The 71,840-nt window shown below is 31.3% G+C and overlaps 7 protein-coding genes across 12 annotated transcripts; 3 read left to right on the top strand and 4 right to left on the bottom strand.

Annotated features, from left to right (window-relative positions):
- Window positions 1-678: 678 nt before the first annotated feature.
- LOC111274560 (casein kinase 1-like protein HD16) lies at window positions 679-7,104 on the bottom strand. 2 transcript variants are annotated; one of them, XM_089755027.1, is made up of 17 exons: window positions 6,983-7,104; window positions 6,101-6,872; window positions 4,329-4,460; window positions 4,153-4,226; window positions 4,006-4,075; window positions 3,845-3,900; window positions 3,668-3,739; window positions 3,365-3,459; window positions 3,212-3,278; window positions 2,993-3,122; window positions 2,665-2,883; window positions 2,323-2,465; window positions 1,907-2,081; window positions 1,690-1,780; window positions 1,447-1,604; window positions 1,171-1,359; window positions 679-1,086 (listed from the first exon to the last, which is right to left on the bottom strand). In XM_089755027.1, exons 2-17 carry the CDS (start codon window positions 6,545-6,547, stop codon window positions 1,027-1,029), a joined length of 2,178 nt encoding a protein of 725 aa, XP_089611153.1. In that variant the 5' UTR covers window positions 6,548-6,872; window positions 6,983-7,104; the 3' UTR covers window positions 679-1,026. The 2 variants fall into 2 exon arrangements, with proteins under 2 accessions (XP_089611153.1, XP_022715025.2); XM_022859290.2 differs by lacking the exon at window positions 6,983-7,104 and having other exon boundaries at window positions 6,101-6,934.
- A 10,266-nt stretch (window positions 7,105-17,370) lies between these two features.
- On the bottom strand, window positions 17,371-18,398 carry LOC111274142 (uncharacterized). Its single transcript, XM_022858781.2, has one exon. The coding sequence runs from the start codon at window positions 18,309-18,311 to the stop codon at window positions 17,649-17,651; it is 663 nt and encodes a 220-aa protein (XP_022714516.2). The 5' UTR covers window positions 18,312-18,398; the 3' UTR covers window positions 17,371-17,648.
- A 1,710-nt stretch (window positions 18,399-20,108) lies between these two features.
- LOC111274559 (uncharacterized) lies at window positions 20,109-21,209 on the top strand. Its single transcript, XM_022859289.2, has 2 exons — window positions 20,109-20,238; window positions 20,448-21,209. Exon 2 carries the CDS (start codon window positions 20,454-20,456, stop codon window positions 20,976-20,978), a length of 525 nt encoding a protein of 174 aa, XP_022715024.2. The 5' UTR covers window positions 20,109-20,238; window positions 20,448-20,453; the 3' UTR covers window positions 20,979-21,209.
- Window positions 21,027-33,101, bottom strand: LOC111274558 (cell division cycle protein 27 homolog B-like). Of its 5 annotated transcripts, XR_002688234.2 has the most exons (17): window positions 32,899-33,101; window positions 32,684-32,756; window positions 32,455-32,564; window positions 32,296-32,342; window positions 31,703-31,800; window positions 30,306-30,610; window positions 28,971-29,090; window positions 27,573-27,759; window positions 26,163-26,392; window positions 25,979-26,044; window positions 25,503-25,622; window positions 24,648-24,724; window positions 23,821-23,940; window positions 23,496-23,715; window positions 22,826-23,107; window positions 21,690-21,934; window positions 21,027-21,271 (listed from the first exon to the last, which is right to left on the bottom strand). XR_002688234.2 is itself a non-coding variant. In XM_022859285.2 (16 exons), exons 1-16 carry the CDS (start codon window positions 33,001-33,003, stop codon window positions 21,884-21,886), a joined length of 2,211 nt encoding a protein of 736 aa, XP_022715020.1. In that variant the 5' UTR covers window positions 33,004-33,101; the 3' UTR covers window positions 21,516-21,883. The 5 variants fall into 5 exon arrangements, 4 of the variants coding, with proteins under 4 accessions (XP_022715020.1, XP_022715021.1, XP_022715022.1 ...); XM_022859285.2 differs by lacking the exon at window positions 21,027-21,271 and having other exon boundaries at window positions 21,516-21,934; XM_022859286.2 differs by lacking the exon at window positions 21,027-21,271 and having other exon boundaries at window positions 21,516-21,934; window positions 26,163-26,389.
- A 5,729-nt stretch (window positions 33,102-38,830) lies between these two features.
- On the top strand, window positions 38,831-40,295 carry LOC111318589 (uncharacterized). The gene has a single exon (XM_022921457.2). The coding sequence runs from the start codon at window positions 39,124-39,126 to the stop codon at window positions 39,733-39,735; it is 612 nt and encodes a 203-aa protein (XP_022777192.1). The 5' UTR covers window positions 38,831-39,123; the 3' UTR covers window positions 39,736-40,295.
- Window positions 40,296-41,238: 943 nt separating this feature from the next.
- On the bottom strand, window positions 41,239-49,153 carry LOC111274557 (homeobox-leucine zipper protein ATHB-15). The gene is made up of 18 exons (XM_022859283.2): window positions 47,843-49,153; window positions 47,453-47,612; window positions 47,095-47,195; window positions 46,900-46,990; window positions 46,491-46,586; window positions 46,290-46,403; window positions 46,120-46,203; window positions 45,857-46,012; window positions 45,697-45,771; window positions 45,429-45,535; window positions 45,152-45,344; window positions 44,459-44,644; window positions 44,237-44,317; window positions 43,431-43,565; window positions 43,011-43,336; window positions 42,363-42,468; window positions 41,763-41,912; window positions 41,239-41,610 (listed from the first exon to the last, which is right to left on the bottom strand). Exons 1-18 carry the CDS (start codon window positions 48,049-48,051, stop codon window positions 41,464-41,466), a joined length of 2,517 nt encoding a protein of 838 aa, XP_022715018.1. The 5' UTR covers window positions 48,052-49,153; the 3' UTR covers window positions 41,239-41,463.
- A 19,250-nt stretch (window positions 49,154-68,403) lies between these two features.
- LOC111318588 (GATA transcription factor 4-like) lies at window positions 68,404-69,897 on the top strand. The gene is made up of 2 exons (XM_022921455.2): window positions 68,404-68,831; window positions 69,062-69,897. Exons 1-2 carry the CDS (start codon window positions 68,532-68,534, stop codon window positions 69,704-69,706), a joined length of 945 nt encoding a protein of 314 aa, XP_022777190.1. The 5' UTR covers window positions 68,404-68,531; the 3' UTR covers window positions 69,707-69,897.
- The last annotated feature ends 1,943 nt before the right edge of the window (window positions 69,898-71,840 follow it).

The following is a 71,840-nucleotide window of genomic DNA, read 5'->3' as shown; positions in this document are numbered from 1 at the left end:
AAAAAGCATATAGTAAAAATGTCAACCAAACAGAGCCTTTTTCTATGGTCTATTTAAAATATTTTACACAAGTGTGTGACCATCTGATTAGATATAAGATTCAACACCATCCGATTAGATAACGATACATCCTAATGTTCAAGCATACACGAGCATGATGGCCTCTTAATATTGGCAAATATTCATTTCTGACGCTAAAACCAGGAAAATGTTCCGCTGACCCAATAATTGCGAAGAAACAAATGGAAATTAATTGCGAGGAATTCTTCAGCAAATCTTTGTAAACAAGACCTGTCTACCAGTTTATGATGAGCTTTCATCCAATTTTTCTTCTTTGTGTATAAATTTTTGCTTCTTAAAAGTAGCAATTTCTTAACAAGCAGCAGAAGCAGCGGCAGGGCCAATCATCCACTACTGCAACCAGCATAAGAGTTACAACCTCACTAAAACTAGGTTATACTTTTTCCTTGACAATTTGAAATGACAGGTCATTTTTAAATGGCATAACATGTCTGGATATGTTAAATTTACATTTTAAGTTTTTTTAAAAAAACACTAAGATGCTGACGATTATGCTTACCGTAGTAGTCCACTCAAATTAAACCATGCGTGGTATGATCAAAGAAACATAGGCAATGTTACTGTGTTTCATGTCAAAAGCAAACCACCAAAACCAAATGAATATGAGAAACTTGCCATTTTGCGTCAGCCCTAAACAAAGTACTTATTAATCAAGACTATACAGAGTTTAACAGACCCATCATTTTGGGCTTTTCCAGGGGTACATCACCGCAGAAGGGAAATTCCACACGATGGAAGGTCGCAACATAAAGTTCAACTAGAAGATTCTATATTTTAGTTACAATAAATTAAAGCCTGTACTGGTCAAAATTTCTCTAAGCCTACACAGCAACCCAAGACTGAGGGTTTCCAGCATTTTTACCATGTGAACAGCTAGTGGAGTTTGACAGGCCCACATCTTCAAGGATGTCACCAGGGAAACCAAAAACAAATGAATGGGGCAGCTCAAGAAACTGTTCGTCCGTAACAAACTGAAGCTAAGTAAAGATTCTTCGCCCATTTCTCCTGCAAGCCCATAATGAAATTTAGGGACAATTAAGTGAAACAGTAGCCAAAAGCTATTAAGGTTTATGTAAATCATTAATCCACCTTGACATGAGTGCTAGGAAATGCTGAAGTTCTAAGAGTTTCCTGTGTTTCATCTACTGGCCTCCTTCTTGGCACACTAAGAACAAAAGCAGCCTGGTCCCAAGTTGCAGCAGTAGCTGTTATGCGATACCCACAATCCCACCGACGATGGATGCCTTCACTAGGATAAAGGAAGTCAAGTTCAACAACCTGGAATGAAAATACAAAAACACTTAGTTATATATGCTTCTTTTACAGAATGTAGTGGGATTAAATGCCATTAAAGTTGATCAGCACCTGGTCAGAAAATCCAGCACCGCGAGACATAACAACTCCCCATCTGCTACCAGAAGTGGCCATTGAGGTGACATAGAAACCCTCTCTCCATTTCTTGTTAATCCACTTAAAAGGAAAAGACTCACTCACTTTGTATGACTGCTGCAAATACGAAGTACCTGAATGCAGAGAATCAAAGGTAAGTAAACAGAACCCAAACAGTTTTGACCAAGAAAATCAGATATTGGAACGTTGCATACTAACCCTTTGACATTACTACTAAGGAGCCTCCATTTGTAGCCCCTGCTATTGCGCTGATATAATAGTTCTTCTCCCACTGCTCCATTATCCATTCCTTTAGACATAGGAATACATCAAATCAATCACTCCGCTAGAATCTTAAGGCAGATAACAGAGTAAAATAGAACATATTAAAGCTAAAGAATTGTTTCACACCAACAAAGTATATAAAACCATGTACCTTGTGAAGGAAATAGGGTGAGAGTTCATAGACTTGTGCAGAGAATCCAGTGCCAGCATCCATGATAAGGGCCCATAGATTTTGGCAGCAAGCTACACTGCTAATAAATAAGCCATCCTCATTTCCTTTTTCAATGTGCTGTGCAAGCCTTTCATCTGCTACATTATAGTGATACCTGCAAGAACGTAACCAATTAAACTTCCCATCCTCAACTATTCTCAATACTTAAGCAACTAGATCACTAATTAATTTACTGATAGATTTAAAGCGTAGAAAGATGACCAAGGCAGACAGTAAACTGTACCAATGTATGAAATCAACTAAAAAAAAAAGACAAGACTGGCAGGATCAATTAGATTAATAAAGCAGTCCCAAAACTAAACTAGAGAACAACAAATAACTTGAGGCATAAATACCTTTGCTTCATAGGTCTACGAGCATTGTAAACACTAATCCATTGCGTTGCTGGCATGCCCAGACGAACCTTCTTCTTTGGTTGCTCATCTTCCTCCTCATCCATAGATAACCTACCTCTCTTTTTACCAACTTGATGAATAAGCTTCACACAAAATTTAAAGAAAAAAGATAGAAGTCAGGAATGTCAAATTTAATGGCCAAGAAAAAAGTTATCGAAGTTTATTCGTAATAATAATAAACATTTACTAATTTTAGACCCTCTTACACCCAAAATTACTTTGAAAGCCGAAACAAGACCCAGTACAAGAATAATCTTTACATTGAGAAAGAATAATATGTACCTCCAGCGCACCTTCTGTGTTAATTGGACGGATATCTGGATTTGGACCAACAATCCCATCAAAGAGAGAAATGTATTTTGCATAATTAGGTTCTTCATCAAACTTTAAGTTGACAACATATTCAACAAAATGTTTGAAAGGAATTGGACAGAAGCAACACAAGGCCTCTGGAGGTGTTGACATCTTCTTCTTGCAAACAAGGAACCCTTTATTCTCTCCCTGATATCATGTTAAAAAAATTAAAAGAAAACCTTAAAAGATTATATGCATGACCAAATGCAAAAAAGAATATTCGAGTTAAAAGAGTTGACATGAATGAAGGACCGACCTGGTATCCTTGCCAAGGCAAACGACCTCGAAGAAGGAAAACAAGTGTATATGCAAGAGATTCTAGATCATCTCTCCTGCTACAAGTTCTCCCTAAATGAGCATGCACACTGGCATAACGGACCGTTCCCCTGACAGACAAAAGCACTCCCTTTAAATAAGATATTGAAGCAATATACAAAAACATCTTACAATAATCATAATCTAAGCAGTGTAGTACCTAAAAACATCAGGCCTCTGGTCATATTCAACATGCAAACCTGTTGAACTATCTCGCCACCTGGTTGCTGATTGCCGAAACAGGCTAGCATTGATGAGGTATTGATTTATATGGGAATGCTTAATAATATTAATGATATGACTTAAAAATTACCTAATCCAAGATCAACAAGGAATAATTTTTTTTCACCAGGAGTTCCTGTAGGACCTAGAAGAAAATTTTCAGGCTTTACATCTCCATGCACATAGCTGCCCAGAGTACCAGAGAAACTATTAATAAGCTGGAAGAAACAAGATATGTTCAAGTTAAGAACTACGCTTTTTTATAAAGATAAGACATTAGAGATCCAGAGAAAAATTCTCATTTTAAGATATTCAACAATCCTGGGGAGGGGGGGCGAACAATGCTTTTCAGGCCAACATAAGGTTAGGGGGTATCAGGGATTGAATTGCTTACCCTCGAGAGTGCATCTTCTCCAATATGGACATTGCTTCAATAGCAATGCAAGCAACCATTTCGACGGACATTCTGTAGTTAAGAGCATATTCTAATTAAGCAACTGAAATGCTGAAAAAGATAAACATAATGGCCAGTAAAAGATTAAAGAATATATCTTAGTTTAGTAGCACTCACGTATGAGAGTTATTATTCCAAACGTCCCACAGACTTGGGCCCAGCAAATCCATAACCTGCATAAATAAAGGGTCTAGATCAGACAGCCATTCAAAACCTAAACACCAAAAGCAGGCAAGATTTAAAAGAAGAAGAACGGAAATAGAATAATCAACACATACCATGACGTAATAGTCACCTTGACGGCCCTTATGGTGTACTCGGGGTATACCATGACTGCCACCGAGAGTGCTGTAGCAATCACAAGGAATAAGTAAACATTTGCAAGTATAATTAGAAATAAAAGATTATAAGAAGAGATTACTCACTTGTAAACTTGCCACTCATATGGTGGTCCATAGTTACATCCTTTACTACTTCTATGCTCAAATTTCAAGGCAACCTAATGCAGAGTGTAAAAACAAAAAATCTTTGTCTATTAAAGAAGAAACACAATGTCAATTAAAAGTTAAAAAAAAAAAAGAAGAAAAAAACAATGCCATACCTCTAAAGCCCCAGAGCCATTTCTATCATTTGTATTTGCAGCCGAAACACACCGACCTACACAGACCTGTCCAAAGCCACCCTTGCCCACCTTCCTTTCAATTCTATACATTGGGGAACCCCCAACCTGAACCTGCAGCAAGGTAATTAAGATCAACTTTCAGAAGACATGATAAAGCAAAAGTTACGGCATAAAATCTTGTTACCATAAATTGTAGATCCAAATGTGCGCCTGAAAAAAAATACATCAAAAGCAGGAGGGAAAGACCAAATAAGACACAACAGAAACTATCAAAAACAACTTTGACTTTGCTTTTATTAATCTTACTGAGAAAATGATCCAAAATAGAGGACAATGAAAGCAAGTATGCATGTAGTGGGAACTGGGAAAAACCTTTTTCTTTTTTTGACTTGTTGGAGTTGTTAAGTAACTTAAGCAAGAAGATTATAATATTCTCTTTAAGGACTTAACAAAAATCAGAAGTAGCATAGCTGAAGTAAAATGCAATATGAAGTTAACAATGAGATTACAAAATAAAACATAAAAATACTGAAAAAGACAGGGAGCATCCCTGGTACATATCCCAGTTGGAAAGCCAAAAACATAAACTTCCATTGATATGATTATACCATGGCCATAAATCAAAATAACCAAACATAATAAATAAAAATCTTCTGTAATCAGAGTAAATTCAGGCTAAGCCAGGAGAAGTAAAACGCCATAAAAGGAGAGATACATGACACCTTCACTCCTTCAGAAGATGCCAGAGAAGATCAGCACATACTGTCTCAATATGTTAAAAAAAAAAAAAACTTTTATTGTAGATAGGTAACCAAAATGAGATAGTAATCATTTTGGTATAGAAAACCTTATTTTGGGGATTGTGATATCAGAATTCTCTTTTTATTATCCCCCAAAACATCTATCTCAAACACTTCAAATATCAAAACTTCAGGTCCTAAATTATAACAACATATTATCTAGTATATGCACATGCAACCACATCTAGAACTCCTTTGCTGAACTATTAGTCTAATAAGAAGCTTTCACAAGAAACCACGCAATGCCTCCATATTTATTTCCATACCTCTTAATGGGTAACACCAAAGGAAAAAAACTAAAGCATTCCACTCCTAATTCAACAAAAAAAAAATATTGAGTCCATTTTCTAAACACATTCCTTTTTTATTTCACAGAAAGAAATCCCTATATCTTTCCAATAATTAAAGCCTTGTTCTCAAATAAAACAGTAGCTTGGTAAATAAACTGGTGTTCTCATACAACTTGAATTTTAGTTTAAATATTACAGTATTGTGCCCTTAGATGAGAAATATCAGTAAATAATGCTGTACAATTCTTTCATGTTTATACCAAAAAACTGGCTCCCACATAAGATTACAAATCCTGACCGTATTAAACATCCTTAACAAGTATGAAGTCCAAAACATGAATTCCATAAACTATATCCAGCGAGACGGTTAACATAGCTACATGATAGTTTAAAGTAATATACTTTTTAAGAAGCAAATATCAAGCTAGAAGATTCCAAACACTTAAAATGTGATAAAAGAAATGAAAGCCGGAACTCTTCCATATAAGACTAGACTACATCCAAAACGAAATCAAAGTTATCCAGGCTATTAAAACGATCATAAAATCAAATTAATTCCGCAAAATAACCAATTAACCTGACAGCATTTAAAACAATATAATATAAACTAAAATCGCAATAAGAAAAACCAGAAAAGCCTTTTTTTAAGGAAATCTTAAACCTTTTCAGGAAGCGGTGCGGGGCTGCCTTTATCCTCACCAGCTTTACCCTTATCATTGCTCCGCCCTCCGCTACCGAACTCGTCCATTGGCTTCTCCCCGACTTCCTCTTTCTCTGCTCTTGCCCCTTCCTCTAAAACCCTATTATTATTATTATTATTATTCTCGTTCTCCTTAACTGCCGCTGCCCCAGCCGCCGCTAAAGTTAACTTCTCATCGACCCCCTGCTCCCGCTGTTTAGTATTCTTATTCTCGTTGTCGCCGTTGTTATTGTTTGTCACTGGCGCAGCTACTGCCGCTGCGGCCGCCGCTTCTGCCGCCCTCCTCCGCCGCCTAGTCCGCGTCGCAATCGCTTCCCCTGCCTCGATCGGATTCGGTTGTTGCTGCTGCTGACGTTGCTTCGGAGCTGCTGCCCGTCCCCTACGTGCTCCGCTACGCAGTACCGGCATCGTTCATTCTTCTTCTCCGATTCTCATCACCAAAAAGAAACCCTAAAAGATTGAATTTACTTTTCCGTCCCTTTCTCCTTCTCTTCTCTTGTTCTCCAAGCAATCGCTCAATGAAACCCCGAATTGCAACAATTTTTCAGGAAAAACAAAAAAAGAAAAAAGAAAAGCGCTCAAGAATTTATTATTTATTATATATTATTAGTAGTAGTAAGTAAATCAAATAAAAGAAAGAATGGTAGAAAAAGCACCGAAGGGAGAGAAGACTCCACGAACCGAATAAAGAAAAATTGGAGATTCGATGATTGTGAAAGTTGGGAGATCTGTTCTGTTCACAAAGAAAGTAAAGAAAATTGGGTTTTCAGGTTTTTTTTTTTTTCTTTTACTTATACAAATAAATTGCTCTGGGGAAACAAAAAACAAAGAGGAGGTAATTACGTGAGATAATGGAGAGCGTTGATGGAGATGGAATACACGGTTGGATTGGATTTGGGGTTTTATTTCTACGGGGGACTTTGCTTCCTTAAAAAACCTAGCCACGACGAAGCTGCTGCTGTTGCGACGTTTTTTTAATTATTTTATTATTTTAAGAGTTGGGTAATTATAAAGTAGGCGTGGGTTTATGGTAATTGTGGTGGGGTTGGTTGAATGTGGATCGTTGGATTGAGAATTTGTGGGGCTGGATAGATCAGAATGAGGAAAAGATGGTTTTGATCTTTCACTAATAACCTAGGATGGATGTTGGTTTATATTTATTCCGCTTTTCAGATGGTTGGGTGGGCTTCAAGCAATCTAAAGTCTAAAAGCCGATAACTTGGGCCCATTGGGTCTAGCTTAGGCCTAAATTATGATTGGGCTCAAAAACTTAATTGGGTTTAAAATGGATCCTGGTGTTAAAATGGACACTGCCAGTCTGCTATCAACAGTCGGTTTATTTATGCGTTAAAATTTTCAAAGGTTAATTTTACAAATGATAGAGAGTTCGAACAAGTTTAGAAGACTAGGAAAGTTAATGTTATAAAGAAAATCAAATTTATAACAAGTTCTTGTTCTCCATTAGAAATAAACGAAGTTTAGCAATAAAAATTTTAGTACTAACTGAACAATTAATTCAATGATTAACACATATTTTTCCAAACTTGAAAAGCTTGATTCAAACCCCTACATCTCCTAGTGTCAACAAAAAGAAAGAAAATCCATCCTCAATATTTAACAAAAGAGCTACTAACAAATCCATTTTGTAAATTTTACTTGTTAGCAAATCAGTTTAAAAGCACAAGTGTAAAACTAGAGCCTTGAGGATCATATTTGGACCAGGAAGAGCAAGTTCCTTAACCTTGATGTCGTAGGCTTGTTGCGTTTTTGCTGTTTTCCTTTTAAGCCCAATGACCAAATAAAGTTGGGTCTGCTCTGAGACTCCAATACGATATTTGGGCTTTATTTGGTCCAACCTCCCAATTTTTATATGCCGCTCCCAGTTCCAACTTTCCAAAAGAATAATCCTCCTTATGCTAATAAAAACTTACACATTTAAATTTTTGCAAAAAGGAAAAATAAGGGCTTTTTATTTTTGTCATAGTAGCTTAGTTTTTGTACTTTGGATTCCATCTTCATTGTGATTTTCATGGCTTAAGGTTAAGGCGAAAAAGTCAGCTGGTGGGGTACTTATGTCTAACTGTCTCCAAACCCAAGTTTAGATATTGAGGAAAAGGGAAGAAGAAAAAGAAATGAGGGGGGACGGAAAATATGAGCTTTGGAAGAGGTTTAAAAATAATGTTGTAGATATTTAATTTTATTTGAATTGATTATTTTTGGATCGATACGTTATGATAAATATTATCAAAGCTTTTTACTTTTAAATAAAAAAGATTCAAATTTCATTTTTTAAATAAATAAATCATTAAATCAAATGTTTTAACATTTCTTAAGTTATAATTTAAAAAAAAATAAATCTTTAATGAAACATGGGCAAAAAAAAAACCCATAAATTGGTCGAGTTAATATGCATGAAATCTTATTTTCATCAACTAAAGACAAAAAGCAGAACCTTAATTTGGTTTGTGAACATGAAAATTTACAAACATGAGCAGAGAAAAAAAAGTAAGAAAGTTAGATTGTTATGTGTTTTGCATGTGTCTAAATACTACATGGTTAACCGAAATACCAAATAGCCTTGCTTTTGAATCCAAAAATCATGATTTCCATGAGTGCATGTCCACATCCCTTCGCATTACAATTGTAATTTTATTTAACAACGCAAAAAGCCAACTACATTTCTCACATGATCCACCTGATTGCTTATATATGTCCTATCACATGTGTCCAAATCTTACCCTCATTGTACATTTAAATATATGGATAACCAATAATAACCAACTTCTTTTGATCTCTCTTTTTGACCTTTTTCTTTTGGCATTTTGTTAAAGTTTTAAGCGCGTTAAAATCATAGTTACACTGTAATTTTATATTACAATCGTAATGTCCAGTGTTGCTCGAATTTTTATATAAATTTTTTTATATAAAGGAGATTGAAATTTAAAGATAAAATGAAAGGGTTATAAATGTTGAAATTAAAATTTTAGATTTATTAAATATTATTTTTTAAAAATAATTAAATAAATTAATTATTATATAATTTGATTGAAAGTAAAAGAAAAAAAAATTAAATGCTTGAGCAACATACTTTTGTCATAACACTGTAACACACCCATATAGGTAAGATAAGAATCTCCTCAATTGTAATATTGCTATGACACAATCATAGAGATTAATTATTTGATCCTAATGAGAAACGACAAATGGATGGCAATCAATAAATCCCTTGTCAATTGTATCAAAGATTTGTCTTTTCTTAAAATGTAAGATAGATTTATAGATATATACTATATATTTTGATAAACATTGAAATGAAAAATAGATAAGGATTTCAAGTTAAAAATTTAGAAAAACGACAAATAATTAAAGTTTGGAGAAGAATCACTAGCTATTATTTCCTTGTCTAGAGAGAAAAATATTTTCATTTTCTAAAACTTATAAAATAGTTTCATTATTATTTTACATCTTTATGGTGGAGCTTGCTCTATCACCAAGCATTTGGGAGAAGTCCCACCTAATTAGTTTGTGGGGGTTGGCCAATTAGGATAAACCCATTAATAATTTTCCCTTTTTTTCAATAATTTTACATAAAACTATATTTAAAAAAAAAAAAGTTTAAATAATTAGTCTTCGATTATAGTCTATTGGGCACTTTTTTTTTTTGGATAAATCAATTGGGAACTTCAACTTTGTAATAGGTTTAAATAATTTGCCCTGATGTATATCTTTTTATGAGACTAATTATATAATAAATAAAAATTATAATTATAATTATAATCAAATACTAATTCTCAACATATATGTCATATAATTAACAATTAAATTTGGCAAAATAAACTAATTAATGAATAAAGAAGACTAACAACAAAGTTGAAAGAAATTTACATAGGATAGAACTTGAACCTATAATTTAATAAAGGTTCAAAATTTACAGTCTCAAAGTCATATAAACTAAATAAATAACAAGAAAAAAATTTTATCTAATTGAACATTTCAAATGAAATATATTATTTAGAAATCCCAATTTTCAAATAAAAATTTCAATTACTAATTTTAAAGTTATCTCAAATTTGAGGGTTCACCATAGATAAAATATGTAAGTAACTTTCAACGGCATCAGTTAATTTTATCGTTAATAGATAATCCAATTGCTAAATTTATTATTCAAAATTAAAAAAAAAATCAAAAGTAAGCACTAAGGATTCTAATATCGTTAGACAACATGGGATTCATCATTCTAATTACAACTATTAATTTTTTCTTAGGTTAGAAGAAAAGGATTGCCTAATTTTTTTTTTTTTTAATTTCTAACCTACTCTTGATCTCTCTATGTTAATTATGCATATAATTTCTTTGGAAGCCACAATCTTCAATCGCCTATTTTAATGATATGTCGACTGATCTAAAAATCAGTCGAAAAAGAGTTGCTTAGTTAATTGAAGCAAATTATAGTATTTCTCTTTTTTTTTTTAATAAAAGATATCTAAATTTAAGATAAAAAAAGATATTATAAGTGTTGAGATTTAAATTTCATATTTATTAAATGTTATTTCTATTATATGAATCAACTAAACTAAAACTCAAGGACAATTGCGAACCTTCTCTACTCCCATTAATTTATTCTAAGTTTCTTACAAACTGGTTCCCAGTTGCCGCCTCTGATTCCAACACCTCTTAGGTTTGCCCACAGACAAAAATCCTTATTTTAATTTAAAGTTGATGAGCACTAGATTTTGGACTCTCAACTCTCAAGTAATTTACCTTTATAACAAGTAAACAAAGCCAATTTTAAAGTGGCTAACAAAAGCATGTATCAACTTTAAAGCATACCACTACTTTAACACACAAAAAATATATACATAATGTCAAGACAAAAGGGAAAGGCACAACATCTTTTCTTCTAATTCTATATCTGCCTCCCTATAATTTGGCCAATAGGAATCCATCTATTTTCTTCTTTGGCAACTAATTAAACCCAGCATTAAGCAAACTTAATCTTTAATTAATCCAAAATTTTGAAGATTAATTATGAAGCTTTATTGTGGTAGATTTATACACTAGTAGTGATTAGTTAATTACTTTTTCTTCTTTGTAAAAATAAAATGATATATATACGTGTGGTCTGAGAATTGACAGCCCATGTCCTGGAATATTCAAAAAGCTCCATTGCCTTTAAGGGTGGGGGAGAAGTGAGGTGTTCAATAATTAAGCACATGAGGCAGCCTTTCACCCACTCTTTTCTTTTGGGTCGTTTTTGGGACTTGGCTTTTTGTAAGAGCTAGCTAAAATCTAACAAAGTTGTATTAGTACTACACTTGCACTATTTTATACACTTTTATAAACCTAATTCCTACCACAAATTGTAAAAATATCTGTGAGTGTTGCATCATACATCAATCACATGCACATATATGGATCCATCCACACATTGTCGCTTTTAAATCTTCACTAATTTTGCCAATAATTTTTTCATTAAAATGATGGTTTATGTCTTAATCGCATGTTTCACGTTATGTTTTAAATCATTAATGTTATTAATTTAATCCATGTCGTTATCATATACGCTATAAGTTTTCCATTGCCTTCATGAGGGACAAGTAATTAAACAATTATTCGATTGGCTAGATCGATGATGATCATGATTATAGAAATATTAATAGATTTAGGATTACTTATTCCAATGTTAACATGAATTTTCAAGATCAAATTATTGATTTTTTTACTAGAGTAATTGGGATTAATACTTTTTATTAATTTCTACAAATATATATGTGGATATATCTCAATCCTATTAGGATTAGGTCCCTAAAATCACTTGTATGAAATTATATTATGACTAAAATTTTAATCTAAATCATATTAAGAATTAAATAATAGCCATTAACGTTATTGAATGTCACATGTGGCATATATATATATATATATATATATATATGCACGGTCATACATGGGAGAGCATGTTTTGAATTATTATTATTATAAGAAGTCTCCTTTTGGTAGAGGGAGAGAAAGCTTGGCATGAAAGAAATTGAACTTTTTACAAAAGCCTTTCCACATAGCTGCATGTTGGATAGTTCCAAGCCCATGGTTTTTGGAAGCAATCTACGGATGGAGCATAGGGCACCTTGTTTTTAGGTCTATTAAGCTCTCCCAAAGCCAATGAAATCGCTCCATCTTTTCTTTATTAATCATTGTGGATAAAAGTAACGCTCTTTTTAATCATCATATATTTGAACTTCCAATCCTAAAAATTATGCACGTCCGCATGGCTCCTTAAACCAATTTGTGAAATTGAAAAGGAAGAGAAAATTTCAAAAAAAATTTTTCATATGTCCTAATTTTTTGTCACTAAAATATATCTGATGGGTATCTTCAACAAAAAAACTTCCATCACAATTTTCCATCTTAAAATATATATATATAAGCCTTTTTATGGCTGATTCTTCTGTCACAAGTAAGACAATTTCTGATCGAGAATTAAGTTATTTCCATGGACTCCTCTAGTTTTTAAAAAATAAAATAGTTATTTTCCATTTTAATTAAAAGGTTGGAGAATATATATATATATATAGAGGAGAGATCCACTTATATTAATATAAGTCTTACATTTTTTTTACTTTTGAATCAAAATAATTAAGATTAAAATATTATTATTTTGATCCAAATTAATCATAGATTTAATTTTAACTGAAAGATAAAAGAAGTGTAAGATTTATATTAATGTGCTAAGCTAGTTAACCAAATAAACATTGTCATATATATATATATTTATATATATATATAAGTATCCAGCTAATTTGAGACAAATCAAAAGCTTTTTTATGTATATATTTAACCAAAATTTTAAACTTCATTACTAATAATATTTTCCGTAATTTTATAATGATATAACTCTGTTGTTTATATTGATTACCGAAATCAAATTATACCGATAATTCAATATCAACATATACTTTGAATTAAAACAATAATTGCACACCGAATACAGCTGTTTTCACTTAATTAGTTGAATTAAAGAATATCACACTGGGGTATATTTTATTGTTGAAATTTCTAAATCAACTACACCCTTAAATCTAAAGTTTAAAAAATCACACCTTATTATCGTCTTTTAATCATTTTATTAGGGTAACTTGAAGTTTAACTCAATTTATATAATTATTTTTAAGAAGTAACGTCTAACAAATTTAAAATTCAAATCTTAATATCTACAACCCATTTCTCTTTTAAAAATTATTTTATTGGGGGACAAAAGATCAATAACCCTGGCTTAAATTAGGGCGACATTAATTGCTGAAGATACAATTAAAAGAATTAGACCTTTAGTAGAGAAATAAAGAACTGGTTACCAAACCACAAGAAGTAAAATTAAAAACAAGTAAACTAATTTCTTAATTACAAAGTAGACTTTTGCAAAAGGTGTTGGTTCCTTACTTGTTGGGATGATTTTGACTAATGCCCTACTTCCAAGAAAAACATGACAAAAATTCCGAAGAGAGGATTTTAAGTGTCGACATATTATAAAAATGAAGAAGAGGTGCGCAATACTTGAATTATAATCTTTTTGTAATTAAATTGCTAATGACATCTCTCGAAGTTGAATTTCAAACATTATTCAATAAATCAACCAGCCTTTCACACTCATTTTGGTAGAGTTTGATTCCACATTTTGAAAAATTAATATGGGCTCCGAATGTTAAATATCTACATCAATCCTCAAATAAGATTGGCTCTAAATTTATTTATTTTAAATTATTTATTCGACTTACAAATTTGGTTCAACTCGAGCCAATTTACTTCAAATAAAAATTTTTTGAGTTTAGTCTCGATCAATGGGATATTAAATTATTAATGAAAAATATTATTTAATATAATTTTAATTCAAAAATATATTTAACAATTAAAATATTAATATTTTAATATATATTTTTTAAAATTTTGAGTTTCTTAACCTGACGGACTAGGCCAAGCCTTAGGGTAAGGCTTTTAGAAACACCTCTATTTGACTTGAATCATCAAATCTTATAATTAAGAGTAGCACTATATAAATATAGCTGCCATATAACTTATCATTCTTCTAATTAGTTCAGGTATATTTTCTTTAATTTGAAAGCCTCTCTGAATACATATTTTTGTTGATTGAAAATGAGGAAAAAGGGTTTTTTTTCGATGATAGATAATGGATTTTGAAATATATTATGCTTATATTTTTAGTTTTGGGGATTGTTTTATATATATATATATATATATATCACATCACCCCCATAATGCAAAGGCAAAGTTGTTGTGAAGAAATAAAGCATATATATAAATATATATATGAATAATAAATAAATAGGATCAAAAAGAATGACAAAGGTAATTCAAAAAGCGACATTTGTCCCACAAATTGCCATTGTTTCACACATTTCACCTAACATATTACCTAAAACCTTTGGCCTTTAATAAGATTTCGAAAGTGCAGCCATCAATTTTCAAATTTTCAGCCATCAATTCATATGCAAAAAATAATAATAATAATAAAATTAAAAGTCAGGAATTAGATCTTGCCCACCTGGCTTACCAACATCAAAGATCTTGCCCGCAAGTAATAACAAAGTACCACAGCTAGCTCGTGATTTAATTTCTCTATTAATCAGTATTGTCGTTTCATTATTTTCTAGGAGCTACTTTTTGTCAAAACGTCTGAGGTTGCTTTCACTACTTCTACTGCCAAAATCATATATATACTTTATAATTAATAATCCTTAATTTGATCTGTTTGATAGGCTGCTTTTACTTTTACTGATGCTATATATATGGAATTTTCACAACTTTTTTTATTGATAAAATTGCGTATGCACACAATAAATAAAAAAAAAAACATTGGTTTTGAATATAGATATAGATTATAAATAAATGATCATGGAACTTGATATGGTAATAGAGTTTTTCTTTTATTTGAGAAATGAAATATTCAAAATTAAAAAAAAAAACATTATGTACTAATCATCGAATCAAGTCAAAATTTCGAGTGCAATATAAAAATACAGTTGAGATCCAAAATTTTCGAGGGCCAATTTGATTAGCTAGCTTAGGGGAAATGGTTTTTTTCTCCTCCTTTAATTCAGGATCAATAGGTCAATTTGCCTTTAGATAAATAGCCAATGTACCAGTTTCCAAGGAATGAGAGCCAAAAGAATTTCATCTGTCAAACCTAATCCATATAGGTCAACCAGTCTACAAAAAAAAAATAATAATACTTGGTAGATTATAAGTTAAACATGTCTGTTCTTTGTTTTCGTGAGGTGAAGTTCCATAATAACAGCTCCAACAACAACAATATTATAGATTATAGGTACAGTAATTTCGGCTTAAATTTAATTTACTTTTTTTTTTTCTCAAGCTTAGGTGGTCTGTTTATGGAATTATGGTTGGATATTCCAAACATTTCCAAACAGGGAATTTACATATTAATTGTACATCCAAAAAGTCAAGTGAAGTTTTGTCAAAATTTGTTTTGTGTGCCAGCTGACTTGCACATTCTCAAGTGAAAATTACTGCATGGATTTGCTTTTTTCCTGGGTTAAAGTAATCCTTCCGACTTCAGTTAAAAATTAAGCTTGTCGACTTCGTTAATTTTGCAAACTCAGACTTATAATTTGTCATCAAACCAAGTTCATGAGGATTTAGTATAAGTAACAAGTGAACTGCATTAAAGTATTATACTACCCAAGTTGAACATATTGTACCCAAATAAATCATCAAACTTCCACTAAAAAATGAAATAAAAATAAGTTTTCAGTCTTTTATTAGATGTAATTAAGATTATAAATTTTTATTTTATTATAATTAGAACATTGATTGTATAAAATGTTTAATTTAATTTTTTTGTTAAAATCTTCTTTGTTGGATGATGTAATTTACAGATAACATTTAATTAAAAATTTTTGAATGAGCTGTAATAATAATATCCAAGAGGATGTTATTTTAAGAATTCTGATAATTTAACTTTATTCATTCATTTTCAAGATTTAATGGGTATAAGATAATAAAAATTCATAACTTTAATTTCATGTAATAAAAAGCAAGCACTTGTTTTCATTTGGCATTATTTTAATAATATTATAAAGTCGTTCAATTCGGTTATTATTCCTAACATAATATATGTACGTGCAAGCAAATATTTTAGAAGATTTATAAACTCTAATAAGTAAATCATCAATTTTATATGTAAAAAAGCATGTACATAGTTATATACATCCATAATACATATAATTCTATATGTATTTATATATATATGTATATGGCACGCATGCTTGATCAACAACATTTATAATTTGATCAAAAGTACCAAGCTACTTTTTAAACTTTTTGCAATTAATTATAATGAATATGTGATTTCCCCATCTCATTAGCCAATAAACCCTTAGTCCAAATCCATTAAAAATTAAGTTGATTTGATACAAGAGTTGGCTGGATTATACTTTAGTTGATCAACATCCTTTGAACTTTAATCTTCCCTCTCTTTTTTTTCCCTTGATTTTTTTTCCTATTATTTTTGGTGTGTGCTAGCTTTATAAACAAACTTTATTGCCAACTACTACCAAATTGTAATTCAATAATTGGTGTGATTCTGCATTCACCAATTTCCAAAGTAAAACAAGATCTAAAACACAAGTATAAATTTTTTTTCACTGAACTTTGGAAATAAAATACTGAAAAGAAGAAAACGAATTAAAAAGCAAAAGTGGTTGGGGAAAAAGTTGAATTTTTTTAGGAGGGTCCAGCTCTTAGTTTACTTTAACTTAGTGGAATCACATCATACGGGGACATTAAAATGAAAGTTGATGTGATCAATCAGGCTGTAAAAGCCATGCATTTTCCATATTTAATCAAGGTTTCTGGAGCTCCCAACCATTCATTTTTTTTCATTTGTCTCCTTCCTGGAAAAAATAAAACCAAAACAATGAAATGTCACACCAAATTGGCCGTTGCAATTTAGATCTTTTGCCTGCCAGCTATCTACGCCTCCCAAACCCTAAATTTAGGTTAAAAGCACATAATCAAAGACAGAAAAAAGGCCAAAACCACAAAATAAACCATATATATATGCTTAACATGTTTAAAACTTAATCAGTTAATCTTGAAGTATTTTTATTTGGCTCCAAAGGTTTGGTCATCATCTCCAAATTATAGTGAAATAAAACTTACATGAAAAGTAAAGAACATAAATTAAAGGAGGGCTTCAATCTTCAAAGGGCGCATAATTAACTAAATAAGCATAAAATTCCCTGTAGTGTACAGTACCTCCCATTGATATTTTCATATTACAATATAATTTTCATGTTCATGATAAACGTAAACAGTTTTTAACATAAAGATCAAAAGAAAAACTGAAAATTTCGTGGCTTTTTCTTATAATTTCTTTTTATTTGTTATATGAACAACAAACTTAAAACCTCAAAAGGTCATTAACCATATCAACTCCAAACATGGAAATCATCAACAAAGCAAAGGTATAGTTCCCTTATAACTCAGCCATTCTCTCGTTTTGCTGCTTCAAATCCTTGTAAAACCTGTTTATGAAATCTTCAGCAGCCTTGTTTACGTAGCCATTGTCTTCATCGGGATCCCTTAAAGGGAAAGGAGAGTCCGTTATCCTAAGTTGCCTCACCAATGGAGTTTGTCCGAACCCTGGTAACATAGGGGAAGCAGCAACAACAGCGGCTTCCACTGTCATGTTGTTGCTGTCGTTGTTGTTAAGCATCTCCAAGACAATCTGAACGGCGTTCATGGTCGCCATGTCATCGTCGTGAGTAGGAGGCGCGTGGGTGCAAGCGAAGAAGTTGTGGTAGTAGTTGTTAATGCTGTTTTTCTTCTTGGTGGAGAGGTTGAAAGGGAAGATGTAGTTTGGGGTGTTGCTGCAGCTGAACTCGTACTCATGGGGTGCTGCTACGGCCGCTGGCATGAAGGATGATGAGACCTGGCGATCTTTATGGTGGTGGTGGTGGAACATGAGGTTGCCAATGGCTTTGGCGCTGGCGATTTTGCCACGTTTAAGCATCATGTTGAGATCAACCATCAACTTTCTCTTTGACGATATTCCTTTCCTCATCATGAAAAGAACTGCCCTTACTATGCTCCACACTCTTTTGGCCATCACTGGTAGATTTTGTTCCATCTTTTGCATTTGCTTTTAGTGTTTTTGTTGGTGACTTTTGAGAGAGAGAGAGAGAGACGAGAGGCAATTATTAGTTTCGGTTAGAGGGAGAGAGGGAGGGGAGGGCTATATAAAGGGGAAGAGAAGGCGGAGAAGAAAGGAAATTGAGAAGGAAAATTAATTAAAGTTAATATGTACTTGCTTTACTTACCTTATTTCTTGCTTCAATCATTTTTGGCAGGTGGTGATTAGGTGAGCTCAAGCTCATGTGAGCTTGGGATTATGAAAGTGCCAGCTAGCTGTCAGACCACTTATATGGAGTCAAGGTTGAGACCAGTTCAACTCAAAGACAATGGTTTCTTTTTTCTTTTTTTTTAAGGAATAAATAATAACAGATAGTACTAATATAAATTTTCTACTCTCTATATAAACCAAAGCAAAACGACATCTCAAATGATAGAAAAATCTAGTGATTGAGTGCAATTAGTAAGGATATATTTTGGAAAGGTACCATTTGCTTGTCACCAAGTCCATTTTCCCATCCTAATTTGCTTTCGCCTTTTATTTACTATTAATATTTCTAAAAAAATCAATTATTATTTATATCACACATAAATTTCGTAATTAATTATACAATCCTAAAAACATATGGTTGATAAAAGAAATATTATAAAAAATTCATAAAATCAAGTAACCCAAAAAACATAAATCAAAATTTTAATTTTGAAACTTAATTTAAATGATTCATTCACTTCTTTTAACAGTTAAATTCTTTCAAGATTAAAGTTTAATTTTCAGCCTTTATAATTTTTTTATTCTTTAAGTTTCAATTTTTTTTAACAAAAACAAAAATTAAAAAATTTCACTAACCCTTAAAAGTTGCATACTAATCCATAAGAATTGACTCCATTAACACGCATAAATTTGATTTTTTCGACATAAGTAATTTTGAATTTGTATTTTATCAATAATTTCTCATTGTTAGTGCAAATATGGCACTTTGTCTTAACATGAAAACAAAACAATCTATTCATTCCAAATTTACAATATACAGAAAAAATTCAAACACATAGCTAACACAATTTAATCAAGGGATGGAAGACAGAAATCGTATTGCTAGTACTTATACACCAAATAGTTAAATGCTGTTTGCACTATGTTGTATATTAGAATTTTTTTTGTTTAGGGTGGTATTTTTTTTGTTTTACCATGTGTTCATTTACATATTACATTAACTTTATAAATGGATGTTCAAATTGTTATTGATAACCAAATAAAATCACATGTAAAAAATAGTACAACAATGGTTTTTTTAGTCACGATGAAGAAATTGTTGGCAATGTTAAATCAATGTTCAGTAAAGGGTTTTACATATTGTTCACGTTTTACCAAATTGTTACTTTATATTTGGTCGTATGTAAGAGTTGAAAAGCTTACTTGTATTTCAAAAAGATGAATGAGTGAAAGCTGCAAAGAGAGTTTGAAATCTCCGTGGCCAGCGCATTAGAAGAAGCCAATTGTGAAGCAAGGTAGACGGCTGCAATGATATTTTTGGTTCCATTAATATCCCCAATTTTTGTATATGTACGATTTCAACTTTAGGCTAAACAAACATTGTCATCAGAAACTAGGAAGGGTATTTTTGAGAAAAGGATTATAAAAATCCGACGCTTTCCTTGGAATTTCAACCCACCCATGACTTTCAACGCCTTGAGGAGTTTCCTTAGCCTATAAACAAAGGCAAAGCTACAGCTTTTAAGAAAGCAAAGTTTCTCTCTTTTGACAAAATAAAAAACAAGCGGGTCAAGAGCACAATTTCAATCAGTTACTTCACTGAGAATTCCATTACTTGTTCCGTTTGTACTATGAATTAAAGGATTGTCGAAGAAAACGTGGGAGAATTTTGCACCATTTTTTTTTTTTGATTTGTTCGTATCGTTAAGAACGTACAAATACTGTAAGATTGTTCAATTTTTATTACTACTTTTTACAGCTCACTATGCACTTTTCTTTTTTCATTTCTTTTTTTGGGTTTTAAAATGAGAATTTCGATGCATGAATATTAGTAAGAACTAAGCCCATAAATCTGTTTCCATGGCATGATGCTTCTTTCTTTATGATATTCTTTATTGCTCTAAGTTTCTCTTTAATTTGATTTGATTATAGTCGTTGATGGAGCAAAAGTTGTACGATTCCAATGGGCAACCTTGTAGAATAAAAGAATTCAAGTATTGCAAGAGGGTCCTTCAATTAGTTTTGCTTTTGGAAGTCGGATGCATTTCGTTTCCATGCCTAACGAACAACTCTAATTATAAGCATGAGATTTACTGGGAGGATAGAGGTGTTGGAGATGATGAGATAGATGGTGCAGTGTATCTGGAGGAAGGATTGAATGGACAGGAGAAAACAGCCATGGAGAATAGAGAATTGGAAGTTTTGCTACTGAGGAAGGCTATGGCTAAAGGGGATGATACTAAAGACACCCAAGTGACTGAACAAGATGAAAAACACTCCTCAGCTGATCATGAAGAGAAAACTGCATTGCTCACTAATGAAACACAAATTGGCCAAGAAAATAATATATTTCTTGATGAGAATGGGATCCCTCAAGACAACTTTGCGGTGAATTCAACTCCTTACCAACCTAAAACTGCTAATCGGAAAATTTTATCCAAGACAAGGTTTATCACAGGCTAGGGATAGTTTTAGGGGCATTAACAATGAGTTCCATATAGGCAACAGAAATTACCAGTCCAAAATGCTGATTTCCCATTCAATCCTAAATACAATCTTTGTATATTTAGCAAACAATAAATTTTAATATCTGCTAAAGACACTTGGAGATAAAGACATACAGTTCTTACCAAGTTAAAAAAAAAAGAGTTCAAACCTTGGAGGTGAAGATAATATTATTCTCAATTCTGTTTCCTTGTTTTTTACCTTTTAATACCTTGTTGTAGAAGGCGGCATGACACACATTAGTTAAGTTGCTGCAAAATTTGAAACAGTAAGAATAAACAGTTTTAACTCATGATCAATAGGAGTCAATTACGTATTGCTGGACTCAATTTTTTTTTTTTTTTGAAGAATATCTCCTAACTAAACAAAATCTAGGGGCAAGAAACCAGAGTACTCTATTAGTTTGATATTTAATTGTGAATGATAATAGATGACAAGAAGATGGGAGAAAACAGCTGACAGAATCATATAGGTTTAGAATTTAAACTGCTGGAATTGTGTGCATGAAAAGGCAACAAGCCACATTTGGGATTAACTACTATTGACCAACAAACACATTGTTGATAAAAACAAAAAGTGCATTGTAGGCATGAAATTTAAATGGCTATCAAACTAATCCTAGTCTTATTTGCAAGTCAGCTTGGAGCACAAAATTAAACAGCTACTTACTTTCTAATCAATTTGGGATGACTAAGAAGTTACAATCTCGTCCGCAGATGTCTTCTTGACTTCTACCAACTTCTATAAGTGTACAACCACAGAGCATAGCAAGTCAAGTACCTCAGAATATCAGGGGCTTTGCCATCAATAATTTAACTTTCAAGCATCTCTGTACACATTCACTATATTGTAGCTGGTAAGCGCTACAAGTTATCCTCTATTTCATCTGGTAGAATTAACTTTCCAATGGCAGCCTGCCCATAGATAACAATTAGACAGATTGGTTAGTAACAGAATACCACATATGATACTTATTTAGTTGTAATAATAATATTATAATAGTTTGCCAATTGATATCGGTATGTGCTCTTTGATTGCCTTGCAAAAAAAGACCTTGAAGTCTCATCTTCCCAAGGAACGACCATGTCAGCGAGTCAGTCCAAAGGTTTCCACCAATGAGCACTCTTATGCCTTGCAGGGCTTCACATGATTACTCTATTTGCATCATTTAGAAAGAATGATATGCTCACAACAAATAGAACAAAAGGAGGAATCATACTTAATTCATTCATATCTGCACATGCTTAATAAATAATGATTAATAATATTGCAAGGATTAATAAAACACATTTCATAACTACTTACCAACTTGATAGGATATTTGGACATTTGGGCATAAATCAATCCAATGGAACCCTAGAAATAAAAGTTTTGAGCTATGAAACTAAAGAGATAAGAAGAAAATCTATTTCAGACAACTAGGTACCCTATTCCATTACATGTATAATATGTTATTTTGGTGATTAGAAGGTAAAATATGCTACATTAGTAGCCTTCTGCAATATGGTTGGACCAAAAAAAAGAAAAGATGAATAGGAACCTAACAGTGGGATGTGGTGTGGTTATTAAATATATCCAGGCTTTAAAAGGCAATAGTTTGATTAATTTTGTGAAAATGGTTGATATAATCTAAATTGCTATCCACATCAGTGGATGAAAAAAGGAAAGCAATCATTGGAGCTCTCCCTAAAACAACCGTTGTTGCAAATTAATGTGGTAGTCTCGTGGTAAGGAGGAAAGGAAAAGCTGCTTTGCAGAAACAAGCCACATCAATGTCTAAGAAAGAAGAGGTTGATGACTATTACCTGTATTTTAGCAACATCAACTATAGATGGTTTTAAGTCCAAAGCAATTCCAAAATGAAGCATTGACTTGTCGTACTTTTTATGTTGTTTATAAATTTCACCCATCAATGCATAAATGCTACTTTCACGAGGGTAGCACTCTTTAAGTTCCTCCAAAATTTCCAAAGCTTCATTCAACCTTCCAAGTGTCACCAGCATGTTTGCTTTGCTGTACTTTGGAAGTGGATTTTTATTGTCAGTGACAATAGCTTTCTCCATCATCACCAAAGCTTCCTCACTTCTCTGCAAAACGATTAAAAAAACAATTGTCAATCAGACAAACAATAGAGAAACAAGACTCCACTACCTTGGTCCTAATATCATTTCAACATTTCATATTTGCATTACAAGGTATGAAGTGGATAAACTTAAGACACCTGTTAGAGAAGATCCAGAAAAAGTTTAAACCTAGTCAGTGACAGAAAAGATGACACATATGACATAAGCAACATGATAGACCAAGAGGGGCAGCCTGTATCATGGACATACAATATTTACACATATCAAACATCTGTAAGATGCACATGCTGAACAACTGTTCATCAACAAGAACAGGTTGGGGCCTATGAGTCCTAAGGTAGACACAAAATCATGGATAGGTATAGAAATGATAACATAGAAGTGGCCAAACCTTTAATGCTTCTAAAGTGGTTCCCAAATAGTACATGATAACTGACGAGAAAGGATTTATCCGATAAGCCTGGCGAAAATGGTGCTCTGCAAATTCAATTTTCTCTTGGCGGAGATAGATCATCCCAAGACCATACCAAGACTTATAATGTCTTGCATCTACATGAAGAGCCTTCTGGTAGCACTCCACTGCATTTCCATAGTCCTCTATAATAACATTCCTGCAACAAAATCACATGATGGGATCCCTTTTCTTTTTCTTTTCTTCAAGTCATTCAATTTATAAGACGAGTATAAAGAAAACATTCTCAAGTGTAAGATCATACTCATGACCAGAGAGAGTGTGCGCATATGGAAATCTTGAATTTAGCTGCACAGCTCGCTGGAAACTTTTGAGTGCAGTTTCATGATCCTTCTGGAAACTATAGCAGTTTCCAATAGCACACCTGCAATAGGCATTCCATAATTAAAACCATCATAAATGACAAAATCATTGATAAAGAGTAATTTAGGAATGTATGAATCCAACTGCAATATTGACCAAAAAAAAGCATTTGCGATATACTTCTTTGTAGTCCAATGAACAAATTTCTGGTCCTTGTTACCTCCCCCCCCCCCCTCCCCAAAACAAAAAGATCGCTGCAACATGTTTTGTTGACTGTAGATAATATCATGAACAAGAAAATTTACGTTCAAACAAGCTAGAAGTGTTACATTCTTCAACTGCAAAAAAAAAAAAAAAAATGAATGGAAGAAATATCAAATACTACATGAAATGCCTCCCCCATGCCCCTCCTTTTTGGCCCCTCTAAATAAACAAAGAATATTACCATGCAGCATATATTCCCCCACCCAAAAGAGAAGAAAAGGTATAACACAAGGATTCCAAAAACAATAAAAAACAATAGTTAACTGCTTACAGACTTGCATACTGTCATTATAAGCCATTGGACAGTTTTTGTTGTTTTTCAGGAAAGATTAGATGAAATAACATTGCTATGTGCTGATTGCACTATGAGCCAAACGTAATTGCCTTGGGAGTAAATTACAAACTAAAACAGCAGAAAAACACTTAGCTCAAAACATGCATGGGATTAAAATGCCATACTTTTAACTGTTTCAGAGCTATATTATAGAGGTCTACCAAAGTTACCAGGCTTGTGGAGCAAAACGATCAATTGATATCAACTCCTGAGCTAGGTATTTCAATTTCATATCTTCCTTCATAAGCTGCCAAAAAAAAAAGAGCAACATGTGATAAATATTAAAAAAATTAAAAAAAAGTAACCGCATATCATCTAATTTTTTCTGCCCTGCAAACAGAGCTCATAACACTGTGTTTGGGAGAAAGTATTTTTTATCTAATGGCCAGACTACACGAAGTCATTTCCCATATTCTAGGTTAGCCATTAGTAAGTCAATTTTCCATCCTTGAAATAGATTGCAGAAAACATGAACAGTTTCTCCAAAGAAACAGCTTAAGGCCCAATACTTTCCATGAAATCAAGTTCAAATAAAGTAGAGGGAATTGGTTTTGTATTCAAATGGTTTCCTATAAATCAAAGATAGCCTGAAGGGTTTCACATCCCATAAAATTCTCTTCCCTCCACAAATCTTGTTAATTGGAACTTTCTCCCCCTTCATGAAATCAAATAAAGTCCTCGTGGTTCAGAACAATTTATATCAAGCATTAAATCCTGTAGAGGGAATAATGGGCCAATAACTGAAAAATGTCTAGCAAGAGACAGACTATAGCCAGATTAAAGATTACACAAGACTTGACTCAGCACTTCGGAAAGATAAAAACTTAGCAAAAGAAAAGGTTTCAGAAGCAGAATGAAATATAAAGTAGCAACATAGAGCAGTTTCTTACTAGATTAGAAGGCAACAAGTAAAGGATTTCAAATTGCATATAAAATTGAATCAATTTACATGTGAATATACACATTGAAGTGGCTATTTATGAATAACCTATCCCAAAGCTCAGACAAGGGCAAAGATAACTCACATAAAGAACTGTTGAGTACACATCCATCCCTTCCAGATTGTAAGGAGATATTTGGCGTGCAAGACTAAAGGCGTAATCAGCATTTAAGTAATCTACTAGCTCAAAATATGCTTTCCCAACCTGCATAAAAGATAATTCATTGTCTCAAAAACTTGAAACCCTGAATGGGATAAACCAAATTGTTACTAAAAATCTTTAATTTTTCTTTTTAAACCTTGTCGTCTTATATCATAAACAAAGGGCAAAGCTGCCTATGAACAATTGTTTCCTCAAGCACTTCTGATATACCTTTTGAAATAAAATAATCTAAATTCTAAGCAAAAAGGATGGTAGGAAACCAAAATAAAAAATAAAAAGAAATTTTCTGTTTATCATTCTCAAAGAATTAAAATACTTATTACTTTCTTTCAAAAGCCAGCAGAAAGAAACAAATTTATAGATTCAGAAAACAGACAGCTCAGGAACAACTCAATCACCTGGGAAAGAACCCACCCTGTATTGTACTGCTTTGATGAGAGCTTTTGATAGACATTTAAAGCTTCCTGTAACATCAATAAGAAACTATCCACAATAATTTTTTTTCTTTAGTATGGAAAAATATGCACTCAAGCTCACTACTTAGGATAATAGAAGAACCTTTTTCAATTGACAGAGCAATACCTGACATCTATACTCACACAAATGCCTATAGCCCTCCCCAAGAATTCTCAGGAGGTTTATTGTATCTGAGATACCAGATTTGATTTTTGAACTGTTTGAGATAAAACTTCTCAGTTGTGTATTTACTGTCTCATCTTGAACGGATTTAACATCAGCTGATGAAGATAAACTCGAGGAAGTTGCTCTGAATGCTGATACAGCATCATCATAAGTTTCCAGCAATTTTCCTACTATTGACATCAGAGTTTACGAATTTAAAAATGCAGTACAATGCAAATATAAACAAGTTGGAAACAGGAATATTTTGTGACCTTATGCAACATATTAGTTTCAATTGATAATTACGCTACAGCGAAGGGACTGGGAAGAACCAGGCCAATAAACCAGAAGCAGAAGAAAAATAAGAGAATTAAATGGATATTAACCTCACGAGAACTGACAACATTGAAACATGATAAAATCTCTTCTTTAATAAATGTGTAAAAACACATAAAACTTCTCTATCAAAGGCTTTATCACTTAATAATACAGTTCTTTTCTTTTATTCTTTAGAATGTTGACAGAAGCTTCTCCAGCATGCTTGCTCTTTCCGGTTCCTTCACTTTGGATAAACTTAAAAGAGAAAAGGAAAATTGAAGAAAGTCCAATTATAATCAAAATGGTAGGTAGGTATAGCACATGATTAAGCCGGCAGACTTGTGATCTTTTTCATTACTGGAGCTACTACTAAGGTGTTTTCTTTCTAATTCAGTTCTTCATCTGCTTTGGAATTTCAGCTTGTCAGTGTCTTTTTCCCCTTTTGACAAGCAACCCTACCTTTTAATCATTGAGAACTAATTAAAGCATGCTTGAGGTTTCTTTGAGGTAAATTTTCTTTCAGGGAAAACTGATGGAAAAAAAAAAAAAAAAAAGAACAGAAAAACTAAAAGTTGTCTCAAAGCCTGCCTTGCCCAACTATAGCTTATGGCAATAATATATGTCTATATCTCATATCCAACAAGAACTCTTTGATATGGGGCCTAAAGCATGAATAATGTTAGTAAAGCAGAGCTTTCTCTGAAACGAAGTGCAGGGATTTCAGAGCACTCTTCTTCTGTCTTTCGTCTTTTGCCTAATTGCATCCCAACAAGTAAGACCAAATTTTCTATCATTTATTTCCAGTAATTTTAAAGAAAAAGATATCAAACAAGTTTAATAGATTCATAATGCATGCAAATAAATCAAAAGCTAAAGAAAAACCAATATCAGATAGGATCTCCATCTCTAATCAACCATGATTTGATGTCCTGAAGTTCAATCTGTCTAACATATAAGATAAAAACAATTCATGACCTTACATTAATAAACCAAATATTTGTTAAAAAGGCACAGAATGTAAACTGACAAAGGATATACAGGTTACATAATTACCTTCCTCAAGATTTTGAAATTGGCCTTTACAAACTGTTGAATAGCAAGTCCCAGAATTCAATTTAATTGAAGCACGCAAATTGTTTGCTTTATTTTCTGATCCTTGTGTCGAGTTGAAGCTTCTCTGAGCCGCAGCTAATCTTGCACTTCGACGGCGTCCTGAATCGAAAAATAAACTGCCACGAATCTTCAGAATCATAACAGAAGAGGCAGAACGATTTAGAAAAAAATTTTGAGTGAATAAGGATGATGCATCTTGGCAATGCTACATGATACTACAAAATACAGACATGAAAATAAAAAGGATATCCCAAGCAAGCAACAGAAATGTTATTGTGAGAGAAATTAAAAAAAAAAAGATTAAACTGATGAACAAAGAAAAGAGAAAGAAAAAGTCAACACCAGAGCAGCCTAAAGTAGAATCTAAATGTTAAAACACTAAGAAAATTGCTAAAAAAATTACAAAGACAATTGACGATTCCATTCCTCCTACTTTAGTATGATGATGGAAGAGTACAATTAATGGGGTAATCTGAAGCTATATGAAGTTGCAAAACAAAAACAGTGTTCAACAATCAAGCCTGCTGTCACTTACCCCTTGTTCCAAGTTCAAACTCAACCAAATATATAAATAGAATAAAATAAAATATAAGACTTCAAAGAACACAAAAAACCAGCTCAACATTCTGGGTCCATGAATGTGATATATATTAGAAAAAGAAAAGGAAAAATAATTAGCATCTGAATGAAAATCAGACAAGGAGAATAGAGGGTTAAAAAAATATAGTAAGCTTCTCAATTACAACGGGTTCAAGGGATCCATGGAAAGTAACATATGGCCTTACAGCGTAGGGATAAAGAGCCCTTTCATCACATCTGACAAAACAGTCCACACGGCAGCGCCCAGTAGCCAGATCATTTTCAGTTTATACATCTGTCCTAATTCAAAACAAGCTGAAAGCAAAACCCCTATCTAACCCATACATACAAAACATACATTCTCTTCTTAGATCTTTATTTATCAAATATCTGAATGGATTTGAAGTAATTTAAAGGTTTCTCAAACCAGACAAAAAGGTTTTGATGTCAAAAGGGCAATCCTATATGTGTGGCAAAAAGGAAAGGTGACTCTTTCATGTTAAGGGCAATCCTGGGTATCTAGATTTTATTCTTCATAAGCCTTTCTGGGAATTCTCCATTGACAAAATGACATATAGTAATAATTAATAAATTATACTAGATAACTTTTGCATTGCAAGCATAGAGGGAGAGAGGCAACTCCTCTTGACGAATGTAGGTATGTCCATGTTTTTATCAAAAAAAAAAATGGCAATTACTATTAAAAGTAAAGAAGGCAACAGAAACATACAGTCATACATAAATATATGCAAATACAACCTGTGCTGATTCATTTTCACGAACAAATTCTCTTCGAGCTTGAGTACTGGATCGTAGAGAAACTTCATTTTGACAAAATCGTATGTTTCTAATTAGAGGCGGTGGAGCCATATCTGAAAGCTTAAGAGTGAAAAATATAGAGCTTAGAAACAGAAAACCAGCACGATAACATTAGATTAAAACTTCATTTGGAAGTGACAGAACAGTAATCATGAAGCAAGAACATAAAACTGTGATTGATAGTCTCTTCTTTTCTTTTTTTAGTTTTCTTTTGGATTAGGGGGTGAACTAAAATGTATTTACAGCATCCAAGGAGGGATCTTTGAGTGGTGAAATGTAGGGCTCACTTATAAACACAATTAATATTTAAGATATATCATATGTGAAATGGAAAGTAAGTCTAGGCAACCAATGCCACATGCTCAGAGAGAAAATTCACACAAGGAAACAGAGCTTCCATTTACAGCCATTACTTTTCACATCACACCTCAGTACCCACCTCACCCCCCCCCCCCAAAAAAAAAATACACACACCCAACACTGATACAGGAAACGAACATATCCATATGAAAGTGTGAACATAACTGATCCTGCAAAGCCTAAGGCCTCTATTACTCATTCATCTATTATTAACAACTATACTTGATTCTAAGGATTTAAATAAATGCATCAGAGTTCAGGTAACTAGATCATTATTTCATATTTGAATCAGCCAAAGCCTCTCCCAACATGCAGTTTGAATGAGTAGATAAATGCTCCCATCTGCTTTACATACAGCGTAGCCGTGTAAGTGATACAACTTTGAAACTCTTAATTCAATAATTCCTAACATCTGTAACTGATAAATGCTTTTTGCGGGCCAATTTCTCTGCTAAATATTGCTAATATCTGTTTTAATTTTTAAAATGTTTTTCATTTTACTTATAATGTCTCATTTTGAAAATTATGGTTATAAATACCCAGAAAAAATGATTCGCATGCTTCAAAAACATTCAGCATAATGTTGTTATATACAATGACAAAAACTAGAATTGTATTTGAAGAATTGGTGCCTCCAAGAGGAAGACAATCTAAAAATAGTCCTTAAACCTGAATACTGCCATACCATCTAAGTGAATAAGCAGACCATGACAAGGTTGTTTGCCCAGAATATACTCATCAGATAAAATTACACAAAAGATGCAGTAACTTAAGCTAAGCAAATATACATATGCATGTAAAAGCTATACACCAAATGCTAAAGCATATACAAGTTAGAGCTAGTTCAGGGAGATGAAATAAGTATTTCACAGAAATTAAAATAGACTCCTATCTAATTACCCAAAAATGACTTACTTGTGTAAGCACAGGGGAAGGAGTCCTGAAAAATGATGAATTGCAACAGCTGTTTGTTATTTGCCCAACAGGTCCAGTTAAATTAGGTCCTCCATGATTATTCAGACATATATTTCTAATGTTGTTCCCTTCCATTTGTTGTAAATGGCTCAGACTCAAATCTTCTAAGCCAAAGGCTTGAGAAGAATCCAAGCTTTGATCACTATTGGCTATTTGCAAATAACTTGATGCATTACCTAGATAATGCTCTTGAACATAATGAATAGCCACATCACCGAAACAAACAGCAGCTTCCTCTGCCTCACCTGAAATAATACATCTAAGCCTTGGCAACAATTTGCTAATTGATGATTATGCAGCTACATGCCTATGACTGATGGTAAAAATTAATTTTAACACTATGCAAACATTGTGCATTACATGTTATGATAACCAACCTTTAAAAAGTTCAACAAAAAATGTTCAGCAGACATTTAGGAAAAAGAAGAAACAAGAATGAAAGAATATAATATTATCTAGATCAATCTGTTCCAAAGCATTCCCCAATTCAGAATTTTTGGAGTAAAAAAAACCAATCAACCAAGATCAATCCACTTGAGGGACATTATATTTGTTTAACCATAAAAGGATTACCTCACAAATTTCACAAGTGCACAATTCTCCAAAGATTCCCTCACAATGCCCCAAATTCTCCCTTCACCTTTTGGTGAAGTGATAGCTTCTCTAGCCCAAGGTTGAATGCAAAAGAGCAAACTTTAAAACCCAAATCTCATATTATATAGACTAGGGTAGAGCATTCAGTGTGGTATGCTTTTGAGATATCTCCATTTTTGCAAACTAGTGTAGCTTATTAGACACATCAACACGGAATAACAAATTTTACCAAAAAGGTTAAAGATCCCTTATCAAAGTCTAACTTCTTACATGTTTGACAATAAATCACCATCACACACAACAAAACCATTGAGCAATATTTCTCAACTTTTATTATATTATGTTGTCTTAGCCCTTTGTACAATAAATTTAATTTTTTTTCTTGTATCACCACTAAAATCCTTAACCAACTCATTTGTAAACATAAACTTCAAAGGTATTCATTTCATATTATAAAATTAAAACATTCCAGAAACACTATTGTTAGCCCTTTGCCCATGAACGAGAGTTGGGAAGACATATGCAACATTGAATGTAATGTAACGAAAATTTGAAACATTCAACAAATAAAACAACAGCATTCTTTTGTTTATTTTTTCTCCAGACAAAACTTTGCAAAGGTAATTATTCTTTTTCTTATTCTTCTAAGAGAATTATTTCTTATAGTACCAAAAAAAAAAAAAGAATGTCAAAGTTTAACATTATGTAATCTTTCTGAGTTAATCTCAATAAAAATCACTGACCTAGTATACAAAGTTCCTCATATGCTGCCCAAAACAATGGATCAATTGACAAAGCCTTTCTAAAGTGTTCAACTGAACTTTTCATCCTATTGGTGTCCCTGTGGAAAAATACCAGAACAAAGATAAGGGAGTGAAGGGAGAGAAAGACAAAAAGAGAATATAGCAAGACAGCACAAGTAACATCCTGCTAAAAGTGAAGGAAAGCATCACATATTAATTAATCTATGCCAATTCTCCATGGAAAACAATGCCTCTCTCAAACTGCTTAGACTCAGCATGATTCATGGCTAACATCCACATTAGTTTTGTACACTAATATCATCTACATTAAGCTTTGTTTGCAAGCGCACAAACATAAAAAGCAAGTGGCAGTAAAAAAAAAAAAACCCTTCTGATTTCAGGGTTACATTCAACCAAAAATTGTACAGTCAAGAAAAGCTAGTAAACTATTGAAGGAGTCCATCCACTACATCGAATCCTAGGTCTAAAATATCAATACCATTATTAAGCTCGGAAAAATTAAAAGAAACAATCCAACAAAGAACCCCAGATTTTTAATGAAATATAAAATTTAAAAAGCAAGTGGCAGAAACCTATGTATAATGCCGAGAAGATATTGCACAGCCGCACCATTAGTAACCTACATGCATGTAACAACAATTGTGAGCATGAAATTTCATCCAAGAAGCAAATGCCCCAACCCAACCTTTTCATTATTATGACTACTCCACAGCCAAAAGGCGATCACATACATGAGCACAGAGCTCTTCAATAGGCAGCAATGCAGTTTCGGCTTCACTAAAGAGATCCATCTCTAAGCACGCGACCGCAAACAAGTAACGAGACTGAGCCATTTGCATACCTTCAAATCATAGGCCAAACAAACACAAATCAATCAAAAAATACAGCACCATTCTCCAACGCGGGTGCGAGAGAGAGAGAATCAAACGAACACGTTAAAAAAAAAGAAAAAAGTAGTACCTTTAAGAACATGATATGCAGAGTGAGGTTGATTGTTATTCAAGTAACATCTAGCCAATAATTGTAAATTCACCTACATTAAAAAAAAAAAAAAAACCGATTTCAAAGTTTTAATTCAAGCCCCAGGAAAAATTGATAACGTAAATCAAGCAGTTTAAAATTTAGATTAAAAAAAAAAAGGAAATGAATTTGATTAATGAAATTAGAGAAGAAACCTCGGAAGGAAACTCGGCGTAGAGGCGTTCGCAGAGAAAAATGGCGTTTCGTCTCATGTATTGCTTCAGGCTTTTCTCTACGTAATTCGCCAACAGTGCTTCCATTTCTCTCTCTCACACACACACACAGACGCTGGGGGATTTTATTACCTTGGCCTGCGTTTTTTGATCCTACCTGAGACTAGACCATGAGTTGGATACCCGAGGCGGGGCTTTTTTTTTCTTTTCTTTTAATAATTCTTTTGAGGAAAAAACGTACGTGTCAAGAAATTTCAAGCGTGTGAGTTATAGAAGGTGGGCTGATCTATTAATGGATTGCTGGTTTTCATTTTTTATTGGACTTGGCCTGGTGGTTAACCCCTTCCCACCTCCCTCAAATTCAAAGCCCAGTTCCTGCTTATACAGGACCTTGGGGCTTTGCATTTTATTTATTTATGAAATCATGTTTCATATATTATTTAATATAATATAACAAGGTATAAGGTTGATAAATTGTGCTGACACATAGCTTGTCTATTCAACACAGGAAATTCCTTAAAATTTTGCACTTTAGCAAATTCAAAAAAATAATAAAATCTTTTATATAAAAAAATTGCCTAAACTTGTTCAAGTTACCATATTCAGAATATTATAGAAGATTAATTAGATTTTTTAAATTACTTTAAATATATATAAATTAAAAATATTTAAAAATATATATTGGTAAAAATATTAAAATTTCATCTATTTATCTCTTATTAACTATTTTAAATTTTGGATATAATATACAATGCAAAAGAACATTTTCAACTGTATTTAGTATCAGCACTACAAATATAATTCTGTTGACATCAAATTCTTTGATGTTAACCTTATATTTATAAATTTTTTAAAATACTTTTATTAGTTGATGATATTTAATGTCCTATTGTTTGAGATATTTGATGCCACCAAATTATTATGTCTATATAACTTTTATGTAAAGGAAAATTCTACCTATGTTCCCCAACATTTTATTTTGATTTCACTTTACTTCTTAATTCTTAATTATTTATTTTGAACATATATATTTTGAAAATGATTCAATTTTTTTGTCAATTGTTCCTTTAAAATTGTTGTAACATTTATTAAAATGATATTATATTACATCTAATTTTTTATAATATTATATTCAAGTTTGGGTCTATTTCTTATTAATTAGTTTTAAATTATATACTTAATATGGTATCAAAATTATAATTTTGTTCTATTACTCTTTTCAAATTTGTCATGTGAAATATTTCTTTCATTTTTATCTACATATAATAAAGTTTATTAAAATGATGTTATCTTATATTTAATAAATATTTAATTTTTTATAATCTTATATTTAAATTAAATTCCTCCTCTTACTATCAATTAATTTTAAATTTAATGTTTAGTCTAACTCCACATTATAAATTTGTTTAAATCCAAAATTTTATAATACACGTAAAACTCAACATATGCATATATGGCTAGCTATGTATAATCGTGCAAACTCTCAACCTTCAAAAACCGTGGTTTATTCAAAGTCCAAAACCAAACCCACCCATCGCTATTAGCCTAACTATATAATGAACAGTAAAAGTGTTTCCAAAGTAGCCAGGCCAGTTGAAACCCACAAACCCAAAGGTAATTTCATTTTCATAACTTTTTTTTTCAAGATAAATGTGAATTAATTTATCATATTGCTTTAATTTTTCTTTATGCCAAAACAGAAAAACCTAACCTCAACTACCTTTCTATCTTCTCTCTGTTTCTCGTGCGTTCTCGTGATGCTCTCAGGTTCTTATGGTTTTAGAGATTGATTCATAAAATGAACACGTCCTTTCGTTTAATGTTGTTGTCTCCAAAAATGAAAAGGTGGTTGGGCTAAGGTGCATGTGGCTAGTTTAGGCTCTCACGTGAATTCCCAACTCTTTGTATTCTTTTAGAGACAAATTATTTCATTTACATTTTCTAAAGTTGATTAATTAAAGACAAAAAAATAAAAAATCATATCAACAAACTAATAAATAATGTGATACATGTGCTACAAGGTTTCACCATCTATTGTTCATTAGTTTTCATTTTCTTCGTCTTACTAATTTGTAACCTAAACGATACACAAATTATCTTTATTTATTAATTAAAATATTTTAACTTTGTGAAATTATTAATTAAAATTTATTACAATAAATAAATTGAAAAAAACTATATTAAAATATTTGTCAACAATTAAACATCAATTCACATTAAAATATTTATGTAACTAATAGATAAAAAAAATTACTTTGGATCCAAAAGAAATTTCTTTGGAATATAGTAGATTCTCATTTTTAAATCTATGTGATTCCAAAACTAATAATTAATGTAAAAGACCTACTCAAGTTACAAAAATATGTAAAAACCTATTTAAGTTACAAAATAATAAAAAATAATCTAGAAATTCTTGAATTGAAAAATATTTATTGACTAAGCAAAACTTATTATCATTACCTTCACGAAAAGTAATATTTTGTGGCTTAATATTCATATGTATAATTCATCTTATCACTTTTTTTATTTGAGAAAAAATGTGTTAATATAAAAGTTAAAAAAATAAATATTTAAAAATTTAAATATAGAATTAATAATAATGATAATAATTCTCTTTACTCTATTTTTTTTCTCACTTTTCATTTAATAAAATATTATAATAAAAATAACCTTGCATGTTAAAAACCATTATCGAGAAGTTTCATATGTCAAAAAAATAAGTAAAAAAGATTAATGACTAACTAATTATTTGGCATCTGAGTAGAATCTTCGCATAGAGTAGGATTTTTATAAAGTTAAACTCAATACAAAATATAAAAAATCTAATGAATGAAATGCATATATATTATCTATAAATTATATAAAACCAATTTCTTTATTCAATGATTGTTTCTTGGCATAAAAAAATATATACCAATAAATTTTGTTTTGGTATTTGAAAACTGTGATCTTAATAAAACAAAATAATTAAAATAATTAGAAAATGTGAAGCAAATAAGAAAAGAGTTAAAAATAAACAATAATGTTAGAAAATAAAATTAACTAAAAAAAAAATTCACATTACCTTAACTTAATTGTAATATTGATCAAACCATTAAAAAATATTAAAAATTTTGTGTTAAAAGAATTTAAATAAAAATAATATACTTGTAGATAGTTTTGACAATTTAAAATATAATACGATAACACGATACGAAAATAAAACACGAAGGTGACACGACTTAAAATTGTAGTAATAACTATATATGGGTTTAACAAAATAAAAAAAAATTGTATTTTATATTTTCATGTCAACATGAATTATGATAAATAATTTTCGTATAAAACATGGTACAAATACATGAATTTTAATATTTTACATGACACAAATACACGAATCGTCATATTTACTTGTAGGATTATTAGATGTGGAAATACATATTTCATATTTAATCTATAATCAATGCAAGTTCAATCAATGAAATATTAAAAGATTTTGAAAGTATAAAGTATATAATAAGTGATTTTAATTTGTCTGAATTTTAAAAAAAAATACCAAATATTAAAAGATTATAAGGAAATCTATGAAAATATTGAAATTTTCAAATTTAAAAGAGATATATGTATATTATTGGAAATTTTTATTTTAAAAGAAATATATCTAAATTATATTTAATTTGTATGCTTTACATATAATTAATCCAAATATTTAAAGTGATATACATAGAAAAAAGTCAAAAAGTTAGTAAAATTATAATGATTTAATCGAAAAATATTTTATATTTAAAAGTTAGCATTTGAATTTTGGATTTGATATATATTGATGATAAGAGTTAGTTAAGATTTTTTGTGCTTTAAATTAAGTTAAAGTTTGTATAAAATTGAAATATTGGATAAACTTAATTTTTAAAATTTTAAAATTATTTGGTAAATAATTAAAATTGAAGAATTATCCTATGTATAGATTGTATATGTAAGTAATCATGCAAAAATGCTTATTTGGTTATATTTTTAAAACTATCTTATATGTCATCAAAATAGATTGTATAAGTAAGATTACATGTGAGCAAATCTTATAAGATATTCTTATATGTTGTAATATAATATTATATATAATTGAATTTTCATTTAAGTCTTAATAAAATTTAATCCATAAATATATTTAAATAATAATTTTATCTATAAATAATATTTAATCAGATAATAATATTTAAACTTTGGTATTTTATACCTTTATCTTCCAAAAAAAAAATCTAATTAGATAATTACTTGATAACTCTAAACTCAAGAAATTCCATCAAAGTGACCAACATGGCTTATTAGAGTTTAAAAGCTATCTAACATAAATTTTCTTTTTATTATTATTTAGTTATGCACTATGATTTCATCTGCATAAATAAATGAAACAAATTATTAAGTTTATTTTTTTATTTATTTTTAAATCATAATAAAAAAGATATTAGCTTAAGTGCGTTCTAATTAAATTTATTATGAATTGAGAAATAAAAAAAGAAATGTTACTACTAATTTGAAAAAAAAAATCTTACCTGATGGAGTGAATAATATGTTTACTAAAAAAAAGCATGTTAGTTCCTATAGCAAACATAAACTAATAAAAATAGAGATTAAATTAATAGTAAGGAAAATACATTTAGCTTATATGTTTTGTAGGACATTAGGAAAGTTATATAACTAAGAACTATCAACAATGAGGGTTTTCCCGAAGTTGTTTTGGTATTTATATATTTTTTTTTTACATTTTCTTAAAATATTAATATTAAAAGTCTATGACAAATATTGATTTAAATTTAAATTTTATTTTGATTCAGATATATCTAAATACATTTTTTAAAGCTAGGGGATTGTTTATTAAAATTATCTTTATCTATAACTAATATATTTAAAAACTAGAGATAATGCAAGGGTTATTTATAAAAAATATTAAAGATATTAAATTATATTTTTAAAAGTTTTGATAAATTTAAATAATCATGTTAAGTGCAAATAAATTTGAAAAGATAAATTATTTTTAAATTAATTTTAAATTGAGATGCGGTAATATACAAGAGAAAGTAATTTCATTAGAATTTAAATTTATTTTTTATTAAATTTTAAAATTTTAGATAATTTAATAATTTTTAAAATATTTTTTTATAAATAAGTTAAAATTAATAAATATTTTATGTGTCAATATAATGAGAAATTTTAAAAATTATCTTATATGTCAAAAAAAGAAACTATCCACGTAGGTGTCCATGCCAGCAAATGTTATCTAGTAATTATATATGTTGTAATATAATACATATATATATATATATATATATATGATTGGGAACAACTTATTGAATATATATTAATTTTGGTTAGTAATATCTAAACACAATTTTTTAAATATAAAAAGAGGATACATTTAGAATAAATTAAATATCATCTTTTAAAAATAATTGTATAAACTAATTGAATACAGTAATTTCTTTCCATATGGATATAGGTAGATAACATGTAAGATTTCATGTTCCATCTATATAATTGTGGAACAGGCTTAATTAACCATGAAAATAGGACTCAATGACGTCTTAAATTTTTTGAAGTTTATGCCTCTTTTATACTAAAAAACTTCACCTTGATTTGTATAAAAAATTGACTAGGCAACATTAATTAATTATCCTCAGGATCCTAAGTTATTTCTTCAACAAACTATATGTATATATATATATAGCTATAAGGACATAAAACTTCCCCATTAATTGCATCAACTGATGATGAACCCAACTGCCCAAAATGGAACAGTAGTGGTGAAGGTGAACATGAAAAAAATATCCTCAAACTTTTCCATGAAATGACAATGATGCTCTCCTCGCTGGATTAAGATGAACAGTTAGCTTTTAACCCAAAAGCCAAAAACAAGTTGGCATTTCTTGAAAAATCTAGCATGTTTTTAAGGCCATACTGGACATGGTGCATGCTTTGCAGCCACTGATAGCCGACATGTGAGTCCACAGGATCCACACATAAACTTCACTTGTTAGATGCAAAAGAAGGGATCCCACCTGCTATAAATAAGATAATGCACTTAACCCTCTACCCAGTACCATTGGAGTTTGATAAAGAACCTTCCAAGCTCTTCTCCAAGTTTCTTCATTTCCAAAACTCAATACTTAGTTCATCATTTTCAATTGTTTCCTACGAAGTTTCCGATATCTAGACTTTGGGTTTTTGTGACCTACCATGGCACCGCATGGAGAGGCTATTACTAGTACTTACACAAGGAGCAACAACTTCCCCAAGCCACCAAGGCTCTCAAACGACAGCCTCCATCGAACCATATCGGACATCACTTTTCAACTTGTCAGCAAAGAAGTTCTTGATAACTATAAAGAATCAGCTGCAGTTGTAGTGGATGAGAAACAGCTTCCAGCCATATCCGAAGTGGAGGATGCAAAGTGTGAGTGTTGTGGCATGAGTGAAGAGTGCACCCCGGAGTACATCGAGCGTGTCCGAAACAAGTTCTTGGGGAAATGGATATGTGGCTTATGTGCTGAGGCAGTGAAAGAAGAGATGGAGAAAAATGGAGGCAAGATAGAGGAAGCTTTAAGTGCACATATGAATACATGTGCTAGGTTTAACAAGTTTGGGAGGGCTTATCCAGCTTTGTTGACAGCTGAAGCCATGAGGGAGATTTTGAGGAAGAGTTCAAGATTGGAAGGGAAAAGTCTTAGGGCCAAATCTTTTGGCCCTAGGGATAAATCAGGAGCTCAAAAGAAAGGTGGCATCGCTAGGAGTTCGAGTTGCATTCCTGCAATTACAAGGGAGATGAATGATCTCACAGTAGCAAACTGAAGAGTAGTTGGCCCAAAGGCTTCTTTTTCCCTTCATCTCCCCTTCCTCTCCTTTTGAGCCTTCTACTAATTTCATTTCCATGGCCTCCTTCCATGTACCAAACCTTTTCACTCATCACACCATGAAATTTTTTGGGTTGGGTCCAAAACTCTCTCTTATCCATGAAATCTTCTTAAGGAGTATATTTTTCTATATCCTTAGTTGATTAATTTGTATAATATGGTAATTTGCTCTCTGATCTTGCTTTAGAATTTTCCTTTTTTTTAGGTGGGCGCAAAATTCTTCCTGCTTTTCTCTCTTCTAGGGGTATGTTTCTTAGAACCCAAAACTAAACCACCTTCTAGCTGGCTAGGTAGGGTTTTTTAGGTTGGTTCAATTGCTTCTTTTGCATCCCTTTTTTCCTACCCCCGTAAATTGTGCTGGCTAGAAAGCAATTGTAACTCATTTTCATGTACTAAATACATACGTATCCGGAGATATTGTATGGTATATCAATAAATGACTCCTATTATTTTGAGTATTAGCAATTACTATGATAGTATTTGAAATCTTTTTTTATCTAATGCATGTTTTTTCTCTTTAATAGATAATTTATATTTTATACACTATTAATATATAAATTCTATACATTATCAGTGAATCAGATAATGACACTTTATTAATAAACAAATATAAACTCTTGAAACAAATGTATACAAATTAAATTTTTTTAAAAAATTTACTTATTAATAAGGTGGTATCATCTAATCTATCTTATTAATGAATTATTATCCTTTAATTTATTGATACTATATAAAATTTATATACTAATATTGTATTAAATATGAACTCATTTTGATAAATTTTTTTTGTCTGAAATCGATTGATGAATACTTTTGACTCTCTCACTTTGCATAACTTTGAACTTATACTATTTTTTTTTTATAAAAAATACCTTCAAGGATAGACGAAAAATTATAAATATTAAATTTTGAATTTAAACTTATTAAATGGCACCTTTAGAAAAATTTGTATAAATCAATTGTTTTAAAAAAATAGATGAGATATTCTTTTATACTTGTAAATCAGTCTTCTAACAATAATATATACATGTTTAATCTTGAGTTTTTTACTTATATGTGAGCTGAGCTTCAGGGGCTTAGCTCCATCCTGTCTGATCATCTTTGGAGCTGTTTCATTTCTAATGCTGATCATAAGATTGCACCAAACTCTGAATGAGGAAAAATGACTTTGTACTTGGATAAAGACATACTTCACTCCCATGGGGAGATCCTTTCGATGGTCTCTTTTCTATCTAGTTGTCTTTAACATATAGTTGATGAATGGCTTCACAACCAATTTTCTTATTACTAGATTTGATGCATGATTGGCTCATAATTTTATCTGGCATCTCTTCTACCATAATCAACAGACAGGAAAACTTGTGAACCGGATGAGCTGAGGCATCATGTTTTAGTTACTGCTTATGCCTAGGAAAATTAGATCCTACCGAATTGTCGGGTCTACGGTCGAAACCAAATCAAGTTCACTCTCAAATCCTGAATACAGTTTTACACGCATTGTCAATCAACTGATTCGTGCATAAGATACCAGTAACATTAGGCAGTCTAAAGTACGGAGGAAAACAAGCCTGAAGAGTTTTACAAGGTCTTTACGGACTAAAGACAAACAAGCCAACAAAATATAAAACATAATTCAAGAGTTGTCTGTCCTTCATGGTCCCAAAGTTCAGACAAAAGACCAATTGATAAACATAAAGCAGATGCAATGAGCATTCTCCTCTTCATTCAACACCTTCCAAGCTACTGCTCTCTCATATGAAACTGGTCTTCCCATGCTTGATAAACAGATCCCACCTTGTAGACAAGCAAAACCCTACCAGGAGAAAAACATGTCAAAACAAAGAATAAAATTCGGTTAAATCTAGTACCTAAAAGTAATATTTTAATACATTTGATATCCATTAATTGGCTTTCGCTTTCAAAGATGTCGTTATTCTAGTTAGAAATGAGAACATAATGATAGACCTGTTGCATGATCTGTGGGAACTCCGTGCAGAGAGTTTTTCGTCCATGATCATCAAATATCTTCTCCAAAGTTATGTCCTGCAGAGCAACCAGGGTTGTCTCCAGCATGTCAAGCCCAGCCTGATTTGCAAAGGTAAATACGGGCAATGCCTGCAAAGAATACTAGTTTTAGATAAAAACAGATTTAAATAAATAAAGGCGAGAATTAGCATTTATAAAATAATGAAAATATAATGGTCAAAAATATAGAAGAGAGGAAGACAAAGGGAATTCAGTCCAACACTAATTTGAGATTCAGTGCTTATGCAAAGAAATGATTCGATGAAAAATTATAACACGAAAACGAAGACTCCACAACTTTATTTTCTTGATAGATTACTAAATTATATCAAGAAGCACTTAGTTTTACTCGGTGTATCTTGAATGTTAACACTCATACAAACACCCTCAGACTAAAATATATAGGTTCAATTTGACATTGTTTCAACCCCACATTACTTCTATAATAGAAAATTTCATATTTTGATAGTACAGATGATAAGACAAAGGAAAGGAAGAAAAGCGAAGGGGGAAGGGAGGTATTAAATACTTCACACATACCTTAAGAGAGCAGCACATGATAGCATCTGAGTGATGCCACAAGGTCTTGAGGATGGATTCACTCCCTTCACCGCTAGATTTGAGCAGTTCAACACCCATGTAGACCCTGCAAAATTAGAGACAAATCATCCACGGTTCAAAATATAGCAGGTTCCTAGCACAAATGTCCAGCTTATGCAACATTTTTTACATGCATGGGATACGTTAATCCAAGAGCATAAACCAAATTCAATGAGTCAGATTCTTGAATCTATCATTACAATTGCACAAACTTAGAAGATTGACGTTTTCTGGTATGATTGACTTTTTGGAGTCCATAAGTTTCAACTAGCAACATTTGATTGACTTTTGTTCTAAAACATGACATTCACTAGAAAAAGGAAGTTAAGAGTAGACAGATAGATTAAACCCAAAAATTCAAATCCGTAAAAATAAACCCCAGGCAAATTGACAGCAAGTATCTCTTATTTGACAGTGCAAAAGACATCATGTTAATAATCCTCCCTTTCACGGATGAGCCAATAGCCTGTTGGTAGCCACACCTTATCCCTAAAAACCCTTGAGGTTGAATCTCCTTCGCCAACTTAATGTCAAAATAATATAACAGTGAATAAAATCCATCCTGGAAAGAAAGGAGGGCTGATGTACCTATAACCCTGGCAGATCCAACGAGCAAGTGTCTGTGCTTCAGGAGTACCCAGTGGGGTTCGGAGACCAGCATGTGAACTTAGATGAGAAGGAGAAAGTGCTAATGCCACCCTCTGAACCGAAGATATAATGCTGCGGACGTATTGCCTGGCCATGGATGCAACATGTTCTTGCATGTGGCTCTCAAGGGCAAACTCAAATGCTATAGTCATCACAGATCTCATACAGCCAGAATTAGACCAGTAATCATTAGATGCTTTATTTCCAGCTGGCCCAATATCAAGAGCAGAAGCAAGGTCAAGAGTTCGATTTGGACTAGAGGCTTCCTGCATCACTTTACAGTGCTTAATAAGAGACCGCACAAAAGATGCAGAAAAAACTTACAAAAGACCCTGCTTAACATAATAGATAGATGCCAACCTTCCCAGAATCGAGAGGAATGATGCGAAAACCAGAAGGCAGAAGAGGTGCATCATCAGCAAAAGAAGCATCAATGGGAGCAAATATAAGCTCAGCACAGGTGCCCACAGCATTTTCATCCATTCCACTGCATAGCTATAAAACAGTTCCACAGTTAATTATGCAAGAAGACAATACTAAAAAAACAAGGAGAAATGCTATGAAAGGCTAGTAGCAATCTAAATGACTACAATGGTAAATCCCACATCCAACATTTTTATCCAAATGTTAAAATCCCCCACACCAACCACCCTCACACCCTAAAATTGTTAAAACTTCTTAATTAAATGAAATCATAGCATCAGTTGCAAATACACAAATAAACAACTAGAAGTCCAGCTGTTCGACAAGAAATTTGAAAGAGCAGAAAGCGTAAGTAAAAGGGATGTATCTCTTTGCTCAAAGATACTACCATAGAAACATACTGTTATTACAAACCAAAAGAACACATCCATGGAAAAGTCCCACTCACTAAGCCAAACATAACCAAATAACATTGGATTGCCGTTGTCAACCTCTGAACCTTACTTGTGGTGTGAGTTCTGTTTGAGTTCCCTTTCCTCTTGTTCCAAAAAATATAATAAAAAAGAATTGCAATGAAACTCCACAGCAGAAAATAAAACATTATCACAATTTAAGCAGTGTATTACACAATTGTGCAAATAACTCAGGACAGAAGAAAGAGACCTGAAGTTAAAATCAGTCAACACATATTGTAGCAAGAAAAAACCATGAAGTTGATGACAAGCAAAAATAAGAATACTTACTTGCAAGAGAAAAACATCTCTTGGCATTATTGCGTCTTCAGGAGAATTTGCAATTCCCTCCAACTTAATGACCTCTAGGAACTAATAATGACATAAAAAAATATTTGTCAAATGTTAATTAATACATATAAGCAAAAGGCCAAATCATCAATGCAGAAAGTTGAAACTAATGATATGATAACACAAGACATTTTTAATTGCTATAGAATTTAATTTTCTTACCTCTTCATGCTCAATGGTATGTGCCAGGGGTAGTATAACTTGACCGCCAAAACCTCCTACTCTAGACCCTGGTAAGCTACAGGGACCAACTTTAACCGCTGCAGCTGAGTAGGCATCAATGCTGCTGTCTGCCCATTCTGATCTGTGTTCCCGCAGAAAACGGAGAAGGATTGCAGGAGGTACATTCTAAAAGAGAAACAGCAAAGAGCGAAGAGAAAAAAATGAAATTTATTGACCAAGAAAAGAGTATTGATATAATAAAATGGTTTGCAACTATGCAGATAATAATATTCAGACCATGAAAAGAAATTTAATCCTGTAGAGCTAGCAAAGTATTAGATAAAATTGACAAGAGCATTCAGGTGATACAAATTGCTTTTCTCATTAGCTGCAAAACTGTAGATACTAAGACAGGCAACAAGCAACTTTGTTGGGGGGGGGGGGGGGGGGGCACTTGCATTAAATAAAAGGACACATGAAAAAAAAGATCAGGAAAATATATAGCCACTTTCAGTTCTAACAAAGATATGAGGCGGGGGAAGGAAAAGCCCTCCAAAGTAAAAAGGCAGCGTCATAGCAACCAGAAAAACATAAGAACAGCAAACTTTATGGAAAGTCCGGAAACAATGTTATATACTTCCCAAAATATTTTCCCCTGAACCATCAAGACAGAAAAGTGCGAAGCATCCACACCTGTAAAAGCATTGATGCTTTAGCACATAAGACTGCATTGCTGACAGATGGAAATCCATTACCAAAGGAAAGATTGAGGCCCATTAGTTTGTCAGGAGATGAGTTCACAAGGATAGTAACATCATCCATGCCATCATTTCCCATCATTGACCACCCCTCATCAGCAAAACCATTGAGAGCCTCATTAAAACCCCTGTCAGGAATCATCTATCAAATTGTAAAAAGCATATCAATATTAAAAGACATATTATGTTATGAAAAGCACTTGGAAACTAACCTGCTTAACCTCTGGCTAAGTGCTCTTAAGGCTGCTGGACGTCGTCCCCAGCCAGTCACATTAGACTGAGAAACTTCTTGAGCAATCTGCCTCAGTTGGCGTAAAGCCTAAAAGAAAATCAGAACATAAGATCCCCATCCTTTTTCTAAACCTACAATTTTAGAACTTTTGAGTCTACAAGCCATCCTCAAAACAGTTTCAGATGTTGGTGAGCCAAAAGAAAAAGGCAGCCATATGCAGGAATGCTAACTGGGCAAAACAATCTTACCGCCATTGTTGTCTTTTGAGCAAGCACTGTTGATGATTCATAAAGCGGACGCAACACTTCTGGCACACTCCATGGCTGGTTGATAATAAACATTCCAAGTTAAGTATCATATGTTGTGAATATATATTTGAAGAAATTTAGATACAGAAAACAGGTATACCTCCAAATCCATATGATCAACAATGTGGATGATTGAACCACCTCCCTCACAAGGTCGGATAAGGTAACCACTTGGCAACATTTCTGCTCTCACAAAATGCTGCACTGCTGGCATGCTAGGACCATTTTGAGTATTTTTAAGCGACCTCTCACACACCTAGGCATTGCAAAAATCATTATGAAAGAATCAGTCTTTTTAAAATGGTTAAAACATATTTGGTCCCATGATGAACCAAAAATAAGAATACTTATCAAACCACATACCACAAGGCTTCCATCTTCTAGAACAGAAGTATAACGCAGCAACCAGAAGTCACGAGCAGGCGCCAATGTTGTTGGCGCATACAGCTATATCATCAACAAATTTGAATAGATTACCAAATAATAATGCACCAAAAAGGTCTGAAAACCACAAAACAGTGATGAGCACTGACCTGCATGTACAGCAGCTCAATGGTTCCACCATTGGCAGTAGGCAGCACATTTAGGACATCCACAGCTCGGCAATCGCGAAACCATGAAGGCCTATCCTTGAGGAGTTCTGCAACCTGGAAGTAACATACTTATTGAACTTCAAAGTTCAAACTTAAAATGAAGAGGAAGTAGTAGCAGGCTACAAAGACAAGTAGATTTACCCTTGTAGGTTCAAGACCCACAAGGCCGCAAGCACGTGCTGCCACTCCAGTGCAACCATGAGAAATAGCAACGATTCCTATGGAATCCGGACCAGGCTGTTAAAGTCAAAAAGAGATAAGGTGAATGGATTAAAAGTCAAATTTTGGTGCTTAATGAAACAATTTATGGTTATCCCTGTGACATAATTTTACCCCCAAAAAAGTTACATTCTAACCCAGTCTCCGTAAACCCATTAAAAAATATATTATGGGAATTAAGGTCTAGCACTGCAGAAAATAAGCATGTCAAGAAGATTCGTAATTTTTTAACTTCAAAACGAGATGTTTTATTCAAAGTTTTATATTATAGTAATAAGAAAAGAGTAGTTAATTTAATATCAAATATTGGGGAAAAAAGGTCAAGAGATACCTTCATTCCAGGCATTTGGACCCACTCTACAGCAGTTCCAGTGGCCTTTGAAAGAAACTCTGCTAAAGTCTCTTCTGCAATGGACAAAAGCCTGGAAAAAATACAAGCATCAATTAATAACCCACAAATACACACAACAAAGTGGTCACGGAGCACGATGGAAGAAAAGGACGTAACAACCATAAACGCACTAACCCTGCAGGACTAGCATCTCTCGGAGGATGCTGAGGTGTCACGTGGTGTTGGCCACTCGTCACCACCGATTCACAGCTTGGATCTTTTGTTGCAAGTGTAGCCTGGAAGAAACAACCCAATCCTTCTCTCTCAATTTCCATGTAACTCAAAATTCATAGAAAGTATATAAAAATGAAAATAAAACGAAAAAAAATCAGCTCCAATTTAATAGCTTATTTGCAGAAAGGCAATTGCCATAGGTTGAATTAGAAAACAATTAAACTTCCAAATTTCCTTTTCTACTCCAACAAAATTTAAGTAACAGAAAAGAACAAAAGTACAATTAAACAACCCAGAAACCAAAAGCATAAATACTCACATTCTGAGTATGTTGGCGAAAATAGCCGTTTTCATACACCAGTTGTGACACCTGCTTCTGCAACCTATCATTTTCCTCCATCAAAAGCTTGTTCATTGCTGTCAGCTTCCTATTTACAGCTTGAAGGCGTGATGCCTCTTTCCTCTGCTTCTCTCGACATCTGTAAATTAAAAACATAAACAGTAACATACATTATTATAACTAAAATGATATTTTAACTGAAAAACAAAAAATCTAACCAACCAAGGACAAGACAAATACTAATAATCCCACATTTGGTTAGTTTCTTCTTATTCATTTCCGTTATCATAATCAATAAAACTGAAGACGAATTCATTGAAGCAAGTAAATTGTACTAAGCACAGACACTGAACAAAATCAAAAGCAAACCTTCTATTTTGGAACCAAACTTTGATCTGTTTAGGCTCAATGTTGGAGAGAATAGGGCACTCCCTAATCAGCTGCTGACGACGAATCGAACTAGGCTTGGGGCATTCATGATAGAGCCTTTCAAGGGCCTCAACCTGCTCAGGTGTGTACCTTACATATTTCCCGTTATCCAGGCTGCCAGGTTTACCATCCTTGCAGGACATTGCCATCTTTCAAACTTCACCCTCAAAATTTTACAATTACCCAATAACCCCAAATAGCCACCCTTTCCTAAAACCACAACCTCTGCAACGTCCCTTCCTTAAATCACAAGAAACTGAATAAAACACTGAACTGAAACTCAATCTAATAACCAAAGTTTACCAATTTTTACAAAAACCCACCAACAAGAACTAAGAAAAAATAATGGTTTTCTTGTCTCTCTTCCTTGAGTTACTTCATAGCTTGAAAATGAAAAGGACACAAAAGGAATTCTTTGTTTTTGCCTTCTTCTAGGTTTTCATCATAAGATAACTGAAATCATACAGCTTTGGAATTGTTTAATGCTTGATTGTGAAATGTTAAGGATAAAGAAAAGTAATAGAGAGAAAGGTAAAACCCGCAAGGAACAACGATATCCTGATTGGGGACAGAGTAATCCTTGGACCTTGCTTCTTTTGGCACTCTTTGAGGACAGCCCCAAACTCCAAGAAAAATCTCTGAATATCTTTCGAGATCAGACCTTCCTATTCGTAAAACCCGATCTGATTCAACCAACCATTATTTTCCTCCAAACAAAAAATTAAAAAAAAAAGCTTTTTTCTTGGACCCAGTTACCGATTCCACTCTGCCAGCCTTCCGATTCTGAGTCACCAAGACACCTCCTAAAAGTTAAACGGGACAAAAGTAAAAAAAAAAACAAAAGAAACGTTTCCACGCTTTGAACTTTTCTCTGGATTCAAAGCACCCTTTCTTTCTCTCTCTGGAAAATAGAGATCTCTCCAGGTTAACGCCAAAGAACAATCTTTAACGACACCGTTTCACCGATCTCCATTTTGGGAAAGAACCAAATCGTCCCTAACCTCTGAAACATCGTTTCTTTCTTTCTGGGGATTCAATCACCAAAAACCAGAGCTTCACTTTTCACCATAATAGCCCTTTTTTTGAACAAGCAAAAAAAAAAAAAGAAATGGATTTAGAAAACTACAACAGAAAGAGATTTAAAAAAGAAAAAAAAGAAAAGAACAGTGAGGGATATTGTTGGTAGAGGAAATGGCGGAATGAAGAAGAAAAAGAAGAAAAAGTAAGATACGGGCAGAGACAGAGCAGTTCGATTGGCTTTTGCTTTTGGTTGCTTTTGAGGGTTTTTTTTTTTTTTTTCAACTTAATATAGTTTGGTTTTTTGGTATTTTTGGTTCTTATCTGTGCAAGTATTTTCATTGGTTCGTCACTTTTGGCTTCCCCACTGTGAAACAGAGGAACAGTGCTGTAGCAGACATTTCACTGTGCAGACCAATATAGGAAAGTAATACTTTTTTAATGTTTCTTTTCTTTTTCAAATTGGTTTTAAAACAAATGGCTTGTTTTGCCCTTTGATTGCTTATACTCCTTCTAATTATATATAACTTTATTGGCTGCGAGGTCCTTGAGTTACAATATTGCCCTCGCATTTTGGGGTTTCTTATAAACATTTAATTTTTTGGTTAAAATTTTTAGATTAACAGTAAATGACTTTCAATATTTTATTTTCATTTTTGGATGATTAAAGTTTTATTTATCAAAAGCAAAAAAAAAATAATATTTAGAAATACAAGAAAATTTTTCAATGTTATAGGACTTTAAGAAATATGATTAAAACCCATTTAAACATTTTAATTACAACTTGCAATAAAAAAATTATAATTAAAAACAATTAAAAAATATATTTTTTAATTGTTGATTTTTAATCAGAAATTTAATAAACGCGGGTCATCATTTCATGTTAATTACTTCCATGCCTTTTGTACATGCTTTTCATTGTTCTTATCGATTGAATGATATGACGAAATATTTAGGCGTAAACAGTTTGTTACTCACAACGTCAACCAAGACTTTCGTCACGATTTCTTTTTGTTTTTTGCATTATGTTTTCTATCAAATTCGACTGTTGTAATCAAACACAATATTAAATCAATTTCAAGGCATCATAAATTTTTATTGAAAAAATCAATTTTCTGTTTAAAAAATTTTATTGATAATGAAATTAAGTTTTTTATTTTAAAAATAAAAAATGTTAAGTAATGCCTATTGTATTATGATTACAATAAACTATTATAAATTTTAAAAAAATAGTTAGTAATTATAGAAAAATTTTATTAATAAAGTCTTAATTTAATGATAACAAAATTTTATAATCTCAAGATCATACGATCAAAATTATTATGTGTGAGTTTAATTTTTTAATTATATTTTAATTTATTAATTATTTATTTAATAATATATTATATATAAATGTAATAATTGATTAAGATTATAATTTCATTTGTATTTGTAATTATAAAATACTAAAAATTAACGGAAAACATAAAAATAGTGAAGTGGCAAAAGTGTTAAAAGGAAAGAAACAAGGTGGTAGAGAAAATGCTCTGGAGGGATGAGAATGAGATTCATGAGAATTGAGTGAAAGGCTTATAAAATATTAATAAAAAATAGGTTAAATTGTACACCAAATTCATATACTTTAGTTAAATGATGAAATTAGTCTCTTTACTTTAATATGTTCAAGTTATATCTTTATCAAATTTAGTTAAATTATGAACTATTCAAATTTTTTTGTTAAAATTGATGATGTAGTATTTTTTATTTTTCTAATATGTCATTTTTTTTATATGATTATTAACTTTACTGATATGTAAAGTCTATGTTGTTAAAATGATGATATGATAATTTTTTGATAGGTTATTATTTTTTTTTTATAACTTTTCTCAAATTATATAACTCGTTTTTATATTTTGATTAAATAGTGAAATTAATCATTTTATCTTAATATGTATTCAAAATTTATCTCTATATATCAATTAATTATAGAATTTAAAATTTATTCTAAAATAACACATAAAACATAAATTATTACATTTACCATGACATTTTTTTCATATTAAATTTTGTTTATATAATTGAATTATTAATTGGATTTGGTTTGATAAATTGGATAAATTTCAAATTAGATTATAAGCACGATATAAACTAAATTATATATTTTATTTATCCATTTTGATTTTGATTTTTTGTTAATTTATATTTTCAATATTTTTTAAATATAAAGAAAAATAATAGATATATTTTTTTTAAATAACAGAAGCATAGAAATTAGCTAAAAAAAGCTCATAATCAACAAATCCAATATACAATCAATAATGAGAGCTATTGTAAACATTTTTTTTTTCAAAAATTTTTTCGATATTAAATGGGATTTGAATTTCATCTCGATATTGGATTCTAAAATCAATTTTTGATCAATTAGGCGTTAATTGTGAAATTAAATTTTTAGCCAAAAAATTAAGACCCAAGCTCATTTTATTTATTATTTATTTTTATTATTTAGTTGATAAAAATCAATAATTTAAAGTAAAAAAAGGAAATTATAAAATGAAGAAATAAGGAAAATATGAAAATATTAACATTTTTGGATAATAATAGATAAGATAACACAACAAAAATAAAGGCAACTAACAAAAACAATTATAAGCATTTATTTTTTTTTGCTAAGAAATACTTTTTTAGATGCTTTAGGTTTGGAATTTTTAAAGTATTATACTCGGTTTTACTTTGGACGATAATACAAAATGATGGTAGCGATGATTGATTTTTGAGTATTAATGATTTTTAGAATAAATTTTTTGTCAATGATTTTTAAAAATCCTATTGAAATATGAGTTTATTGAATAATACTTATATAAAGAAGTAAGAATAAAATAAGGATGAGAAAGAAAAGAAAATAAAAAATTTAATTTATAACAGGCTAAAAAGATACCATTTTAAAACATAAGTACAATGCAATTTACGTATTAACTCATGCATTAATTCTATTACTATACCTATTTGCATTAAAAAGTTTTTTTTATATTTTATTTTATTTTATTTATTTTGAGTCAAATATTAAATTTGATAATTAATTAATATATAAAAATAAAATTTAAAAACATATTAAGATAAAATAATTAATTTTATCATTTAACTAAAATAAAAAAACGAGTAATATAATTTTTGCTACGTCATCATTTTTACACAGAGACTTGATATTTTGATAAAATCAACGACTAATTAAGTTAAAATACCACTTCAGGCAAATTAAAATGTTGCATCATTAATTTTAATAAAAATAATTTAAAACAGTTAAAAAATTAACTAAATTTGATAATTTATTAAAATATAAAGACTCATTTGAATATATTAAAATTTAAAAAATAATTTCATCATTTGACTAAAGAATAGGGTACAATTTAACCTAATAAAAAATACAGTAAAGCAAAGGCAAGAGAGAGAAGTGGGGTCTGGCCCTGACGTGGGTCAGAGAGGACACATGATGAGGTTTTTGCATGCTGCTCGATTTCAAAGCTTTCTCTCCAACCTCAGTTTATTTAATATGTAACTACACCAGTATTAAAAAAAAAAAAAAAAAAAACAATGAAAACAAAACTAAATAAGCACTTTTTTATTACATTGGCAATTGGAGAATAAAAATAAATTATAAATATTATAATTTAAATTTTTAATTTTGTTTAATATCATTTTAAAAAATAGTTGTATAAAATTTTTGAATTTTTTTATTAGTATAAATTATTTTTATTATATTCGAATATTACATCAATATATAAAAAATTATTGAACAATGAAACAAATTAATTAATTAATTAATTAAATATAGTTAAATAAATTTAACATAAGTTTAAACCAAATTTATGTACAATTAGACTTAAATTTAAAATTTTTAGATTCTTAAATCTTTTATTTATAGTTTGAGATTTTATTGACATAAGTGAATTGAATTAAATTTAAATTCAAAAGAAAAAAAATTAATTTTGATTTATTTTATAAAAAAAAATGTTATTGTTGCCTATGAGATTTTGATTTGAAATATTTTTGCGTGGGTTTAATTTAATTTTTTTATATAAAAATGATATTTAATTATGACGATAGTCGAAGAGCTGAGGTGACAGATGAGAAGACATGCGGGATGGGATGGGTGGGTGCGAGTGTGAGATTGGAATATTTGTGAGGCTGAGGGGTGGGGACGGGCAGACAATTTGGAGGTTAGCAGGCCTTATCGTTGGATCTGTCTCTGCCTCTTCTGGTCCCTCCTCCCACCCTATCCTTTAACAAAATCAATTACTATTGACTTCTGATTTTGGGGTCACAGGGTTTTACTTGGAAATTGCCGCCCATTCTACCATGATTTCTGCTTTTCATTATTTGTATTTGGTTCTCTTATCTTCAGATGCAAATTATTGAATTTTAAAGTAAAATTAAATCTTTTTAAGTTGATTTTTTTATTAAATCAAAGAATAAATTTTAAATGGGTTAAACAAGTTTTTAATTTTAAATCAATTTTATGTATGTACATATATATAATATTTTAACTTTTAATAAACAAATTAAAATTAAATCATTAAAAAATTTTAATTTTTATTCAATTAATTTAATCAATTTCATCAATTAATTTAAAATAAAAGATACATTTTGTGACTGACATTATAATTTTTATATTAAATATATATGTTCAAAACAACACATTTGAAGTTTATTGATAATTTGAATTAATTAGTATGAAATTTTTATTTAACATTTAAAAGTTACGAATTCAAATGAATTAATGCACGTAATGTTTTATTTAATTAAATAAATATAAATGATAAGACATTAGAAATAAATTTAAATTATGAAAAATATTAAACATGTGAAAAGATGAAAATTTTAAAGTAATTAGTTGCAAAACTCAATTATAAAATGGGAGATTTCAATCTACAAACGACTTGATTAATCAAAATACTTTATATTCCAAAAGCTTAAACCTAACTCATCCACTATGTTGAAATTAATAGCTTTTTTCACTAATTTGTACATATGTATAATTTGAATGTAGAAAGTGTGGATTGGTCTAAGTTACAAAAAGACAGTAACAGTAATGAAAGAGAAGTCAAATTATACCAACCTAGACTATAATGAAGAGTGCCATAATTCATAGTATTTTCTTACGTAAATAAAGCCCCCACAAGTATTCGTGCCCCGTTGACTCATTCAATCAAAGGATACTTCAACTTATTGTACACATTATTATTAGCTTGGTATCGGATTCGATTTTATTTTATGATTGAAATTTTTTAATTTAAATTTTAATTATAATTTAAAAGATAACAAAATTAAAAAAAAATTGAAACTCTCATTCCATGCAAGTGTTCATCATCCAAGACATTAGGATTTAGGATCCAATAAAAAAGCATTGCCCTTGAAGCATGGATCATATGTTAGGAAAATGGGGTCCAGTCCCATGTAAGTGATTTTGGACCAAGTAAAGGCCATGGGCCTTGATCTTTTATTTTACACAGAGCCCTAGTTACTTAATAAAAAAGAGGTGGGGTTGTTTAATGTGTGTGTCGACAACCAAGCAGAGAAAGAAGAAAAGCCAGGAAAAGCAGAGAGAGAAAAAAGAGAAGGGAGAGTTGGTTAAACGGAAGTCGATCCGTGGTCCGATTGAGTTGGAACCTTGTCAGGAGGTTTATGATTCAGAGTTATACATTCTGAACGGTGAAGATCGGGTTTGAAGCTCTCTAGGAACAAATCCAGGGTGTATTTGTTGAGTCACTTATTTGATGAGATTTCTCCAATTGTTTCTCTAGTTGTTGATTAGCTCTAGTTTTAGCTAGAGAAGAACTTTGTATAACTATTATTTGATAGTGAAGATTTTTCTGGTGGCCCGTGGTTTTTTCCTCTACACTGGAGGGTTTTTCACGTAAATCTTGGTGTGCTTTATTTTTCCTGCGCATTTGATTATTGATTGTTGTCTATTGCTTCTGTATTGTTGTGATTATTGCTTCAGGCGCAACAAGTGGTATCAGAGCGAGGGTTATTTTGAGACATCGATACAGAAGCATCCCAGGATAGAAGTAAATTCTGTTTGAGATCATGGAGGGTGATACAGGTTTCATGATAAAATTGACAGCATCAAATTATTCAATTTGAAAGCCTATGATGGAGGATCATCTATACTGCAAAGATTTGTATGAGCCAGTATTGGGTGATTCGGCTAAACCAGCAGATATGAAAGACGAAAGCTGGAAGAAGCTAGGTAGAAAAATGCTGGCTACAATCAGAAAATGGGTTGATATCAGCGTGTTTCATCATGTAGCGCAGGAGTCAGATGCTCACATTGTTTGGGAAAAATTGGCATCATTGTATGAGAGAAAAACATGTATGAATAAAGTTATGCTTGTTAAGAAGATTGCAACTTTACAGTACAGGGATGGACGATCTGTTACAGAGCACTTGAGTGATTTTCAAGATATATTTAATCGGATGACTATTATGGAACTTAAGATGGATGATGAAATGAAGGCATTATTTCTTTTGGGTTCATTGCCAGACAGCTGGAATACTCTAGTTGTGATTGTTCTTAATTCAGCTCCTGATTATAAGGTGACATTGGAGATGGTAAAGGACAGTATGCTTAATGAAGAAGCGAGATGAAAAGATGTAGACCCTGGGAATCAAGCTCTGGTCACAGAGAACAGGGGTAGAAACATCGACAGAGGTCAGGACTCAAAAGGCCGTGGTAAGTCTAAACATAGATCCAAGTCTAGAGGTAAAGTGAAGTGTTTCCATTGTGGTAAGGCGGGTCATATAAAATGAAACTGTAGAATCTTAAAGCAAGAGCGAAAAGATGAGAAAGGTAAGAGTTCAGATGATGACAATGTTGCAGCAGTGAATTCAGATAGTGATTCAGTTACTTTGATTTGTACACATGATGATTGTAATCATGTTAGTGATCCCGGCATTGAGTGGATAGTTGACACAGGAGCGACATATCATTGTGTTTCTAAGAGAGAGTTGTTTACAACTTATAAAGTAAGAGACTTTAGTTGTACCAAAATAAGAAACAAGAGTGTGTCGTAGATTGTTGAGATTGGTGATATTGGTGTACAAACTAGTACAGGCTGCATGTTGACTTTAAGGGATGTCAGACACATTCCAGATATGAGAATAAACTTGCTTGCTATTAATGTCCTTGATAAGGAGGGATATGAAAGCCGACAAAAGAATGGACAGTGGAAGCTTCTCAAAGGATCTATGGTAGTTGCAAGGAGAAAACTATGCTGCACAATGTATAAGACATGGATGCAATTGAACGGTAACCAGGTAAATACTGTTGAAAATGATGCTTCAGCAAACTTGTGGCACAGGAGGCTGGCACACATGAGTGAAAAAGGGTTACAGGTTTTGGCAAGGCACTCTCTCATTCCCTTGACCAAAGGTATGTTTCTCGATTCATGTGATTATTGTTTGTTTGGTAAGCATCATAGAGTTTCTTTTCGTAAAAGTTCTCAGAGAAAAGAAAATAGATTGGAATTAATTTATTCTGACGTATGTGGTCCCATTGAGGTTGAGTCATTAGGTGATAGCAGATATTTTGTTACTTTTATTGATGATGCTTCACGTAAAACTTAGGTGTATATATTGAAATATAAAAGTCAGGTACTGCAGTATTTTCAAAAATTTCATGTCATAGTTGAAAGGATGACAGGGTTACCCTTGAAGTGTATTCGAACTGATAATGGTGGGGAATACACATCTAAAGGCTTTGAAGAGTATTGCTCAAAGCATGGGATCAGGCATGAGAGGACAGAACCTAGAACACCACAACATAATGGTATAGCTGAAAGAATGAATCGCACCATTGTGGAAAAAATCAGATGTATGTTGAGGATGGCAAAATTATCAAAGTCATTCTGGGGTGAAGCAGTCAACACAGCTTGTTATTTACTTAACAGGTCACCATCAGTTCCTTTGGGCTTTGACATTCCAGAAAGAGTGTGGACAGGGAAAGATGCTTCATACTCTCACTTGAAAGTTTTTGGGTGTAAAGTATTCATGCATGTACCAAAAGAGCAGAGGTCAAAGCTTGATAGTAAAGCTACACAGTGTGTGTTTGTAGGATATGATGATGAAGAATTTGGCTACAGGGTATGGGATCCAGTAAAGAGAAAGACAGTCAAAAGCAGAGATGTGATCTTTCATGAAAAAGAAATCATAGCAGACCTTGAGAAAAATAAGAAGACTACACGAGTTACTGTTGAGTGTGATGTTTCAACACCGACAGAGATTTCACAAGAAAGAGCCACAGATGGTGAAAATGAGCTAGAAACAGAACTTGGGGATATGAATGAGCCAGCCATAGTTGGTGATGAGCCAGATGCTATTAGTTTTGAGCAGGGAGAGCAATCCTCTCTACCTGAGAGTGTTGAGCAGGGGGAGCTACCTTCAGCATCAAGTGATGTAGAGTCTCAGCCCAGAAGATCTACTAGAGAGCGTAAGCCATCTACCAGGTATCCAAGTTCAGATTTTATTTTAGTTACCAGTAAAGGGGAGCCAGAAAGCTTTCAAGATATGCAGGCTACTCCGGATAGAGAGCACTGATTAAAAGCAATGAAAGAAGAGATGGAGTCATTGCGAAAGAATAGTACTTATGATCTTGTTAAACTTTCAACAGGGAAGAGGCCATTAAAGAATAAATGGGTGTTCAAGTTGAAAAATGATGGTGACAAACTAGTGAGGTACAAAGCTCGATTGGTAGTAAAAGGTTTTTCTCAGAAATCAGGCATCGATTTTGATGAGATTTTTGCTCCAGTTGTAAAAATGAGTTCTATTCGAATGGTACTGGGATTGGCAGCTAGTTTGAATCTTGAGCTTGAGCAACTTGATGTTAAAACTACATTTTTGCATGGTGATTTACAGGAGGACATTTATATGAATCAGCCTGAGGGTTTTGAAGTGAAAGGGAAAGAGCACTTAGTTTGCAAATTGAAGAAAAGCTTGTATGGCTTGAAACAAGCTCCGCGACAGTGGTACAAGAAGTTTGATTCTTTTATGGTGAGTCATAGCTATAAAAGAACAGCAGCGGATTCTTGTGTGTATATTAAACAATTTCCTAATAGTAACTTCATTATCCTATTATTATATGTTGATGATATGTTGATTGTAGGACAAGATGCTAGTATGGTTTGCAGGTTGAAAGAACAATTGTCTAAGTCCTTCGATATGAAGGATTTAGGTCCAGCAAAGTAGATTCTTGGTATGGACATTATCCGAGATAGAAGAGCTGAAAAGCTGTGGTTGTCACGAGAAAAGTATGTTGAACGAGTGCTTGGTAGATTCAACATGCAACATGCTAAATCAGTTAGCAGTTCACTTGTCAACCATTTCATCTAAGTAAGAAATCTTGTCCAGTGTCTAAGAAAGAGCAACTAGCTATGTCTAGTATTCTTTATTCTTCTGCAGTCGGTTCTTTAATGTATCTTATGGTTTGTACAAGGCCTGACATTGCTCATGCAGTTGGTGTAGTGAGCAGATTTCTTTCTAATCCAGGGAAGGTTCACTGGGAAGCAGTAAAATGGATTTTTAGATATTTGAAGGGTACCTCAAAAATGTGTTTGACTTATGGAGTTTCACAACCAATTCTAGAAGGGTTTGCTGATGCTGACATGGCAGGTGATCTTGATGGTAGGAAATCTACTTCAGGGTATTTGTTCACTTTTGCAGGAGGAGCTGTATCTTGGCAGTCTAAGTTGCAGAAGTGTGTTATTTTGTCAACTACAGAAGCTGAGTATATTGCAGCAACTGAAGCATGTAAAGAAATGCTTTGGATGAAACGTTTTCTTTTTGAATTGGGGTTGAATCAGAAAGAGTATGTGGTATTTTGTGATAGCCAGAGTGCTTTAGATTTGAGTAAGAATACCATGTACCATGCTAGAACAAAGCACATTGATGTTAGATATCATTGGTTACGTTCAGTGATTGAAGAACAACAGATGCTATTGAATAAAGTTCATACTGATAAAAATGTGGCAGATATGTTGACTAAGATACTTCCCAGGGAAAAGCTTGAGCTTTGCAGTAACTTGGCCGGAATGAGTTTCCTGGCCAAGGTAAGTTCCAAATGAAATTGCTATGGTGATGAATCTCCTTCTAATGGGACTGGAGGGGGAGATTGTTAGGAAAATGGGGTCCAGTCCCATGTAAGTGGTTTTGGACCAAGTAAAGGCCATGGGCCTTGATCATTTATTTTACACAGAGCCCTAGCTACTTAATAAAAAAGAGGTGGGGTTGTTTAATGTGTGTGTCGACAACCAAGCAGAGAAAGAAGAAAAGCCAGAAAAAGCAGAGAGAGAAAAATGAGAAGGGAGAGTTGGTTAAACGAAAGTCGATCCGTGGTCCGATTTAGTTGGAACCTTGTCAGGAGGTTTATGATTCAGAGTTATACATTTTGAACGGTGAAGATCGGGTTTGAAGCTCTCTAGGAACAAATCCAGGGTGTATTTGTTGAGTCACTTATTTGGTGAGATTTCTCCAATTGTTTCTCTAGTTGTTGATTAGCTCTAGTTTTAGCTAGAGAAGAACTTTGTATAACTATTATTTGATAGTGAAGATTTTTCTGGTGGCCCGTGATTTTTTCCTCTACACTGGAGGGTTTTTCACGTAAATCTTGGTGTGCTTTATTTTTCCTGCGCATTTGATTATTGATTGTTATCTATTGCTTTTGTATTATTGTGATTATTGCTTCAGGCGCAACATCATATATTACACAATTATTATATGAAATTAATCGATTACAAAAATTTATTTTTACTTATGTTAAATAAATTAAAACGTGTATTGTACTTTAAAATTAAGCTTTACTATTATTTACTATGATTAAATAAAAACAACTAGTACAATCACTTTCTGTCAATAATTAGGATAATCAAAAAGATTCAATTCAAAATCTTTAACTTGAAAATGATGCATTATAACTATTTATAAATAGATAATCTATAATCACTTAGCCGCAATTTATAAATTGATAGTTTTAGAACTTTCATAAAAAAAAGAAAATAATAATAATAATAATAAACTAAATGAGTTTAACTTCTTAAAATCTATCTTAAGTTGATGTCATGGGTTAACAGAACGCTAATTCAATTAGTAATGGAATCTAAATTGAATCAAATAAAAAAAATCAATCCAAACATTATTGAATTAATTTTTTATTTAAAAAAAATAAAATCTTAATCAAAAAATAAATCTATTAATTCAAAATATGATACAATAAATAATATAAACATAATATTTAAAAAATAAAAAATAACCCAAATTTAAAATTTTAATAAAAAATATAATAATTAACAAAAATATAAATATAGTTTATATTTTTTATATAAATTCGAATTATAACAACGATTGATATGTATAATATAATGTAAATATATAAAATATTAATATTTTACATAACTCAATCGTCACTGTCCACTAATGTACTTAATATGGGCGCACAATTCTCCTCAAAGCTTGGGAGGAGCAATCATTATCCACCGTCCATCATGCTGACAAATTTTAGATCACCATCACGACCCTAACATCAGCAACGTACCAATTACCAGGCCCGCATTTAAGTCGAGTAAGATATTATCTGTGGGCGAGGGAAAAGCAGGGCTATCACCGTCCAGAGAAACCATACGCATGAAATCATCAGAACGTGACACGCACATGTTTGTAGGTCACTTTTAATTTTGGGTAGGAGACAAACATGACCCCATGGGAAATTTGATGGGGTCAGGTCAATGAATGATATTGATGTGCTGTGAGGTGGATGATGATGTGGCGTCCATTGTTATGATGGGATTTCTAGTTGTACAGTTGCTATTCGGCGAATAGATTTTTCTTTAGGCTGCAATCATTTTTTTTAAAACTTAATCAAAGTTTTCTAATTAGGCTGGGATCCGGGTTAATTGGGTTAATTGATACATATAGAAATTATTTAAGATTAATTAAACCATTATTTAATTTTTTTATCAAATTAAAAAAATATTTTTATAAATATCAGCTTACCTTAATTAACTTTTTTTTCCTAATTATATTGTAAAAATTTCAATGTATTTAATTAAATTAGATAATATCATAAGTTAGATATTTAATTTAGTGAGTATGGCTAAATAAAAAAAAAACTCCACGGTGTTAATTATAATATTTTTTATTACTTTTAATTCCAATGCTTTTTATATTATACAAATATATATTAAAGAAATAAATATTGCTAATTATAAATGCACTGGTTTGAGGGCGAAACAAGCAACAAGATTGAAGCCCACTATCAAAACCCAAAAATTATTGACTTGGGCCTCTCCCTCCCATTTACTCCTCTCCTTCTTAAAGAATATAAAATCAATAACAGAACTGAAAATCCACCAAAGCCTTTCTTAGATCTTTACTAATTTCTTCTAAATTATTTCACCAACGGAGTAGGTTCAAATGCATACCGATTGGGCATGGGATGTTGCTTAGGCACCCAATTTGGGGACCGAAATCTACTATGGCAAGTGCGTCACGGGATGGGAAAGTAATTATATGGACAATTGCCAAGGAAGGTGATCAGTGGAAAGGTGAAATATGGCATGATTTTAATACCCGTCTGGAGGGTGTCATGGTCATTGACAGAAAACATTTTGGCTGGGGCTGATGGAAACAACAATGTGGCATTGTGGAAAGAAGCTGTAGATGGGGAGTGGCAACAGGGTGATTGTTGTTGAGCCATAGAACTGATCTTTTATTTTTCTCTTGTAATAATGGCCATGTTTTAGAACCTATTTAGTTACATGTATGAGAACTATCAGTCAGGTTTGCCTTTTTACACAGCTTCATAGTCGAGTCGATGTGCTGGATGTTCTAGAACTCAAATTTTGAGCTTAAATTTCTGGCAAAAGTCCTTGCTAATTATGAGAATTGATGCAGTTTGTCGACCAAGTTCTTGTTAACAAAAGAATGCTTGAACCATTGTTAGTATGTTTTGATTTCTATTGCTAGTTTCCCATAAATTTTTTATGTTTATCGCACTCGTCAATTTGATTGGTATATTCATCTGTGAGTCCATTTGCTTGTAGTTGGATGTATCTTTCACTTTTTGCCTAGTGCTAATGTAGTTATAGCTAATCTTTCGTTTGAAATTATTTTTTTGGTTGAGTTGCTCTTTTTTTAATTGAGGCAATTAAATGAGGCAATCCGAAGGTCTTTCAGAATGCTTTTATTGGGTTCAAGGACAGTACCTGTTGAATTGAAATTTAAGGTGGGAAAGCTATAAAAAGATAAATGAGTAGTGCTGTTGCAAACATTGTACTTGGAAAAGTTTATCTTACTTATTAATTATGATGGCCTTAATCTCTATATTTGCCCATGCATGTTTGTTAGAAGAACAAATTACAATAGCAATCAGAAATATGGTAGGTTAGATCATAAAATATTTGCTCTGCAGATGTGGAAGAGCTATTTGTCCCTCTGTCAGCCAAATCATCTGCAGCTTTGTTGCTTTCCTTTTAACAATGTGCCCAGCTGGCCAGCTTACCCAGGAATCTCTGATCAATAAGCCAGCAGCACCCAACTACCCTACCTTCCTTGCTGCTGGGGTTTTCAACAGAGATAAAGAGGATCCCATGTTCATTTTACTTAAATTGAATTTTGTCAAAAATCGCTTGAAAAGGATGTATGCCATCGCCGTCATCATCGTCGTCATCATCATCATTATTATTATTATTATTTGAGGTTATGAGATATTGAACTGAAATTAAAAGTCACTACTCTACAAACAAGCTACACAGTTCAGCCAACAATGTTGGCTAATGGCATTGCTTTCATGTTTATGCATTTTCTAAGAAAAAAAAAAATCCTACTAGCGTTCTTGATCATTTAATTATTGAAACCCAAAAAGATCAATTCATATAAATTTTTGCATATAAGGCAATGGAATTGGAATCCTTTGCATATTTTTTCTTTGATTTGGAAAAAGAAAAAATTCAAATCAAAATATACACTAATCATTGAATAAAAATATTCAACGCTTCTTTTTTTTTTTTTTTTCATGATTCAATGCTTTCTTTATATCTTAATTCTCGAATTATATTTATATGTACTTCCATGCTTTAAACTTATTAAAAAAATGCTACTACTTTGTAACTTAATAATATTTAGATCCAAAGCCAATTAAGGTTCTTTTTTATGCTAACCATGATCTTGATCTAGTTAAGCTTAGATTAAGAAATCCTTGATAAGTAGTAAATACTATTTTATATGTAAAAATGTATATAATGTTGGAGCAACTTATTAATCAACAAAAATATTAGTATTTTTTTTAATTTGGCCTTACTATCTATGCTTTTAGAGCCAAAATAATTGTTGGTATTTAAAAAAAAAAAAAAGGGTTACTCATTACAATTTTAATATAAAACAACGTTTATGAATTATTACAATAATCCCTTGAGGCCAATAATTAAAGGTACGTGCGTAGCTTGCCATCCACGTGACACCGCTTTGCACGTGCTGCCATGTTGGTTTTGGATGAATTAGCATGAGACCTGGGAAGGAATATCGCACATGTGGGAAGCGAAAGAAGAACTGAAGAAGTATCGAAGGAAAGTGGTGAGTGGGTGATTTTACTGACTTAAGTACTCTCAAATTTGAATTAATTATAGCCACGTGGACTTTGACCACACGTTTCCTTTCATTATTTTTTTTTATAGAATGTAGCAATTTATAAATAAAAAATTATAAATATTAATATTTGAATATCAAATTTATTAATTATTATCATTTAAAGATAATTGTATAAATTAATTTAAAAATATTCAATGGTTAATTGTACCCCAATCAATTGTTTTATTGTGAAATTAAAATATAAATCAATTTTACATTGTAACAATTTATTGCTTTTAATGAATTGATTAATTATCATATTTAATTTTATCATCAATTTATTTTTAAGCATATAAATTCATTATTAATTTTAATTTCATCATCATTATTATTTTTAATTTTATTAAAATCAAATTTCTCGTCCATCCAAATATATTTAAGTCTCAAAATTTTTCCTCCCACACCATTAGTTATTTTTTAAAAAACATTACTCATAATCAAATATTATATTCATATAATTAATTATTAAATTAATAAATAATCAATAAAACAAACAAAAAATTCAAAATTTTAAAACCTTTTCTTTTATGCTAAATTACCACTACATTTGCCATTTATTAAGCTTTCTTAAAACCCAACCCTTAAAAAAGGAAATTCACATGATCACTGACAACTACACCTCCTTTGTCACGTGCTCCATGGAACCACTCACCCGTTTAAAAATTTAATTACATAATAATTTTAACTTTACAATAACTAAAAAAAAAATTAAATTAAGAGAACTTTTTTTTTTTTCCATCTCTAGCATAATAATAAAATAAGTATTGGTGAAATGTTAAATATAAAAAGAAAAAACAAAAGTGAAAGTAAAATACTAATGGGAGAACAAACCTTATCCATTTTACCAATGGGTATTTAACCATAACATAGGGATTAGCGTGCACTGAGTGGGGCCCATCTGACTCGGTCTGTACTCTTTGTTTGTAAAAATTTAATGCCACGAATAAGTTTGGGAGGGCATAAAATAGTAGGTGAGTTATGGGTGTAAAATTTACTGTTTCCATTGGTTAGGTTTTGGGAATTTATTAAGATTATAATTTGAAGAAAAAATAACTTCATTTAATACATTAAAAATTGATTAAATATAATGAACAAATTTCACAAGATTCTAAGATAATTTTCCTTTCTCTTAATTATATTTATAATTTTAGAGTAAATTTATCATTATATTTTAAAATTTCAAGTAATTAAATAATATTTAGTAACAAATTTTGTTAGAAGTTATTTTACAGTTAAAATAACAATTTTAAAAAAGATGTGACATAAAAAAACCCTTGAAGCTAAAATTCACATTTTTCTTTTCATTTTATTTATTTTCTTATTTAATCATTACATTTTTTACTAAATATATTGCCACATAATTTTAAAATTTATTTTTTATTTTATTTTTCTTTTATCATAACATTTTTATTAAATACAATATTATACCATGCTTTTTCAATTAATCTTGAATTTTTTTCTTCTCATGTCATTTTCAAAATTCTTTTAATTAAAAATAATTTCTAACAAAATATTTTACATTATATTTTTCAAATATTACATCTTGACTAAATTTGTTTCAAAATTATAAATATAATGATAAATTTGTTCTAAAATTATAAATATAATAATAACAATATACCAATTAAAAATTAATTATAAATTTAAACTATTTACATAAATAGAATGATAAATTTATATTTTATCCATGCAAAAATTTTACGAAATTTACAAAGGTGAAAATAATAATAAAAAATACCACTGATAATGGTTACAATTTGTTTGTTAGGGCAAATGGGAAATGAGTTAAAATGTAAAAACGTAACCATGTGGATGAGATCATGACCGTTAACTTTGATTAAGTTGAGCTGTAACCATCGTGCTTAAACGTGGGAAAAGGAATAAACTAAATGATAATGATTGGCCAATAGGGGATTAGAAAAGTACAATCAATTATGCTGAAAACAAGTGTTTTATCAGAACAAAGGCCGGAAAATAAAATAAAAAGGCGGAAGTAGCACAGTTTCCAAGAGCAAAAATTATTAAGGGCAGAGGAATCCGGCTGTAAATTTGGACACTAATGGGAGCAATCACAGCGACAATACCTGCAAAAGATTGATTCTTTAGCCATTTATGGGGTTGAATTTAGTTAACCACTTTTTTTTTTTAATTTTTTAATCTACTCTTAATTTCGATTATAATTTATTTAATTCACATGTTTAATTTTTTCAAATTCCTAAGCTTCAAAAGTCTAACTAGCATACATACTATCTAAATTATTATCTAATTGCTTAATAATACCTTCATTAATTATCATTAATTTTTGATTAATTAAATGCCAATAACAACTATAGTCCTACTAGTTAGTTTTCAAATTTTTACATGTTAAATGGTTAAGTTATTTAGTTATGTATACTAAAATTTAATATTTGATTCAATAATAAATATGTCTTTTTTTTATTAAAAAACAATTCAGAGTCTCTTCTTTCTTAAAATTAAAAAAAAAGTTAAAAAAACAAGAATAATAACATATTAATAATAAGTATATAATTAGGGTTTGAATATGGATACTTATTAAGTACTTGTTAAAGTTATTTAAATATATATTTTTAATACTTTTGAATTAATGTATTTTTCTAAAAAAAATTCGAGAAGATTAGGTTATTAAATTGATAAGATTTTCCTAAATAATGCTTAAAGAACATTATTTAAGATTATTATAAAAAGTAATATTTTTATCCATTGCATTAGAAATCATAATTAAAGATATTTGTTATTGCAAGTAATACAAGATTATTACTATAAATGAAATATTACTAACTAACCATAAAGTGTCTTACTATAAATAATAATATTTTTTTATAAAGTGCTCATAGTAAATTTCTTTTATAACTGTTGTCAACAGATAACACATACCAATTAAAAAATTCCTATAAAAAAATAAATTTCTTAAATAAAATTTCATATTTGGATAAATACATTTTTTCCCTTTGTCAATAATTAGTAATTATGAGGGGTAGTTTTTAAGTGGGGAAAGGGAATTGAAGCACCCATTAAGGAAGGTAGCTTGAATTGTGAAAGGGGGGTAACAGTTGTATGTGGCCTAGCTGTTGCCCTTTTAAGTGACAGCTGCCACAATTATGCTTAGCTACACACCTTAAAACTTTGTTGCTTTGACTCTTTGCATCACATTATCAGTTAATGTGATAATTTTCTAAATATTTTTCTTGAAAATCACAATGGGGTGCATTTTTTTTTTCATTTTCTTGGAAAACTATATGAAATAGAAATCTATGTATTAAAAAAAAAAACTAAAAGATTCACATTTTATAATTTTTCATCTTGAATATTTTCTAATTGTACAAGTTTGAGCTTTTCTTATTTATTTATTTTAAGATAGTTCTAATGGAATTGATTATTGTGGTTTTGTTCTAAGCTTTTTCATCAAAATTGAGAATAAACTTTGCAAACCTTTTATTTTTCTTTATGTTTTGTAAATATCCAATGCCATTTTTCTGGATATGGTTGTTATAAAACCAAGTAATTAACTATTCAATAGTCTCCAATAAGCCATTATGTTACAATTTGTTGGCTTATAAATGGATTTAAAGTTGTTTTAAGTTGCAAGGTACTTAATTTTAGATTAAAGGATTAAAAAAATTTCAAAATTATAATTAAAAAATTATTAAAGTTTTAATTTTTTATTACAATAAATCAATCCCTCCAATATCTATTTACATCAAATTATGTTTTTAGTTGGATAAAAAAATTAATCAATTAAAATATTAATTGATTGTAATAAATTATTAAAAATGAAAATAATTATTAAATTATAATTTAAGAACATTTTTACCCTTTAGCCTTAAACTTACTAAATCATGTTGGCAAAAAAAAAAAAATCATTTCAAGAAATCTTATTTATCTCCTTCAAGTTTTAACACTAATTTTCTTTAGCCTTACACAAGGGAAACAAGTGGACTTTGGAAGGTATATATATACACTTTCAGCATGTTAAGTTAAATAAGCTTTTCCCCCATTGTTTTGATTATGTAATTTTTACAAATAAGTTTTAATTTTGCATCATCATAACTTTCCTAATACATTCTCACATTCAAAGCAAATGAATGCGATTAAGAACTCAAAATTTAATTTATTTAATTCATATAATATTTTTAAAATATAAAATTAATAAATTTAATATTTATAAATTTAATAATTATAAAATTTTACCTTAAAATTACCATTTTTTAAATTAAAAATTAATGTTTCTACTTTTATGTTAAATGAACAAGCTTAAAAAGACTAAAATTGAAATCTAAAAAAAAGTACTACTAATATCTACCTACTAAGTTTTGAAATTATTTTGGGAAAAAAAAATCTTTAATTGCCTAGGTTAGAAGTTAGCACCAATCACTTTTAGGTCTAAAAATTACCAAATTATTCAATTTGTTTACCTTTGTTTAAAGCAATGCTACCTTTACTTTATAAGACCAAACCTTACCATTTGCCAACTCATAACTTCACCAAACCACAACAAAAACCAAACCAAGAAACCCAAAAACCAAAAAAAAAAGTTTGTAAAACCCCAAAAAAAAGTAAAAACTAAAAGTACTCGGTAGTTGTAAGTAAACGTAAACTATTTTACTTTCCAAAAACAGAAAAAATAACTATATTCTAATTTAATTAATTTTAAGTAAAAAAATTCCCTTTAAAGAACTTGCAAGTCACTTCTCATTATTATTAAATTAATTAATTCGCTGATTGTTGCATGTACAAAGATGCTCCAATTTCCTAATATTTGCCATTTTAACCTTCTCTTCACTCCTCAAAACCCACCCTTTCTCTTCACTCTCACTCACACGCCAAACTTTTCTCTCTCTTAAGTCTGTTTAAATTTTTTCTCATTTTCTCTCTCTCTCTCTCTAGAAACCAGAAATTTTCACTATAACTATACGTTGTAGGAAGTTGTACATTGTAAGGCTTAATGGAGGCGGGGGACTTCTACGTCGGAGGATATTACGGTGGTGCAGCAGGCGGTGATTTCTCGCAGGAGAAGAGGATGTCCGTGGAGCAAAAGCTCGCGGAGAATTTCACTGTGGATGACCTCCTTGACTTCTCCAATGAAGACGCTATTATCAGCGATGGCTTCGTCGACAACGTCAACGGCAATTCTAACGATTCCTCCACCGTCACCTGCAATTCCTCCGTTTCTGGAGGCGATAACCACTTCTCTTCAACCAATATGCCTCATCCCTCTCAGTTCTCCGGCGAACTCTGCGTTCCGGTAATTAACCAAAAAGTTATCGTGTTAGTTTTTCCTTTTTTTGCAACGTGAAATTAACTACCTAATTATTTTAAATATTTATCATTTTTTAAGTAAAACTGCAAAAATGGATAAATTCTCCTTTCTTCTAAACCAATTGAATAATTATTAAATTAAAATTCCAATTTTTTTTCTAAATTTATAGTAATTAAAATGTGGAAGAAAAATAAATTTGTTTTTGTGGTTTGCAGTATGATGACTTGGCGGAGCTTGAATGGCTCTCAAATTTCGTTGAAGACTCGTTCTCAACATACCAGAATTTACAAAGCAACCTCCAGATTTTCGCCACGTCAAAATCACCCATACCCGAATCCTCCTCTTCTTCGACCCGGAGCCCTAGCAACCCAATTTTCCAACACGACACTCCACTCCCGGGGAAGGCCCGCTCCAAGCGTTCACGGGCCGCCCCGTGCGATTGGTCCACCCGAGTCCTGCACCTCACACCGCAATCCACGGGCCAAAAGAAAAGGGAGAACCCGAACGCCAATTCGGAGGCTCCAGGCAGGAAATGTTTACATTGTGCGGCGGAGAAGACTCCGCAATGGAGGACCGGTCCGGTGGGTCCGAAAACGCTTTGTAATGCGTGTGGGGTGAGGTACAAGTCGGGTCGGTTGGTACCCGAATACCGACCCGCTGCGAGTCCGACATTTGTGTCGACGAAACATTCGAATTCGCATAGGAAAGTTTTGGAACTTAGGAGGCAAAAGGATTTGCAAAGAGCACAGCATCAACAGTTTCTTAGTCAAACTTCGATTTTCGGCATATCCAACGGTGCTGGTACTGATGATTTCTTAATCCATCATCATGGTGCTCCCGATTTTAGGCACATGCTTTAGTTAGAATCTCAAAAAACAAAGAGGACAACAAAGAATTGTAGCCCCTTTCCTAAATCTTGGACTTAAAAAAAACTGAATTTTGTAGTTCATTATGAACCCCACAAAAAAAAAAAAAAAAAAGAGGGGGAGTGAAGTTCTAATCGATTTTTGCACAATTAGCATATTTTAGAATTAATTTTTATTTTCATAAATGCTCCTGCTAGATATTTTTAAAACTCTTTTCTTATTATTATATGAAGAAAAGGAAACAAAAATGTTGTTGAGTTGGATGCTTAGACGAGGAATAATATATGAAGTAAATGGGTGCTAACACTTTTCGTGTAGCCAATGGGTCAGAGAAAGGATACTGTGTCCATACCTAAAATGCATTTGCACATGAGAGGGAAATGGCTGGCTAATCTCAGTTTCATTTACCCAAAATTTTTTTTTCCTTCAACCATTTCCATTTTTATTTTTAGCTTTTAAATTTAAATTCGTTTGGCTGCTTAATAATTTAACAAAGAGATAGTCAACAATCATGTAATTTGTATAATCTATTAGTAGAATATTGGATTTTTAATTCTAATAATCAAGATTTAAATTCTAACAATTCTAAATATTAAAAAAAAATTCAACAAAGAGATAGAAAGGAAAGCTTTGCAATAAACATAACCATACAAATTCCTTTTCATGGTTTTACTTATAATGGTTTGAATTAGATCCTTTTTCATGTTAAAAATGCATTTTAAAAATTTTTTTAATTAAGATTGTCAATTAATATTAATTATTGATTTTAAGAGATTAATATTTTATTAATAGATTAATATTGACGTTGAAAAAAAAAGAAAGTAATTTTAGGTTTGTATAGTTCAAAGTAAAGTGAGATTTCAATAGAAATCTAAAATGTTTACTTAATTAGAGACATGTACATGCATTGTGCATCAATAAAAATCAAATTAAGAATAAAAAATTCCTACTATGTCCATATGTAATGAGGAATGAGGCTGCTTTCTAAATTATTTAAATAATTTTTTATGGAATACTCCAAGGACCCAAATTACAGGGCATGGATTTCAGTGAAATACATATAATAAAATGAAATAAAATCAATTTAGACATCGTCTTTGGCACGTACCATTTTTGTAGGGGTATAAAAAAAATTTACAAAATCACTTGAGCGAAGAGATCAAGATACATTGAGAGAAAAATACAAGGTTTATTTTTAATTATTTTATACAATTATTTTTATAAAATATTACTCAATAAATTAAAAATTAAAAATTTATTACTTATAATATTTTTTTTATCTTCAAATTATAACTTATAAAATTCAGATTAAAAAAAAATTGTAAAAAAAAATTTTTGAAAACAGATTTTGGCTCCATACATAGCTTAAATGGTGCAACAACTCCAAAAGTGATATGTAAAAGTAAGAAATAAGAAAAAGAGGGAGAAAAATTAAAATCAGAATCAGGCGTTTCATTGGGGTTGATGTGTAACTGTCCACCCGATCTTAGACATTTGCTCTTCCACTGGGTCCACTCTAAATTTGATGAATATTATTATTATATAAGTCAAATCCCTAATATTCTTGTTCCTGGATTGTGATTAATTACTAAAGATTTAAAGCAGTGGGTCTATGATCAAATTTTAGATTAAAAATTTAACAGTAAACTCTTGCTTGTTACTTTGTTAGACTACAGGGATACCAATCCTCAATTTCAGTGTCAAATGTATGTTATGGTACAAAACTTTTGAATAGATCAGTAAGGCAAATGCATGGTTAATTTCATTTTTATTCCATCTTTAACTAGTTAGTTTAGTCAAAATTAATAAATATTAATATTTATTATTAATGGCACCAAATAATAAATCAAATTGGGAAGGTGATCGAGTATTGTGCTATAAGGATATTAATAATTTTTTTTGGGGCATGATGTGTGCATACTTTTTGAATTACAGGTTATTCAAAATTAAATTTTAAATATATTATATATCATTTTATGAAAATTATTGTACGAATCAATTTGGATAAATATTGGATTTTTGTACTTTTAAATTTGTTTCGATAATAAGTGTGACATATAGTGCATTTTTTTATTAAAAAATTGAATCCGAAATCCTTATTTTCCATTAAATAATGATTTTTTGGTTT

This window comes from Durio zibethinus, chromosome 26 (genome assembly GCF_047325235.1).
Source record: "Durio zibethinus cultivar Kanyao isolate XHJ-2024 chromosome 26, ASM4732523v1, whole genome shotgun sequence".
NCBI lineage: Eukaryota > Viridiplantae > Streptophyta > Magnoliopsida > Malvales > Malvaceae > Durio > Durio zibethinus.
This window is presented reverse-complemented; position numbering and strand designations above follow the sequence as displayed.

Coding starts and splice junctions, on each gene's coding strand:
- LOC111274560 (XM_089755027.1), bottom strand. CDS start 6,547: ATGCCGGTACTGCGTAGCGGAGCACGTAGGGGACGGGCAGCAGCTCCG. Junction 2,884..2,992: donor TGCCTTGGCAAGGATACCAG/GTCGGTCCTTCA, acceptor ACATGATATCAG/GGAGAGAATAAAGGGTTCCT. Junction 2,466..2,664: donor ACACAGAAGGTGCGCTGGAG/GTACATATTATT, acceptor TTTTGTGTGAAG/CTTATTCATCAAGTTGGTAA.
- LOC111274142 (XM_022858781.2), bottom strand. CDS start 18,311: ATGCAAAAGATGGAACAAAATCTACCAGTGATGGCCAAAAGAGTGTGG.
- LOC111274559 (XM_022859289.2), top strand. CDS start 20,454: ATGGAGCAAAAGTTGTACGATTCCAATGGGCAACCTTGTAGAATAAAA.
- LOC111274558 (XM_022859285.2), bottom strand. CDS start 33,003: ATGGAAGCACTGTTGGCGAATTACGTAGAGAAAAGCCTGAAGCAATAC. Junction 31,801..32,295: donor CTTCTCGGCATTATACATAG/GTTTCTGCCACT, acceptor ATTTTTCCACAG/GGACACCAATAGGATGAAAA. Junction 23,941..24,647: donor CGTTTTGCTCCACAAGCCTG/GTAACTTTGGTA, acceptor TGCCTATTGCAG/GTGTGCTATTGGAAACTGCT.
- LOC111318589 (XM_022921457.2), top strand. CDS start 39,124: ATGGCACCGCATGGAGAGGCTATTACTAGTACTTACACAAGGAGCAAC.
- LOC111274557 (XM_022859283.2), bottom strand. CDS start 48,051: ATGGCAATGTCCTGCAAGGATGGTAAACCTGGCAGCCTGGATAACGGG. Junction 45,345..45,428: donor CTTAGCCAGAGGTTAAGCAG/GTTAGTTTCCAA, acceptor GATTCCTGACAG/GGGTTTTAATGAGGCTCTCA. Junction 42,469..43,010: donor TGGATCTGCCAGGGTTATAG/GTACATCAGCCC, acceptor CTAATTTTGCAG/GGTCTACATGGGTGTTGAAC.
- LOC111318588 (XM_022921455.2), top strand. CDS start 68,532: ATGGAGGCGGGGGACTTCTACGTCGGAGGATATTACGGTGGTGCAGCA. Junction 68,832..69,061: donor CCGGCGAACTCTGCGTTCCG/GTAATTAACCAA, acceptor TGTGGTTTGCAG/TATGATGACTTGGCGGAGCT.